The 72,089-nt window shown below is 38.6% G+C and overlaps 1 pseudogene; it reads right to left on the minus strand.

Annotated features, from left to right (window-relative positions):
- Positions 1-9,431: 9,431 nt before the first annotated feature.
- On the minus strand, positions 9,432-53,330 carry LOC108712324 (annotated as a pseudogene).
- Between the last annotated feature and the right edge of the window lie 18,759 nt (positions 53,331-72,089).

Raw genomic sequence — 72,089 nt, forward strand, 5'->3', positions numbered from 1 at the left:
CTCTATTCTCCTAGTCTCTATTCTTTACATACTGTAATTTATTATTCCATCTATTAAGCATCTTTGTTCTCAAAGAAATAGGAAATGGCCATCAAATAGACCAAATATTTAGCAGCATGAGGGCCCACTGACACCTGGGCCCACCGGGAGTTTTCCTGGTATCCCGGTGGGCCAGTCCGACACTGATTAGATAGATAGATAGATAGATAGATAGATAGATAGATAGAGAGAGAGATAGATAGATAGATAGATAGATAGATAGATAGATAGATAGATAGATAGATAGATAGATAGGAACATGGACTTCCAATCTTTTCACTAGATGGCATGTCAATGTCAACTGTCATCATTTATCTAGCCTACTTTATTATAATACATGTTTTCAGTGCTTCTGTTAGCACTGCTGCAGCTAAGTTTTCTGTTATCTCTTATCTCTCTCTCCAAGCAGTAATGTAGTAAAACTTAATCTGACCATACATACCCAAACTTGGCCAGTCAGTCTGGATGATTTTGGTTTGAGAGTGGGCCCTGTATGTCAGGTTCACTTTTTGTAGAGGACTTAGTCAACACTGAACCAGTCACATTGATATCAATTAGGTCTGCATATGGCTTTGATTACTTAATAATTCATTAAAGGGGTGGTTCGCTTTAAGGTAACTTTTAGTATGTTATAGAATGACCAATTCTAAGCAACTTTTAAATTGGGTTTCATTATTATTATTTTTTATAGTTTTATAGTTATTTGCTTTTTTCTTCTGACACTTTGCAGCTTTCAAATGGGCGTTGCTAACCCCTTCTAAAAAGCAGATGCTTTGTAAGGCTACAAATGTATTTTTATTGCTACTTGCTATTCCTCATCTTTTTATTCAACCCCTCTCCTATTCATATTCCAGTCTCTTATATAAATCAATGCATGGTTGCTAGGTGAATTTGCACCCTAGCAACCAGATTGCTTAAAAAGCAAATTCAAGAGTTGCTGAATAGAAAGCTAAATAACTCAAAAACCTTAAATAATAAAAAATGAAAACCAATTGCAAATTGTCTCCGAGTATCACTCTCTACATCATACTAAAAGTTATCTCAAAGGTGAACTACCCCTTTAATATAGATATGTTCTGAATCTGTATAGCTAGAATCCCTGCCATACAGCAAACTAGGACTGGTACTGTTGCTAGAATGCTGCCATGCAAGCTTCAAACGTGACAATGCATTTTAAAAACGCTTTCCCGCTGCTTTTAGGGCAATGCAGGTATGGGACCTATTATCCAGAACGCTTGGGACCTGGGGTTTTCTGCATAAGGGATCTTTCTGTAATTTGAATCTCCATTCCTTACAAAAAATCATGTAAACATGAATTAATCCCAATATGATTGGTTTGCCTTCAAATGAATTAATTATGTCTTAGTTGGGATAAAGTACAAGGTACTGTTCTATTATTACTGAGAATAAGGGAAATCATTCAATTTATATTTTCAAATTATTTGATTAAAATTGAGTCTTTGAGAGCTGGTCTTCAGTAATTCAGAGCTTTCTGGATAATGGGTTTCCGTATAATTGATCCTATAACTTTAGTAAATTCTGTTTATTCTGACAACAGCAACCATTCAAACCCAAATATGACACTATCATCTTTCCAATCTTGATTTTTTTCAACTCTCATTTAAAAATGAATATTTTTATTACTGAGTTCCGTTAATGGCCATTATTATGGAAATCCATAACTAATAAATACAACCAGCGGAAGATACACAGTATGTTAGTGACTTCTACACAACTTTGGTATTTCAGGAAGGCAACAGCATTAAGTTACAGAGGAGGAAAAGGTAGAAGTGTAACATCTGTTTTGTGAAATCAAAAATGTATCATTTGTCTTTTTTTTTCCGCCTTTGGCAAGGTCACTATCCAGCTGTAACACGTGAGAGGGAGCTGAGAGTTTACATACAAAGCTTAAGGCAACGTGATACTATCCAGACATTAACTATTTCGCATTTGGCTTTGCCTTGGAATTACTTCAAACAATAGAGCATGCCAAAGCCGATAATAAGCTTACAATGTGCACATTTGCTTCAATACACGTTCAATTCAAGTAATTCATACTGGCACTATAGGAAACCAGATAAATACCCCTCTTAGATGTTTAATAACCACAAAAGGGCACCCTTAAGGATTTTTTGCATAAAAAAGAAATTGTTTTTGTCCCTGAAATCATCATATACATAATGATAATTATTTCCTTATGGCAAAGTAGGTGTATTCATCAATTCCTTTTAAAGGCAAAATGTATGCTAGGTATAAGTGAAGTGCATGTTCAGTTCATTATCTCTTAACCCTTTCACTGCACATAATAAGCATGGCGTGTCTTATTTCTGCTGTTCTAGTGGGCAATGTATAGTGATTATACAATACTGCTGTATATTTTGAGCTGCTATATCACTTCCTATACTTTACCAGAGGCCTTCTTCATACACGGAACAGCACTATGTGTGTCTATCAATAACTGCTGCATTCCTGTCATTGGAAAGCATAGGTTGGTAATACTGCCTTGGCCATTAATTTGAAATACTGCAAATATGCAGAAAAGGAAGACCATGACTGCTTATCATCTTAACCCCCTTCATTTAATGAAGCTGTATGGATAAAGCGTGATAACCTCTAATTATGAGCAGTACTTATGTCTCATGATATTTGTTTTCAGCACTATTAATATAATCCCTTTCATATCTGCAGGCTCAATGAATCAGTGCACACACTGTTCTAACACACAGTACAGCATATTTAAATCAAATACAGGACCTACACACCAGTATATCATTGGTATTTTAGTGCAATGCCTTATACCAGTGATCCCCAACCAGTAGCTCGCGAGCAACATGTTGCTCCCCAACCCCTTGGATGTTGCTCCCAGTGGCCTCAAAGCAGGTGCTTATTTTTGAATTCCTGGCTTGGAGTCAACTTTTGGTTTCATAAAAACCAGGTGTACTGCCAAAAAGAGCCTCCTGTAGTCTGCCAGTCCACATATGAGATACCAAATAGCCAATCACAGCCCTTATTTGGCACCCCAGGAACTTTTTGCATAACTGTGTTGCTCCCCAACTCTTTTTATTTTAGAATGTGGTTTACAGGTAAAAAAAGGTTGGGGACCCCTGCCTTATACCATAAACACAGTGATTGCCACTAATTAAAATGAAAGCCGTTATTTCCCATATTTGGTATTCACAAGCAAATCCCGTACAATATACAATTTATACCGAAATCTCCATGTGTACATTCTTTACACAGTGCTAATAAATACTGTTGGAAGAGGACTGATGGTAGAACAATTAAATCAATTTTTTATTTGCATTTCAATTTCCTTATACCTTCCCCATGTCGTTTTAAAATTGCATTACCCCACTTGTCTCCTCCTTCTCATTCCTCATGGAAAGCTGAAGAATATGTCTCTCCATCTTTCCAAAGTATTAGGGGCACATTTACTAAGGGTCAAATTTGATACTTTGATAGACGAAGTATTTGTTCAATCGAAAACGGACGTTCTCGAGCGAAGTAAAATGATTTAATCCTTCGAATCCAACTATTCGAAGGATCATACAAAAAAAAACCTTTGACTTCTAAAAACTTAGCCAAAGTCTCTAGGAGGTCCCCCATAGGGACAATTTGGCAGGTTTAAGGTAGCGAAGTGTCGAAGTCGAAGTTTTTTACAGAGACAGTACTTCGATTTTCGAATGGTCGAATTTGTGAAGTTTTTTCAATTTGAATCAAATTTTGGCCTATTCGATGTTCGAAGTACCCAAAAATTACTTTGAAATTCGAAGTTTTTTAATTAGAAAATTCACTTTGACCCTTAGTAAATGGGCCCCTTTAATCTCTTTCCTTTTTATTCTCTCCATAAATAATTCCCCTATTTTGAAAAAGGCAAAAAAATCCCTACAGTGTATAGTAATGTTTAGTTAGTCCATTACTAAAGAATGGACTAAATCCAAAGCAAATCCAAGGCAAGACAAAGTATTGTCTTATGTAATATTATTGTTTAAAGTAATATAGTACCACACTCAACTAGAATACTTGTGAAGAAATCAAGATTTATTGAAAAAATCCTATTATTAAACAGTATTATTGTTTAGTAGGTTTGCCTTTTAGTAATGCAGGATCTTAAGATCAGATGCATCCTCTATACTTCAAGGGGGAAGAATATTTGCTGGTACTCATGTGACTGTTTCTATTTTATTATAGGAAAAATAGTAGTTCATGCTTGCTTCTGGCACAGATAATTTCTATACCATATGGGCCTACTATTCATAATGCTCATGACCTGGGGTTTTCTGGATAAGGGGTCTTTCTGTAGTTTGTCTATTAAAAAATCCTTTAATCATTAATTTACCCCAATAGAATTGTTTTGCCTCCAGTAAGGGTTCATTATATCTTATTTGGGATCAAATACAAGACCATATTTTATTATAACAAAGAAAAAGGAAATATTTTTTACAATTTGAATTATATTATTAAAGTGGAGTCCATGGGAGATGGCCTTCTCCTACTTTGGAGATTTCTGGATAACAGATTTCCAGATAACAGATGATCCCATATTGGTATTAGTTACCATTTATCTTAAGGTATGTGAAGCTTAGCAAAAGTGGAACATGGCACAACAGATATTTTACCACTTCAAGTAGTAGTGATGAAAACGTTAAAACGTTTAAGTTACCTCTTGACAAGTCTAATTAAAACAGAATGATGCAAGTAAATGACTGACTGGTGATTGGAAAATCCGGGATCCATGGCGAATATAGCCACGTATAGTAAAGACATGCATGAAACTTATTTAGTGCAGTCAGATTAGTCCTTAAAATTGCTCTATTTATTGCTAGTGTACGTCAGTGTAAATAAGAGAATCTATGGAGAAATGGACTAATTGTTTCAGTACCAGCAGGTTCTATGTTCAGCAGCAGGTAACTGTGGAGATAAACAACATATCACATGATAAGTTTGGTATTTAGAAGATGGAAGAAACCTCATGCCACACAACAGAGTGTCATGCAGACATCTAGACATACTTCAGTTTGAGAAGTCAGGGTAGTCAGAGAAAGGTTTCCCCACGATCATACTGTTGTCAATGGTGAAGAAGAAACAAACCATTAGCCAGATTAAAATGGCACACCCTCTAAACATTCAATGCAAGGTTTCTTGCAGAATAAACATACATAATAGAGTTTGGCTTTGCAGTGACATCAGGAGTAAATCTTTTGTGGTTCACAGAAGATGGATTTTGTTGTATTTATGGATCCTGCATCTCTGTTTATTGTTCACCAACCACATTTTATGCTCGATTCATAAATAATATGCACAGAATAAACGAGAGAGATCAGAAGAATCAGTGGAATTTTTATAATCTGACAGAAAACCAGTGGAATTTTAATGAATTAGGAGTTTGCAGTAAATCAAAAGAAAATGTGTTTTAAGCTGTCTGCATATGCTATCAGGCTCAATTTAATATTGGTATAGCACATGCATTAGACAATCTAGGGCTTCACTTCCACATTTCTAAAATGTTTTTATATAGTCACTGCTTGCCAACTATGCTAAAAGGAATCATTAAATACTCCAGTGTGTAGCCTGTCTGTAGTTTTATTGTACCCACACAATTAAAATTCTCACAATTCACTTGCCTGACTGTGTTATTCATAGATTAAGGGACTGATTTGTCAACTATATCGTTTTTACAGATTGTTGATGATAGTTATTTTACATGCTGGAGTGATTTACTAAAGTGCAAAAAATAATTGTGTGAATCCTTTCTTCGTGCATGAGATACGCATCAGGGAGCAAGGATCGGGGGGGGGGGGTGAGCGATGACCCCTGCAATCCTTAGAACAGAATCTGGTTCAATCAGCTTTGATAACTGTGTCAATTCCCTGAAACTTCCTGACTGTAAGGAAACTGTTTGGTTCTGAAACCAAATCCTAAAGATCCACCAGGAAGGAAAATTGGAGAGGCTTCAGATTGGGTTTGTTGCCTTCCTCCGGATCAACCAGCAGTTTGGCAGGTTTTATATTGACATAAAAGTTGAACTCAGTGAGCAGGTTTCTTTTTTTCAAGCTAGAAGTTACTATAAAGGTTAATTTGCCTTTATAGGTCACTACTGAGACTCAGTTTGGGGTGATTATTTTAGTTTTGGAGGAGCTGTGTACAGATAATGTAATAATGAGAGAGAAACCATTCAGAGAAAAGTAACAGAGATGCTATCTCTGTCTGAGATTCTGTATATAATGTCCAGGCCCGGATTTGTGGGAAGGCCACCTAGGCCCGGGCCTAGGGCGGCAGGATTTTAGGGGGGCGGCTTCCTGCCCAACCACACCCACATTGGTTCAAAAACACTGGGGATGCACAGGAGATACAATCTCCATGAAAATTTGCACGAATAAAGGGGAGGGGACAGGGGCGACAAACGGCAGTGGGCCTAGGGGCGTCCGCTATGTAAATCCGGCCTTGATAATGTCCCAGAGTGCATGTGGCAGAACTACAAATCCTGATCCTGTTGCAATGATGGAACTACTGCTGGTGCAGAAGATACAGGAGCACTGGAGCCTACACAGCTTTTATGGGCACCCATCATTCTAGTTAAAGAAACATTAATGTTCCAGGATCACTGTGTGAAATAGGTGCCAAAATATTTTCCAGGACAGGGACTAGAATATGCTAGGTCTTGGAACAGCTAGAAGGTAAAGGTTGCATATACCTGTTATATCCTTTAGCAGATAAATTCGTTACTTTAAGCAAGCTGCCAAGATGAGATGGTCAGGGCAGAAGGGCTAACTAAAAGAATGTATAAAATATATACTGAGTTGGTTTTGAAGGGCAAGAAGGGTGTACACAGGGCATTTCCCAAATAGGAGACTGACTTGGATCACATTGACTAAGAGGAAAATGATGAATATACTGTCATAATCTCTGCTCTCTAACCCAAATCCAATTTGTGATTTCTGCTGGAAGCAATGTAAAATAACTGCGTTGAATCTGGCGTTCACGTGACGTAAAATTACACACACCTTTGTCATTTATTTTACACAGCTTTTTAAACTATTTTTTAGGTGAATTTCATTTTACACAGCTTGATAAATATGCCCCTTACAATGTTCCTAAAGGTGACCATACACGGGTCGATAAAAGCTGCCGACAGACCGAGTCGGCAGCTTATTGGCCCGTGTATGGGGCCCCCCGATGGGCTTCCCCGATCGAGATCTGTCCCGTCGGATCCCGGGCGCATCTGGTCGTTGATGCGGTCCCGCGATCTGACCGCCCGTAAAACCACCGTAAGGATCCAATCGTTGGGCCCTAGGGCCCACCATCGGATCAGCCCGATATTGCCCACCTCAAGGTGGGCATATCGGGGAGATATCCGCTCGTTTGGCGACATTGCTAAACAAGCGGATCTCTCAGTGTATGGCCACCTTAACACAAACGACACCCACGGCAACGTGTTCTGTTTTGTAGCAATTTATTTTTGCTTATGTTAATGAATTGTATTCTAAATTGTTATGCATAAAATCAATACAAGGTTTCCTTTAAAAAAACAACTACCAGTGCTGATTAAAGGGGTTGTTCACCTTCAAACAACTAGTTGTTTTCAGATAGAGCACCAGAAATAACAACTTTTTCCAATTACTTTCTATTTTCTTTGTGTCACTATTTTTTTAATATTGAAGTGTCATTGTTCACCTTCTAAAGCAGCTCTGGGAGGGGGGTCGCTGACCCTGTAAACTGTTCTAAATTGATACATTTAGTTGTTACATTTCTTATCTTTGTCACTGCTGAGCAGAATCCAGAGTATTCAGCTGAATTCAAATCGTATGAATCAATGTTAATAACGCATTCGATTGAATCCGATTCAAAGTTTTTCCCCCCAAAAATTACATTTTTCAAAGTCCACCAATTGACTCCAAATAGGTTCTAGGAGGTCCCCCATAGGCTAAAACAGCAATTCGGCAGGTTTTAGATGGTGATTGGTCGAAGTTGAGACAGTACATGATAAATTTCGTTATTCTAATTTTCGATTTTTTTTCAAATTCTAATCGAATTTGGACTATTCCCTAGTCGAACTACACAAAAAAAAAAAAATTTCAATTGAAAATTCACCTCGACCATTAATAAATCTGCCCATAAGTAAACCCAATAGGCAGTTTTTGCTTCCAATAAGGATTAATTATATCTCCTTTGGATTGAGTACAAGGTTTTGAGTACAGTTTTATTATACTTATTGCCTTAGAAATATTATGTAGTAGCCAGAAATAAGTATTTTACTCATAAAGGGGATGTTTACCTTTATTACAGTTAAAAATTGACATGGTCATTTTAATGATATTTAGAATTGATCCTTTTCAATATATCTAGCTGTAATGCTGCATAAAGCCTCTTTTCTCTACCAGCCAGGTGCCTCCAATATACTCACATTGCAGAGAGGCACAGCAGGCAACACACACTAGTGATCATGCCTCTTCTCTTGTTGTTTCTGCCAATAATTTATCTGATAGGCTGAATAAAAATGCAAATGAATGGAGCATGCACAATAGTGATGAGTATCTGTACTTCCTCATCTCTGCATGTACACATGTCATTCTGATATACACAGGACCTTACACAGCCAGGATATTGGCAATCCTTCTGGCTTGGGCAGAGAGAAGAGACCTAAGGATCTTTGCAGCACTATCTTTTCAGGTAGATATTTTGAAAAAAAAATTTTTATGAAACCAGTGGATGGCCAATACCATTTAAATGGCTTTTCTCTTTTGTAAACATCCCCTTTAATGCAAAATAGGTCCTGTTTTTTCCCCCTAAACCTTCTGGATATAAGAGAGAACCTATAAGGATTCTATGAAGGGTTCAGCATGTTTATGTTTTCATCTTTGATTTTTAGTGTTCCTATTTCTTTTAGGCACAGTTACGGTAACATCATATTTACTCTAAAACAGGGGTCCCCAACCTTTTCGACCCGTGAGCAACATTCAGATGTAAAAAGAGTTGGGGAGCAACACATGCATGAAAAATGTTCCAGGGTAGTGTCAAATAATGGTTGCGATTGACTATTGGTAGCCCCTATATGGACTAGCAGCCTACAGGAGCTTCTGTTTAGTAGGACACCAGGTTTTTGTACAACCAAAACTTGCCTCCAAGCCAGGAATTCAAAAACAAGCACCTGCTTTGAGGCCACTGAGAGCAACATTCAAGGGGCTACTGGTTGGGGATCACTGCTCTAAAACATAGAGTGATCTTTGTTTTATGAACTCATCTTGCTGGAGAAGGACGTGAATGAATATTGTATACAAAGTCGTAATTGCTTTAAAATAAATAAAAAACATCGCAAACTTTTACTTACCCTTTAAAAATTCTTTGAGTAACCAACAACAGTTATTTTAAATTAAGCAAGCCATGCCAGAAGGTAAAAAAAAGTATTCCTTTATTAAGCAATAATTCAGAACAAACTAAATACAGAAGATGTCTAATCATTTTTTCTCTGCAGCAATAATCTTAGTGAAATCCAAGCCCTGAACATTGGTTGGATTTTTTTGAGGACTGTGGAAAAATCAGGAGCTCAATAGAAATAAAATGGATCAGATCAGAAAGTTGCAAGGAAAATAATGTGTATACATACAGGGAAGAATACTGAATTATAGTGTCTAGGTCATATAGACTATCCAAGACTTGGCAAAGCAATGCAAAGTGATCGATGGCTTAGCAGTACTATTTTTGTTCACAAATCCTGTAAACATTGTTTCATGTAGGAGTTTTTATCTCTGACTCCAATCACGGCATCTCTCACTAACTCAATGAACATCTGGGGCCACAACTTCTGAAGGGATTCATTTTTCAAGCTGATATCAGCAGCCTCATTCACAAGGTCCTGCACGTAGGAGTGGCAGAAAGTCTTCTTTTCTTTGATTTCCTAATAAAAGAAATAAGAAATAGGAAGCAAGGTTCATGTTATGGAGACAAACAGAGATATTGAAGGTTAAAAACTTATTTCTTTGAAACTTACCTTGTTTTTAAAAAGGTAAAATTGCATGTTAAATATGGGATTAAGTTCTAAAGCACTGCGTATCTTGACAGCGCTGCGCTATATAAATAAATGATGATGACGATGATGATGAAGTTCAGCACAGGCAGTGCCTTTATACTTTATAAGAGCTGACCAGGACATCTGATCAGTAGGCTCATGAAACAATGGTAAGAATGCTTCCTTTTATTTACTAAGCATCTACCCCTGAAGAACCATAACTGTCAATAATATTGTGTCCTTAAATGTAGACTAGGAGTGCAGGGTATCAGAAATTAACCTGCACTCCATCCATCTAAAGGAGGTGGATATACATATGTATTACAATGGCAAAGCAAGGCCATTAGCTGCATAAAATATGGCAATAAAAATGTATTCCTCTAATACATTGTATATACAGGTATGGGACCTGTTATCCGGGACCTGGGGTTTTCCGGATAACGGATCTATCCGTAATTTGGGTCTACTAGAAATTAATTTAAACATTAAATAAACCCAATAGGCTGGTTTTGCTTCCAATAAGGATTAATTATATCTTAGTTGGGATCAAGCACAAGCTACTGTTTTATTATTACAGAGAAAAAGGAAATCATTTTTAAAAAACTTATTTGAATAAAATGGAGTCTATGGGAGACAGCCATTCCGTAATTCGGAGCTTTCTGGATATCGGGTTTCCGGATAAGGGATCCTATACCTGTACAATGTATGTGTTCCTCTGTCCTTGCACCAAAATGCATCTGCCAAAAAGACTGATGACTGAGCAGGACGTGTTTCACTGATGTACTACCACTACATAAAACTACATGTCTATGGGGCCTATTTACTTGTTTTACAAATCTCAAAAAAAAATCCTATACAAAAATTCACCAGGTGACAGTGGTTTAGATCCTATAAGTCAATGGTAGTTGCACTGATCCTACTGGACCATTTTTTTTATTAATTTGGGCTTTTAGAGGTTTTTGTTTTTGTCGGAATGGTCCGAAAAACTTACATTTTAGAGGTTTTAGAGGTATTTGTAGTTTTTTTTTGTATCGTTCAACACTTTTTTCATTCATGCTTTTTAAATTCAGATTTCTTAATACATATTATGACATTTGTGATTTTAGAGAAAGTGAGTTAATCATGGTTTTAGAAACCTCTAAAAGCACTTGAGAATGAGAATGCTTATGGCTTCTATGTCTCAAAGGGTCACCATTATTTATTTTTTCCATCAATTTTCTATTTTTATTGTTTATTTCTATTAAGATTTATCCATCCCTTCTTGAAAAAACTTCAGTTACTTGGGCTTGAAACCTCTTTAGACTTGTTAAGATCAGAAACTGACCTGAAGCTAGGATAGAATCTAGGCCACCTGACCCCCTAGTAATACAAATACATTTTTTAAAATTAGAAAAAGAAGGTAATTTAATTTAAGTACATGTATGGGATCCGTTATCCGGAAACCCGTTATCCAGAGAGCTACGAATTATCGAAAGGCTGTCTCGCATAGATCCACATTTTTAAAAATTATTTATTTTTCTCTGTAATAATAAAACAGTGTTTTGTCCTTGATCAAACTAATCCTTATTGGAATCAAAAGCAGCCTATTGGTTTTATTTAATATTTACATGGTTTTCTAATAGACTTAAGGTAAGAAGATCCAAATTATGGAAAGATCCGTTAACCAGAAAACCCTTTGCCTGAAACTATTAGGTCATAGCTTGGATCATCTGTATCCCACTAGAATTAAAAAGTGTTGATAAAAAGAACTAAATCCTTTCCTGCCAATTCAATATAGGAAATGTTTTTAATCATAAACAGAACCCAACTGGGGATCCTCATTAACAAGATTTTGTGGCAAATCGTATTTAGTTTATTTTTTTTACTGCTAATACGTGTTCTGCTGGTTCTTTCAAATCAATCTTTAAGTTTAAAATGAAATCTGCAGCTGAGAAATAGTTAACAAGGAAAGATTTTGTACACAAGTAATATATACTATAAGGGGCTTATTTATCAAGGGTTGAATTTCAAATAAAAAAAACGTTGAAAAGCGAATAAAAAAAGACCAACCGAAATTTAAATCCATTATCCAGAAAACCCCAGGTCCCGAACATTTTGCATAACAGGTCCCATATCTGTACCTTTAAAGGTACCTTGATTTAGAGCACAAAAGTTCACTTTGAAATTTTGTTTTATTAAAAGCAGAATTAACTAGAATTAAAAAAAAAAGAATTCAAGGGAAAGGAAGCTTATCTTCTCACAGTATAGTAATTTCTCAACTGAATGCAACTATTTTTTTCTAAAACATTTTTCTTAAAGATGAATATGCAATTTAGGATTCAGATTCGGTTCAGTATTCAGAATCCTTTATTGGAGGACCAGAATTGATGCATTCAATATGTTCTACTTCAAAATGTGAAGTAGCTAAAGTACCTAATTGTTTTACACCTATGTTTTAAAACTAGTTGTAGTATATGAAGCTAATTACCTCCAGCTTCTCATTAAGCAGATCTTGTGGAATGTAATTTAATGTTGTACGGCTTGGGCTTTCCCCTAGTACTCTTCTGTTATCATTCATTTCTTCCCCTGCAGCAGGATTCTTCTTAGATTTCCCTTCTAGCTGCTGACGGAATGGTTTCTTTCTATATACAGAAACAAGATATATACAATTACAATAATAACACATATGGGAATGGATGTTTTTAACTATATACTAGTTTTGAAAACGGAGAGGCACATACTGTATGTTAGAGGCAGAAGTACTTTTGAAAGCTCAATATAAAACAACAATAAAAGGTAACATTTTTTTTCAGGTTAGGCAGTTGATATTATAGAGGTTGAGTAAAATTGCTCTAGGTCAGTGCTGTCCAAGTTCTGTGGTACCGAGAGCCAAAATTTTACTGGCCTATGTGGAGGAGGGCCGATAATGGAAGTCAGTGTTGGCCACTCCCCCTTTTAAACCACACCCACTGTAAACCCCACCCATATTACCACAAGAACTTTTTAGATCATATCCAAATTAACAATGGTAGCACACCAAAAAACCAAATGGTTGGTGCTCACTGCAGGCAAATACCTCATCACTCATATGTGAAAAATGTAAGTCATGTTATAAACATACCCCTAAATCCATATGCCTCATCCTCCCCTGTGGATAATACAACAACCCCCAACACATGATTAAACACCTAAGGGGCCCTTAGCAACAATTTCCAAATGCTAACAAACCCCTAACAGGCTTACATCCCACAGGTAGCATAGGGCAAGCACAGAATGGCACACCCAAGCAGCACTGGGCAAGCAGAGAATGGCACACACAGGGAGGCAGGGCCGGGCCAAGGTATTTTTGCACCCTAGGCAAGGGCTTCAATCAGTGCCCCCCCACCCAGTCCTACATTACTATTTCCCACCTTACCAGTCATATAGCCCCCTGTACCTGTGCCAGCACCTATCATATTGCCTCCATTTGTACCTAGATCCCTCAGATTGCCCCCAGGCCCCAATCTGTACCTGTGCCAGCATAAACCAAAACATCCATCATATTTTTACCCCCAATCTGTACGTATGCCAGCAGCAACCAAAATAATCCATCATATTGCCCCAATTTGTATCTGTTCCAGCAGTAGCCAAAAATCCATCATATTGCCCTCAAACATCTGTGTACCTGTGCCAGCAGCCACCATATTGCCCCATGTACCTGAGCCAGCAGCAGCCAATGCCTTATATTGCCCCCAATCTGTACCTGTGCCAGCATCAGCCAAAAAATACACACTATTGCCTCCATATTAGTGATGGGCGAATTTATTCGCCAGGCGCGAATTCGCGGCGAATTTGCGCGTTTCGCCGCCAGCAAATAAATTTGCGAATCGCCCGCGAAAATTCGCGTCAAAAAATTTGCCGTCGTCAAAAAAATTTTTTCCGAAAAACGGGCGCCGGCGTCAAAAAACGGGGCCGACGTCAAAAACGGGCGCCGGCGTCAGAAACGAGACGCCGGCGCCGTTTCGCGAATTTTTCGGCGAAACGGCGCAAATTCGCCCATCACTACTCCATATATGTACTTGTGCCAGCAGCAGCCAAATATCCATCATACCATCTGTTTACCTGTGCAAGTAGCAGCCAAGATATTGCCCACAAATATGTACCTGTGCCAGCAGCTGCCAAAAGGGAGCTGGGGAGTGATTCTCTCTGGAACAGTGGATTTATAAAGTTGAAAAACTATTAAAGGCCAAGCAAATCAGGGTTTAAAAAAGAAAGAAAGGAAATTCCCCTTAAAAGTGTGCCCCCCCTATGATTGCGCCCTAGGTGGGCACCTACTCTGCCTGCCCCTAGTTCCGGCCCTGCAGGGAGGAAAGGCAGAACAGAGCAGGAGACAGGGAAAGCTATCATTCTAAAATGTACTACATACAGTGACACAGTGCTGGTGCCCCATTAGCATTTTGAATAAAGTGTGAACTATGTGGGCAGTTTCAGTCTGGATCTCAGGAGTGAACAGTACAGGCTTTAGGATATAAACAATAGAGGTGTCACAAGTGTGAACAATACAGGAGGATCACATGTGTGAACAATACAGGGGGTTAGAGTCTGAATTTGAGGTTTAAACAATGCAGGGTGCAGTTTATCTCTTTAGTGATATCTTTTAAAGTTTACATATGGTAAGCAGACACAGCATCTGGGGGGCCACAGAAGGGGGGGTCACGGGCCGCATGCGGCCCGCGGGCAGGTGCGCTCCGCCAATGAGGCGAGCTGAGGCGCTCGCCTCAGGCGGCAGCGCCAGATAAGTTTCCAGGGGCGGCAAAAAGCCGCTCCTGTCACTTTAAAGAGCCGAATTTCCGGTTTTGAAACCGGAAATTCAGCTTTACTAGTGCGAGAGAGCGCAGTTGCGCTCTCCGCACTAGTGTTTCTGCGAGGGGAGGGGCGGCATTTAAGGAGCCGCCTCAGGCGGCGTCTTCATTAGAATCGGCGCTGCCCGCGGGCCGCTAGTTGGACAGCCTTGCTCTAGATGACTTGCAAGCACCACCTCAGTAACATCTGTATAATGTTCCTATTCTAGGTTGTATTAGATGCCTTCCTGGAATTGAATTGAAATGTTACGCCTGGTAAACAATGCAATACCAAGGGGCAGATGTATCAAGGGTCGAATTTCGAGGGGTTAAATTCGGGCGAATTTACGCGCTAGCGAATAGTCGAATGGGTGAATATTCGCCGGCGAATAGTCAAGCGATCGAATATTCGATAGAAGGATTTTCATTCGATCGAATGCCTTTTTATTCAATCAAAAAAGCCTATGGGACTTTCCCATAGGCTTTTAAAGCAATTCGGTAGGTTTAATCTGGCGAAGTAGGCAGTCGAAATGATTTTAGAAAGAGACAGTACTTCGACTATAGAATGGGCGAATAGTCGCAGCGTTTTTTCGTTCGATCTATTCGAATCATTCTACTCAGGCGAATTTACGCCAATTCGATAGTCGAGGAGTTTCTATTCATTCACCAGAGCTTAGTGAATGTGCCCCCAAGCAACTGCATTAAAGGAAAAGTCAAGCCGCTTTTTTATTTTAGTATCCCTGTGTAGCCTACCTTAGCCCCATGTGAACCGCATCAGTTGCGCTTTGAAAAGCGCTCCAGTTTCCCTGCACAGTCGCATTCTTTGAACCATTGCGCACTGACAAAACCGGCGGCCATTTTTTCCTGTATGCGCTCTTCCTGATATCAATGCGCATGTGCCAATAGCCCAATCCTCCTGACCTTTTTTAAAAATAGCTTACTTAGATTTGGGCAGTGCAATAGTTAATCTCTCTGCTCCCTTGCTCTCCTTACTGCAGTAAGATGAAATATGGGCTAGCAGCAGCGGAGCAGAGAGTTAAAACGGCACAATACAGCGCCCATAGCAACAACAAAAGACTATTTTATCTATTGGCTGAACAAAGACACAGGCGTGTCTTCAGAGGTCACTCTTAATGCAGCTTGATTATTTTGCCAATGCTAAACACAGTCATCTGCGCATGTGCTAGATTTTTTTTGTGAACTGCGCATGTTCGTATCGCCAAATTACAGCGCACATTCCTTAGGGAGGGGGGAGAGAGGCTGACAGTGCTGGAAACCAGCCGGAAGAGAAAAACAACAGTGCTTCTTAACGGATTACTTGTCAAGGACTGCAGTGGTCGGTATGTAAATCATGCTAAAAGGCTTTTCTCAGATAAAATTTGTGTTAGGGGAGTTGACATGTCCTTTAAATGTCAGGACAATAAAATATAAGACCTTGTTCACATACAGGTTTTAAAGGGATTCTGTTATCATATCTATGGTTTACTTTCATTTCAATCAGACTATTTCCATTGCAATTCATTTTCTCATTTAAATGTTATTCTTGAACCAACATTCCCATTGTATTTTACTTAGGTCTAGGTTTTTCCCTGCTTGGTTGGTATCTTCGTGTCTACCACTAGATGGGGTTAGGAAGCACCTTTAGCTACCTATCATCTAGTTAGATGCCATTGTTCTGCTGCTAATGGGCTGCTGGGAGGGAATGGAAAGGGGTGATATCACTCCAACTTGCAGTGTAGCAGTAAAAAGTGACTGAAGTTCATCAGAGCACATGGTCTGAGGGCACCTGGGAAACTGAAAATATGTCTAGCCCCAAGCCAAATTTCAAAATTAAATATAAAAAATCTGTTTGCTCTTTTAAAAAACTGATTTCAGTGCAGAAGTCTGCTGGAGCAGAAGTATTAACTGATGCGTTTTGAAAAAAATATGTTTCCCTTTAATCTGCACAATTCAAAAGAATTACAATATGCACACTTGTGAAGGAAACATTTAATTTGCAGGATGTTGATGTGATTTTATTTTAAAACCTGCATAAAACTGTTATTAGATATAACTTGCACAAAAAAACTGGATGAAAAATGACAGTCCATGGAGAAATAAAGAACAAATGGTCAAAAAAGTCAATACAAATAAGCTCCACATTTCTAACAGCAAAGAAGTTTGTGTAAATGGCAAAACAGATGTTCATTTAATCCAGATTATGGGGTATATTTATCAAAGAGTGAAGTTAATAGTGAAGTTCCGCCACTAGAGTGAAATTCCGCCACTCTCCATTCATTTCTATGGGATTTTTAAAGGCGTATTTATCAAAGGATGAACTTTCACTTCACCCATTGATGAATACGCCTTTCAAAATCCCATAGAAATGAATTGAGAGCTGCGGAATTTCACTCTAGTGGCGGAACTTCACTCTTTGATAAATTTACCCCTATGTGTATAAAATATCAGGATAAATGTTATTTTAAAATACATATCCAGCCCTTCAACATGCAGTAAATGACTCTCTACAAAATAATTTGGACAGCACTGGTCTAGAAGATATGAAATATTAATTCTAACAAAAAATGCAAAAATATTGAGGAGAAAAAGATACAGGGATAAAAAAAAGATACTTCATTGCAGAGGTTGCAGTTAATGGTAAAAGTGGTGTCCTTTAGCATCTGTATGTAAAATAATAGGAACAATCCTTTACTAACGAAGGTGATTAACTGTAAAATGCAGAAACCTAAAGGATCCAACTAGCAAACCACAATGTAAAAATCGTTTTTAAAATATTTTAAAACATCTGCCTTCTACATGATCTCGGCAGGTCTGACTTGGAATATTTTTTTATTCTGACTTTTAACACCATCAGGGTTTAATAAATCTGTAAAAATTCAAGGTTTTTTTTCCTCCAAAAAAATGCAGTTTTTTTCCCTTTGAGAGGCCTATTTATCAAAGGTTGATAAATCTTAATAAACCTGCACCTAAAAGTCGGACCAGAAAAAAATCAAACTAATAAATAACCCAAAAAATGTCAAAAGATTCATTCCTTACTTAGTTGTTAGTGGAGACCATAGATGGAGACAGAGTTTTTAAAATATGTGTCACACCAGAGGAAACTGGTTAGGTTTAATTGCAAGCTACCAATCACCATTGTCTACCTCCAATTCAACTGCAGGGGCTTAGAGGTCTCCTGCAAACCTGCTTGATTTGCACTAGTGTATAACTGACAACTAAATAACTAAATAAATCCTCTGGTAAAATAAATATCTTCAAAATTATCTGCTTAAAAGATACACTCTTCAATATTATTTGGGATAATGGTTTATAGAAATACACTTTATTTGCATGGCCTGCATTGATAAGTGTATAAAACATTAACATATTTAAGATAAATTAATAAACCAATTTTATTTTCAATGCTAAGGTAAAATATAATGTATTATTATATGATAAAAAGTAAAGTTTTTTTTAGTATTTACCTGGATTCCTCAAACAGGGCAAGAAGCCTATATTGTGGCAATTCAGAAGATGCTATGTAGGCAAGAATTCCAAAGAGCTTCTCAGACAGGACAATATCATTTTGGGTAACCTGTAAAAACAATAATTCAGTGCTCTCTCATACGTGTTTTTTTATTTTTTAAATATAAAACTAGATAGAATGATGTTCTCCTACTATAAATTATAAGAATATTTGACATTAGTAAGAAGGTAAGCAGTGCAAACTAGTACGTAGAAATGTGTTGTTTATGTCAGAATAAGTGAGAAATGAAAAAACATCTTATTGCTTTGTGACTGCACTACTTTATTGTAATTCTGGTCACAATTTCCCAACTGGGGGTAAAAAAAAAAAAAAAAGATCATTCCATGGATTCAGCTGAATTTCTGATTTCTGACATTACTTTATGTATAAACATTTTTAAATAGTAAGAATCTGTAATTGATCTTCACTTGAAACAAGGCTTAGCCAGGACGTATGGATAATCATTTATTTCAACTGTATTTATTCAGTGTATGTCTCTGTAATGGATGATAAGTGTGAATAAATACATGGTAGCACTTTCTGACTACAGTAATCATAAGCCTATGCAGGTAGCTGTGTAATTTAGCTTTGCAGACTGTAGACGCTGCAATCATAACGTATGTTTGAGAAAAATTCTCAGATTATTGTACAGGTGTAGAACCTGTTATTCAAAAAGGGACCTGGGGCTTTCCGGATAATTTAATTCTGTAATTTGGATCGTCATACCTTAACGGGCAGATTTATTAAGGGTCGAATTTAAAATTAGTATTCAAATTCTAATTTTCAAATTTTTATGGTCAAAACTGTCAAAATCGATTATCCAAACTTGATTTGAGTTTTTTTTAAACAATATTAATTTGATTTCCGAGTTTTATCATACTAAAATTCAAACTAGACTATTCGCCACCTAAAGCCTGCCAAATTCCTGTATAAGTCAATGGGAGGAGTCCAGTGACCAATTTGGAGATGTTTGTAGCCTTCCTGACATTCGAGTTTTTTTTCAGATTCGAAATTCGACCCTTGGTAAATGTGCCTCAAAGTCTACTAGAAAATCATGTTAACAGTAAATAAACCCAATAGGCTGGTTTTGGGTAAAATAAGGATTAATTATATTTTAGTTGAGATGAAGTATAAGGTACTGTTTTATTATTACAGAGAAAAAGGAAATACTTTTTTAAAGTTTGGATTATTTGGATGAAATGGAGTTATGGCAGATGGCCTTTCCATAATTATGAGCTTTCTGAATAATGGGTTTCTGGATAATGGATCTGATACCTGTATTGGTTATTTTACTAGTGGGAATTAATAGAGAAAATAAAATGTAAAGATAAGAGGTTTTGTATTCTTTAATTAGATGCAGCACTTTAATTTCCTTTCACAATATTTTATTAACGCATGCCCTATTACCACTGTAGTTGCATACTGGTGTGTGTGTAGTGGGTACTTTCTGATACAGAAGATATTTGTTTCACTGGCTGCTGTACTTAACACCTTACACCAAAAAGTATTTGTCATTTTATAAAAATAATAATCATTTATTTATACAGCACCAACAAGTTACACAGCAATTTACAATAAGCAGAATAACAGGAGTCTTACGACAATTTAACAAAGGTGACTGAATACCTACAGCCTTTACTTATGGAGTTCAAACCACAGGAGACGTTTGGTGTGGATAGTTCACATCTTTATAAATGGCATTTAATCTGATACCAAATGTTTTTTTGATATAAATTTAAAACCACACCTTTTGAAATGATGCCTTATATTTAACCAAATAACCCTTCAACATGCTAAATATTTGCCATGCAAACAAAGCAAAAAAATGTGCGAAATGAAGAGCTCACAAATTAATTAATTATTTTAAATATAATTAAAAACAAAACTATGTGTTTTGTTTCTTCACATTCATGGAGCCAGAAATCTAACTCTAGTGTCTAAAACATTTGTACTGCATATCGCAGAAGGAGGCATTTTTCCACAATTATATGAGTAGACATGGAGACTGTGCTCCACAAGTATTTCTAACTATAGATATAAATTGCTTCTATTTTGCTTCTTAAAGGAGAAGGAAAGCTACCGAAGCAGTTTATTGCCAATAGATTAGCCACAATAGTGCAAGCTATAACACTATATTTATTCTGCAGAATGCTTTACCATACCGGAGTAAACTAGAATTTCTCTCTGTTTATTTAGGACAGCAGCTGCCATATTAGCTTGGTGTGACATCACTTCCTGCCTGAGTCTCTCCCTGCTCACTCATAGCTCTAACCTCAGATTACAGCAGGGAGGGAGGGGGAGAGGAGCAAACTGAGCAAGTTCAATCCCTACTGCTGGAGGTTTATGTTGAAAACAGGAAGTCTGATACAGAAGTCCATGTATACACAATAGAAGTAAAGAAATGTGATGTTTATTTTGACAGATGACTCTGAGATGCATTACTTTGAGGGTTTACTGGTGTATTTATATAGACCTTTCTGATAAAGCTTACTTAATTTTAGCCTTTCCTTCTCCTTTAAAGCAAAAATGTAGTTCATCTTAAAATTAGCAGAGTAGGGTAGGGGAAGATCAGTCAGCGAAAAAACAAACAAAAAAAACAGTTAATGCTTCTCTGTTCAAAATAGAGCTGTTTTTACAGCAGCTGTTAGGACTGTCTGTGCCCGTCAGCAAAAACGTAAGCCATGGATAATATGCACATGAATTTAAAATCTTGTTAGTAAAATAGACTAAAAGCTAGTTTAGATATGTATCAGCACAATGGTGACTAATTAGTAATTGCATTATTCTACTCACCTCAGATTCATTAATCTTTTGGATGCCAAAACTGTTAAGTCTGAAAAGAACATAATATTTCCACAAAGTAAAGTTAACAACAGGGTTTCCCTGAGGTTCCACAGTTAATTGATCTAATCTCCGAAGTTGTGCCAAGGCATTGAACTGATGAAGTGTGATGAGGTTGGTCTCTTTAAACTTAAGGTGCTGTAAAGAACAAAAAACAAAAATCAAAATGACATCTGATTATTTGTATTTCTTAAACAGCAAATAGAGGATTTTGGAAAGACTAAATGCTAAAAAGAAACATTTCTAATATTCAAGATTAAAATAATGAAATGTAATAGCAGCTTCATAATATATTAAAAAAAGCTGTTAGGGCTGTTAAAGGGCTCTTCAAATGGTTGTCACTGGCTCTGTTGAAGATTTGTGTTTGTCTTATCAACCATAATTGTCTTTGCCTTAAAAAAAACCTTATGTCCTGCAAAAGTATTAATAACGATAAGCTCATAGCACTCTAGCACATAGCAGCACCATATATTACTGGATGATTCTACTGAAGCATTCTTTCCTGCACATACTATTTGCTCCACTTACAACTGCTACATAAAATTACATGCCAATAATTAAGGGAATTCTTTCCCGAAACGTGTAAGGTCATGTGGATCCATTCGCTGTTGGAATAAATACTCTCTATTAATTTTATCCGGAGTGCCACCTATCTTTTTCCTACATTACTAAGGTGCAGTTGGGGCTCTGGTGGCTGAGAACCCGGTATTGGAGTGGAACTGAGGAGGAAGAAAACCCGCGAAGGTGAGTCTGGAGCGGCTATTTTCTTTGACTACATAAAATTTCAACTAAATCAATGTGACAACTTTTGCTAGATTATTTCTTACCGAAATATTGGGAAACTTGATTCTTAGTTTGGGTAAAACCTGTACAATTTCATCAAAATTTATGAAGGTAAAAGTGATGGTGCTGACTGATCCAGATGTCTGAACACTCCATGACCTGTCTAAAGAATCCAGAGCGCCTGACCCATACAGAAATAGGACATCTCCCTCCACTTCAACAAGATGGGATTCTATCACTGAAAGTCCTTGCACAGCGCTGCTGAGTACAGTATCCAGTGTCCTGAAAAGTGCAATAAAAGGCATTTTGAGAGTTTAGAATAATAATAATAAAGTGTTGGAACACATACAGAAGTATATATATTGTGGCACAACATGGGGTGCACAGTGATATGGCATATATATATATATATATATATATATATATATATATATATATATATATATATATATATATATATATATATATATATATATATATATTTATATATATATATATTTGTGTGTGTAACCTGTTATCCAGAATGTTCGGGACCTGGGGCTTTCCGGATAACAAATCTTTCCATAATTTGGATCTTTATACCTTAAAACTACTAGTTAATTCATGTTAACATTAAATAAACCCAATACACTGGTTCTGCTTCCAATAAGGATTAATTATATCTTAGTTTGGATCATGTACAAGGTACTGTTTTATTATGACAGAGAAAAAGGAAATGAATTTTTTAAAAATTGGATTACTTGGACAATGGTGTAGTGTGCATAAAAAGATAATATGATTGGTTTACTGAATAAAGAGCATTGCCAACATAGGGGATATTCCAGTAAAGAATAATGTACTACATCATTTTATAACTGTAAAGCTTAATTCCTTATTTTTTATTGCTTAATTCCTTACTTTATATTGCTCAATTCCTTAACATAGGAAAAATTCACACAGCTCAATGTTTAAAGGCACACTGGCCAAATTATTTAGTCATTAAAGCAAAAGCACAAACTATTGAAACAGCAGAAGGAGCTGCATGTCCTCTTCACTTCCTTATCTGCTGATGCACATCAACAGATAACACTTTCAATTTTTTTTTAACTCTTTATTTCGTTGTTTTTTTATTTTTTCACAAATAATAGTCAGAACAAAATAGAAAACAAAAAGAACATAAAATGGGAAACAAAAACAGTTAAAGTTGTGGAAATAGTTATCCAAGTGCAATAAAATTTCACAGTATTACAAGATTTCACATTGTGCAATCAAACTTCACTTCACATCATGGAATGGGGGTACACGGTGACTTTACTTGTTATTTATTATCAGTTTAGTATGTTTGGGACTTAGATGGCTTGGAGTAGATAAAATAAAATGATAAAATTGGGCCCTAACCAGGGAGCATGTTGTGTATTCTTCCATTCTCTTTCTCTCAAAAACTACATATTAAGAACAGATTTTGTGGACATCAAAACTTTGCATCGTTCATGTGGATGTGTGAGTGTTAGGGAAATGCTACATCCAATTCATCCATATCTTATCATAAGCCGGCATGCTGTTATTATGTATAGCTGACATGTATTAGATTCTCCATATTTCTTTATCTTTATCTTGGACTTCGTTCATCGTAGGGGCCATTCTCTGTTTCCACTTTAAACTTATAAGTCTCCTCGCCACTTTAAGTATGTGGTTCTTTAACCTTTGCTCTGCTTTGGTGTTACCAGTGAGGGGTTTGCCCAGTACATATACCCAGGGATCCAGTGGTATGTCCCGAAAGAGTACTCTACTCAAGAGTGCTGACATGTTCTCCCAGTAAAGGACGATTATTGGGCAGTACGACATCAGGTGGGCCAGGGTGCCTCGTTGTTTTCAGCTTCTCCAACATCTGTCTTTTGTGTTTCGGAATAAGGCATGAAGTTTATCTGGGGTGTAGTACCAGTTAATTAGGATTTTATACACGTTTTCTCTGTACCGAACACATGTAGAAGATTTTTTTGGCATTCTCCCATATTTCTTCCCATTCTTCATATGGCAAGTTAGTTGATAGGCTCTCTTCCCAGTAATGCATATATGGGTGTTTTGGAAAGGGGTCTGTAGGCAAAGTGACCAATATATGGTAAATGCTAGTGATCAGTTTCCTTTGTGTGGGCCCATCTTTGGCAATTTTTTCAAAAGGTTGAAGTGTTAAGTTAGCTTGTCCTGCTGTTTTGATGTAGTTTGAGATTTGTATATACTGGTAATATGGTATGTTTGTTTCCATCTTCTCCTGTATTTTCCACAGAGGTTTAATTTTGCCTGTTTCAGGAGTTACAATGTCCCATATGTGAAAGCTGTCTGGATTATGCCATATACGTTGGAGGGACATGGATTTTCCTGGTGGAAATTGTGAGTTGCCAGCGATGGACTGTAGCAGGCTTGGTCCGGATAGGAGATGTTATTGTTTGGTAGCTCTTTTCCAAAGCGATAGGGTAAGCTTAATTGAGACTAAGGGGCAACCACTAGGTATTGATGGGTGACTCTGCTCCCATATCACATTATTCAGGTGTATTGTTTGTGCCACTAAAGTTTCAAGCAGTGCCCATTTGCTGTATGGATTACAGGAAGTCCAATAAGTGATGTGTCTTAGGTGGGCCGCTAGGTAGTATTTTTTGATATCTGGTATGAACAAACACTTTCAAATTTAACCAATACCTTAACCACCTACATGTAGAACTTTTAGGTAGAATGGTTGGGATCAGCGGGCCACCATACACATACCAAAATTCATACAAACATAATAGACATGTGTATGGCCACCTTAAAGGACCAGTTCAGTGTAAAAATAAAAACTGGGTAAATAGATATGTGCAAAATAAAAAAATTGAAATATAGTTAGTTAGCCATATATGTCATCTATAAAGGCTGGAGTGACTGGACGTGTAACAGAATAGAACTTCAGCTCTCTAACTCTGAGTTAGTCAGCAACTTGAAGGCACATGGGACATAACTGTTCAGTGAGTTTGCAGTTGATCCTTAGCATTCAGCTCAGATTCAAAAGCAACAGATATGACACATGTGGCCTCCCCTCAAGGCACTGATTGGTTACTGCCTGCAAAGCAGGAAGTAGTGTTCTGGCTATTATGTTAGACATCTCCTCACTCCAGCCTTTATACATTTTTGGCTAACTAACTATACTGTCAGCCTATTTATTTACCTAGTTTTCATCTTTACACAAAACAATTCCTTTACGTCCCTACTACTATTACTAATAATAATTGGCTTTCTCGATTCAGAATAACTTGTACATAGGATCATTCTTCGGTATATATCCTCTGAAACGTTGCTAATAAACAAACAAAATAAAGTTTGTGACAGATTCCAGTAAAATTTCTAGCAAAATGAAAAGGTCCCATGATACATTACATAAATTCAGCTGGAATGCATGCTGTATTAGGGCAGACTCTAAATGCTACCTCTCTGAGGTAACAAGTCTAAACTGATATATAATGTAATCTTTTAACTGCCAGAAAATACACCAGAATGTGTCACTAATTCTACTTGTCTAATAAAATGTATGGCTGTAAACACCCAAAATATGGGGGGAATTACATTTTTCATAATACACAGTATAATCTGATCCCAACTTTATGCAGGAATACTTAGGGGCACATTTACTAAGGGTCGAATATCGAGGGTTAATTAACCCTCGATATTCGACCATCGAAGTAAAATCCTTCGACTTCGAATATCGAAGTCGAAGGATTTACCGCATTTAGTTCAATCGCACGATCGAATGAAAAATCGTTCGATCGAACGATTCTAAGAATTTTAATCCATCGATCGAACGATTTCGGAAATTGCTAGGAAAGCTTATGGGGAAGGTCCCCATATGCTAACATTGGTGCTCAGTAGGTTTTAGGTGGCGAACTAGGTAGTCAAAGTTTTTTTTAAAGAGGCAGTACTTCGACTATCGAATCGTCGAATAGTCGAACGATTTTTAGTTCGAATCGTTCGATTCGAAGTCGTAGTCCAAGGTCGAAGTAGCCAATTCGATGGTCGAAGTATGACAGGTCCACTTTAAATAAAACTAATAAGATAGTTCTGCCTCCAATGAGGATTATGGGTATCTTAGTTGGGATCAAGTACAAAGTACTGCTTTATTATTAGAGGGAAAAGGAAATATTTTTAAACCATGAAAAATAAATAAACAATTTAAAAGATCCCATACCTGTACATGCCAAAATATGGCCCCACAAGACTTCTCACTGAATTTAAACACAGCATCATAACATGTTATAAATACTTTTCTCTAGCTTATTTCCAAATAAAGCTTGTTTTTGTTTGTCTGGTACAAAAATCCACATAATATAAATTTCTTCTTTGCAGCACTGTTATCTCCCACAAAGACAAAATTCCAGAATACAAATGTAGGGAATGTTAAATATAAATGATGCATTTGGATTTTAATGGCTAACACTTTGGACTCTGCCAACAAAATTCACTGCCTGCATTTTATGCGTCTTTAAAGCCTCTAAATGAATCCTATAAAACCATATATTTTTGTCACACATTTGAAACCATACGTCCAGTGGAGAACAATTTTTAGCAGGGGTTTTCACTTTGACAAAAGACTGAACCTGATGAATGACTGATATCTACTATATTACTACAATAGGTACAACTATCCTTAAAAAGTGTGTCTAAATTTGCACTACTTCTATATTTTAATGTATACAGCCCTGTTGGTGTAGGTGTCCTACATTAATCAGACAGGTAAGGTTCAATGTGAATTAATGATATTACAACTACCTTTGTTCCTCTGTAAGTTCAAAAGCAGTAGTCCCATTTAACTGGCATTGTTTATGATAAGAGTTAACGCAGTCTCCATTTTCCTGATCTAATGTAGCAGACGTAGCTCTGTTTTGCTGAATATCCCATTGGCGTGCAGCATTGCAAATAGCCATTCGCCTTTTCTCCTAAACAAAAGCAGAACAACAAATCAGATTACTGCTTTTAGCAAAGTTAGAGAAAACAGATCTATATAAGTATGGTAATCAAGGAATTCTGCTCTACTTCACAGCACAGCAGTTTCCAGCATGTGGATCTGTGAGACATCACAAAACAGTTCATAAGCAGAGAATCTAGCCTGGTTAGGGTGAGACAGGCTAAAAGGAGCCAAAAAGCCCTTCACGTGGAGTGTAAAGCCTTCTGAAAACATAAGGTATTTACTTGCCTCATCCAAATGAAAAAATTGCCAATACCTGTGCTTACAGAAAACGGGGTGCTCCCAAATTTATTCAATGGTGCTTCATAACACTTAACAAACGAGTGAGTTAACACTGTATAGTGTGTGGATAGCAAATACATAAAGCAACCAATATTTAGTAATGTGACCAAGATGGTACAGATGTCTATAGGCCGACTATATATGTCAAGGTACATGATCTAGAGTCCTGCACGGAACCGATTTCTAAGACCCGGACCTGACCCTACAACCCGCAGCTTGAACCACGACCCGCATATTTACCTTTGAACTGCTACTCGCCTAGGTTAAGATTTTTACATTTTTCTACTTATATGAAAATAACATCACCTGCATCACTTGTCACTTTAATGAGACTGCAATCAGTAAATATTAGTGTGATAACACTAAAAACTGCAGCAGAACTTTTTTCTTTCTTGTTCGGAAAGGAAATTGAGATTTGGAGAGGGGTCTTTTTCTCTAAAGAGAAGTAAATTGAATGAACCTCAAAAGGGTTGTCTTTCCTTTTTTGATCAATTTGAGTTAAACCATCACATGGCATCTTGGTTACTGGGGTTTAAAACAATTCTGAGTAGGAAAAGGTAGGTAGCAAACAAAGTAGGTAGAGTGTTTTCTTCTCCTATCTCTTTCTTTTTATTTCGACAAGAGAGTAAGCTACTGTACCATCCTGCTTGCCTTGGAATTTTTTTCAGACATAACAGTAACAGTACTAGGGGTGCAGCTGTTGGTATGAAGCATCAGAAAGCAAGCACCGTGGAACCTGCTGTTTGTCTATATACATGCAAAAAAACATACTGTCTGTGTGAAAGAATAAAATATAAGTCCTAGATTTCAATAGCCTACACATTAAATATATTTCTGTTGTTTTACAATACAATAAAGTGTTTGCTGCAAAAGGCAGTTTCCCCCCCGGGAATGTTACCCAAATTATTAAAGCATGCAACCAATTTATATAGGAGAAATATGTATGGCTTTACTAATTAATATTCACTCTATATTATACATATTTGCAGAACATTTGTATTGGGTATTTATTTGATTTCTACAGGTCAAAGTATCTGTTAATGGCAGGATAATAAAATCAAATGGTTTCTAAATGGTTTCTTAACAACTGAACTTACAATTCACTGTCATGGTAAGCTCAAGCAATTAAAGAAAATCATTTAGGGCAGGACTACAAGCCCGATTCAGCCGCAATCCGATGCGCTGCGCAAAATCACAGGTGTCACATCGGATGCGACGGAAATAAGGTAAGTAATTCAATTGTCGCATCGTGTAGCAGCATCCGACAGTCGTGACGCACCGCATCAACAATGCGACACGATCCGACACTGCCATTACTTACCTTGTTTCCGTCTCATCCGACGTGACTCCTGCGATTTTTGCGCAGCGCGTCGGATCGCGGCTGAATCGGCCATGTAGTTCTGCCCATATAGTGGGTCTCCCTTTCAGTAAGGTGTTACATTAAAGTCAATAGCACATTGTATAGAATTCATACTCAACTGTCTAGGACTCTAGCTAAAATTACCACAGAGTATATTTTATTAATTTAATTGGTTTTTTAAATTCACTGAAATTAGTTCAAGCATAGCCAGTTGGCAGAGCTAAACTTCTCAGCTGAACAATGCTATTCATTGAAATCAGTAGTGATCCAAACTCCTGTCGATCCTGTGCAAGTGCACTAGACAAAGAACAAGGTCTTAATACTATGTTAATACTGCGCAATAATAGCCACATTAAGCATACACTCTGACAAAAGAACTTTAATGTATTCTGGCTTCTTCTTAAAGTGGATGAGCTAAGTTATAAAATAGAACCTTAGTAAAAATAAGACAAAATGGATTTTTTTTTACTTTACAGGGCTTCTGCTGGTTAAAATTGTGTTTTGCTGTTCTACCCATATGGGCCTTAAGCAGGGGTCCCCAACCTTTTGAACCCGTGAGCAACATTCAGAAGTAAAAGGAGTTGGGGAGCAACACAAGCATGGAAAATGTTCTTGGGGTGCCAAATAGGTGCTGTGATTGGCCATTTGGTAGCCCATATGTGAATTGTCAACCTACAGGAAACTCTGTTTGGCAGTGCACCTGGTTTTTATACAACCAAAACTTGCCTCTAAGCCTGGAAATTGAAAATAAGCTCCTGCTTTGAGGCCACTGGGAGCAACATCCAAGGGGTTGGAGAGCAACATGTTGCTCACGAGCTACTGGTTGGGGATCACTGGCCTAAAGAAACATTTATTACAGTTAAGTGAGTTACATTAGGTATAAAGTTTGGAACAAAACTACTATTAGAGCATTAAATCTGTCGTTATATAAGAAACAGGTTTCTTGAGTGTTCCAGATGTTATTACTTAAATATTCCCCCAAACTTGTGTACCCATTTTAATAAAGTAAAATGTCCTCTATAATAGGGAACAGTAATTAAAATAAGGTCTATAATTTTTTCTAAACCAATTCTGAGAAAAAGGTCAAGAAACCCCAATATAAACTGTTGATTATGGGTGATCTCTATCCTGTTCCCTATGCTTCAAATTGTTGGACAGTAGTAGTTTATTACAATGGACAAAGGATTATTCAGATTTGTTGAACAGCTGGTGAACTCCACATTAAAATGAAATGCTATTAAATACTGTACCTTACTTTTTGTTCCAGACACATCAGTATTGCAGACATGTAAACACTTCTGGCCTTTCCAGTATGGTGTCCAACTCATTTGCCATACACTGTACGACCACCTTTCTATTGTTTAGCTTGTTTGGCCGAACAGTTGGAGGTGAAAAGGAGTTGTCGTCCCTAACCCTAAGTGTAAGTGCCTCTTCTGTCGATGCAACATGCACTGGTCAAAGGTACATCAGCAGATGAAAATTTCAAACTGTCCTGATCAACAAACTAACAGATATCCATAGTGCATAGATATTGCTCATGACAGTAGGGGCACCAGATATGTAGTAAGTGTATGGCTCGCTTTAGTTAAGTAAGAACCTGTGGAAAAACCTATTTAGGACTGTGGGCCAGCTGGACAGAACTACTCTCTGTTATGTTGTATAAAGTTTTAGATTGGGTGACAAATGCATTCCTTTTTTAACCTAATTTCTTATTAGTGAAATCCAGAAAATATATTATAGGGAGATCCTCAATAATAGCTCAGCTAAAAAAAAGAAAAACTTTCAAATGGCTTGAAGTCTTTTTTGCAAGTGCCTTTGTTCCTATTTGTCTATCAGCAAATATTTCAAGTCAGCAGGAAAGAATAGCATTATTTTTGTTTAATAGTGTATTTTTAAATTTAAGTAAATATTTTTTAAACTGTATCCACAGAAGAGTCAAATGGTCATGTATATAGTAACAAAGTTAACTCTGAACATGACTGCTTCATTGTTAATGCAAAATGATCTAAAAGGGACACAGATCAGAATATTTACATCTGATTTGATTTGAGTGAAGTAATTCCCTTTCCCACACAATGATGGTGACTTTACCCCTATACAGAATGAATGGTATGGTTATATGCTATCTGGAAGTGAGTGCCATGCTTAGGTCCATAAGCAATAGGCAATTAAAAAACAAAGAAATGCATGTTTACTCATTTCAGGCATTTATTTGTGCAAATTCACCAAAATCATTTCCAAACCGTGTTAAATTAATTCATTTGTTACAAAGCACATGGCAGTGTCTCATCATTGTCTCCATACCTCATGCAAGCCACACTTAGCTAACGCGTTCGGCACCATTGGGTGCTTCCTCAGAGCAGGTGTGGCTGTTACATGTAGCATTCCTTATATACAAGAGATTCTTTAAAACATGCTCCCAGGATATAATATATACATGTTAACTCCCTGAAATCTGAATAAACTAGTTACTCCTAACTGGGAACAATACAAGTATATAAAAGACGTTAACAAGGAATGCAAACCTATGTATTGGTAATATACCATTACTGTTTCTAAAAAATATATATCTACTTACACAGTAGTATTAATAAATACTATTGCCCATATGTGATAATTAGCAATAATACAACCTTGATACCTAATTAACCAACATATATCATATATAAATAGGGATATAAATATAGATATTAAAAAATCGAAATATAGATACAAAAATACAAATATATATACACGAGATATATACACATAAGATGTGATTTTTGACAAATAAATCAACACGAATTCACCAAAACTACAGTGAGTGCTGATCTTCTTTTCATATATATATATATTTATATATATATATATCTCTCACGGCATAAGGTTTTCTTGAAAGTCCTTTACTAGATCATATAAACATCTACGCGTTTCGGTACCTCATGGGACCGTCATCAGGATGTGCCTCTATATATATATATATATATATATATATATATATATATATATATATATATATATATATATATATATATATATATATATATATATATATATATATATATAATGTGCAATACAATTCCAAAGTTTATGTCTGCATATATCAGAGTGCATATTGCTTTTTTTAAATCTCCTGATAACCTAACACCACCTCCAATTTCCAAAAAAGAAATTCCATAGTGATGTAAGAAATGGTTGTAACTCAAAGTGACTATTCATTCCCTCAGGTATTACGGATCTCAATTTAAATATCCAATATGACTCAAATCTTAATAATTTAGTTAGTTTTAACTTGCCTCCAATTTTCTCGTCCACTACATCAATTCCAAACATTTTTAAAGCCTGAGAGGACCCTCTATGAATGGCTTAATAATGTTTAATAATTGAGCTATCTTCCCCTTTTTAATTGATACTCCTTAAATGTTCTCTTAATCTAACCCATAATTGCCTGACAGTACGTTCCACATATAGGGCACCACACTAACATTTATTGACTTTACCCCTGGCAAGGAAAGAGACTATAATGTATTTAACTTAAAATGTAATTTATGCATTTTAAAATGCAGCAATGCAATGTAAGCAGCTTTAAGTCTGGTCTTAAGTTTTAACCATTTTAGTGCTAGTGGATCTTCATTAACACATCACAGATCTAGGACACTCGCACCGGGAGCTCACTCCGGATGTGAGTGTCCTAGTGCTAGCAGAGGGCAATTAAAAAAAAAAACTACTGTTACCCCCCAACCGGAGTGCGGGATAATATTTTTGGCCAACATGTGCCCTTTAACAAGTGGATCTCTCTTCAATATGCTCACCCTGAGGTGGGCGATATCAGTCTGATCTGATTGTGGACTCTTGGGCCCAACAATCAATGACAGGAATGCAGGTGGTTGGAGGACCACATCAATGATAACACGAGACACTCTGAAATGTTATGAACAAGAGTTGGAATAATATATATTATAAAATCCTGATAAACCCAATGTCAGATAGTATGCAGGCAGCAATTAAGATGGACATCCCAGTTGCTGCCAGTTTTGAAAGTTATACATTTTTGTTAGCCAATTTAATTGAAAAATTATGTTAGTAACAATTGAGACACATTGTGAAGACATTAGACTGTTATTTGGCTATGCACAGTTAACTGTTAAAAAATATCTTTTCACTTTTTATTTCATTTTGACAGAGATGGTTAATGTGCTTTGTATGATATTTTGTATTTAGAAGTCATTATAACCTATTGTAGCTAAATCAATTTTTAACATTGGTACGTGGCACTGAATTGTACGAGGTGTAGATGGAGACACAACTGTATTTCCATATCAGTTACTATATGTTGCAAACATAAAAATAAAGCTTTGTCATTTTGAATTGACAAATGGCCTGGGTGCACTCCTACATTAAATGCAGTGGGATTTCAGGGCCTGCATATAACATAATCTTATATATTAGACATATGTCATATCTTCTATAGTGCATCTATCTATCTATCTATCTATCTATCTAATGTATATATCTATCTAATGTATATATATATATATATATATATATATATTTATATATATATATATATATATATATATATATATATATATATATATATATATATATATATATATCCTATATAATAAAGTTCAAGTGTCTCTGCGTCCAGTCCCTGTGTCCGTGGGATTGCGCTACTGCGCATGTGCCCCACGGACCGTCTCCCATTGGCTACACCGTAACACTAGAATAGGCTGTGGTGTAGAAGCAAAATCAATGAATGGAATAAACAAGCGGCGGTGTGAGGAAGAGGGACAGAGATTCCCTACAGCTTTCCTTACATTAGGAATGAGCCTGTATGACGATATAATGAGCGACTGGCGGGTCTCTGGTTACAACATTAGACATTGCTAAGAACCTGTACCTTAGACCCGGCTATAGCTCCTCATCATTACTGTCCCGCTCCCCCTCACTACACACGGACTGATAAAGGTACAAGTAGTACAGAGAGGGAACAAACTGTTCGCTTTTACCTACTGCCGTCACTTCTCTGCTCGCTCTCACGTGTGGTCCTGGCAGACTTCCGTGGTGTCGCACTGTAATGACGTCACCACTCGGCCTGCAGCGCGTGGCAGTAAACTGGAAGTTCCGGGGAAGGGAGCTCTGGGAGAATGTGCGATTCTTCAGAAGAGATAGGCTTGGCGGGGGAGAATGACTTTATATGCCGTGTTTGTGCCTCAAAAAGGCTGTAAATTACCAATTGGCCCTGTTACCAAAATCTATTCGCTGCCTTTATTGATTAATATAATCGCATCTTTCCGCAGAACTGCTATTGGGAATAGCAAATGGTGTGTGTTTATCAGGATATTAGACGTCACTGAGGGGTTGTTCTGTGACCATATAAAGGCACAAGGCTGCAGGCTGAGTTATACAGGGAACTCTGAGTATCATTCATGTATTATAAGGGATAATGTACCCCCTACTGTAAATGATAAGGATATTAGAAGTCACTGAGGGGTTGTTCTGTGACCATATAAAGGCACACGGCTGCAGGCTGAGTAATACAGGGAACTCTGAGTATCACTCATGTATTATAAGGGATAATGTACCCCCTACTGTAAATGATAAGGATATTAGAAGTCACTGAGGGGTTGTTCTGTGACCATATAAAGGCACAAGGCTGCAGGCTGAGTTATACAGGGAACTCTGAGTATCACTCATGTATTATAAGGGATAATCTACCCCCTACTGTAAATGATAAGGATATTAGAAGTCTGTGACCATATAAAGGCACAAGGCTTCAGGCTGAGTTAAACAGGGAACTCTGACTATCACTCATCCTATATTATAAAGTTCAAGTGTCTCTGCGTCCAGTCCCTGTGTCCGTGGGATTGCGCTACTGCGCATGTGCCCCACGGACCGTCTCCTAGCGACGTAGATAGACGCGCAACGGACTACATATGTTCTAGCGCCCGTTAATTTAACGGGCTTAATGTCTAGTATATATATATATATATATATATATATATATATATATATATATATATATATATATATATATATATATATATATATATATATATAGTCCGATAGAAAAGCGTGCACTCACAGGTCTTATGCAGAGAAAAGGTGTTTTATTCAGCAAAAAGTACTGCTAATGTTTCGGCTACCACTCTAGCCTTTCTCAAAGTGCATTACACAAACATTTTAAACATGTTGTGGCGGAAAGGCGGGGATAACAATGTCATTATGTGTCAGTGTGGTGCAGACGAACGGTTAAACAACATTACATAGAAAAATTTCAAAGGAAAAAAAGGAGGAAAAAAAAAGTAACGAAAGCAAACAAAAAAAAAATACACTGGCAGATTGCACCCAGGCACATGCCGGCTTCCACCTACTCTACTATTTAAAGAGGTAGTTGTTACAAATGAGTTTTGAATACATTTTTTTCAATGTAGAAACAAAATGTTACATAAATTATGTTTTCCTGTGCCCAGCTGCATGCAAATAAGAATATGTTCTCATAACAGTAAAGTGAAAGTTGATCATCAGTCACTGTCCATTCTGGAAATATCACTGTGTGTGATGTTCAACTTGGAGAGAGTCTTCTGTTTATAAGTGAAAACAGTGATAAAGGCAGTAGCACAAAAACTATTGAGAGGTTCTGACCTGATTTAGAAGTATAGATATGCTGAGGCTGAGGTCAGCACTGAAATAGCTGTTCATATTTTTATAACCCGTTAAACTTAAAAAGACAAAATTACCTTTATTAAGGCCTGCTTATGGCTTTCACGCTTCTTCTCATCCTCTTTTCTTGCCAGAACAGATGCGGTACGTCTTTCTTCTTCCTAATAGTGTATACAACATTTGTGGGTTTAGATATTCATCATGACTAGTTTGCAGAACAAAATAAATAAAACATTTGAAGGCAATAGGCGATGCAGTTACGTATAAAGTTGTAAAAGACAGAAGTAATTCTTTATATGGAAATCAAAATAACAGTTCATTTACTTACCCTACACATCAAAATTAGTCTAATATGAGTAAAGCAGCATCACAACATACAATCCCTTACATATAATTTACCTCAGAAGGCAAAGAATCTGAAGTATGACTGAATTTATATCTGCATAAACACACAACAGGTATGGGATCTGTTATCCAGAAACCCATTATCCAGAAAGCTCCGAATTACTGAAAGCTGTCTCCCATTGACTCCATTTTATCCAAATTTTAAAAAATGACTTCCTTTTTTTCTGTAAGAATAAAACAGTACCGTCTACTTAGTCCCAACTAAGATATAATGAATCCTTATTGGAAGCAAAACCAGCCTATTGGGTTTATTTTATGTTTACATGATTTTCTAGTAGACTTTAGGTATAAAGATCCAGATTATGAAAAGATCCATTGTCCGGAATACCCCAGGGCCCTAGCATTCTGGGTAACAGGTCCCATACATGTACAATGTTTTTTAAGAAGGACATATATTAACCCATGTATCAATGTTAAATTATTCAGAGTGATCTTTTGAGCACTTTTGTAATGCCAACTTTTTTATATAGATGCCAAAAGAAAAATACATTTGTATAAGAAATAAATTCGACCCAGGACTTTTTTTTATTTTATATCCTGCCAACAGAGTAGATGACTTTGTTTGTTCTTCCTGCCAACTGATATCCTGTTAATAGCTGAGCATTTTTTTTTATAAAATAAATCATCATGAACTAATTGAGTTTTTATTGATGCAATAGCTAAGAAACCTATGCCAACATTTGGTTTTGAGCAGGAATCTTATGAACATATTTACTGTAGACTGCCTTTAACTAAGGTGGTTTAACTTACAAATATATAAGAAGTATGCACCAGCTAAATTGCTGCATTTTAAACATAATAAAGTAAAGAAAATATCCTGCCTATTTGCCTCAGTAGTAATAGTTTTAAATTTCCAAATAAAAGCCATTAATAACATGGTCCCTCTATATATAAACTAAACTTACAGCATTCTCAATATATTTTATAGGATATTGTTAGAGCAGCCATAAAGGTTTAATGCAATAAAATTTCAAATTTAGATGCTGAAAATATTGTAGAGCATATAAGCTGCATTGTGTCAGCATTAATATTAAACATGCATTACAAGAGCAGCTATAAAACTACAGGATTCATTCATTGTCACTGGTAACTGCTGTTCAGTTCCACTGTCAGTCAGCATCAAAACGTGCCCATCTCGTGATGTATCACTACTTAGAACTGACCAAAGAAATGGCAAATAACTTATCTGTTCACTAACATCATTTTCTGACCAGCAAAACACCATAAGACATAAGATCTGGAAAAATTTGCAGAGTAAAAACTGCTAATACAGTATCTTAAAAACAAATAAATACAGTCAGACCTCAATTTTACCTATACTGATTTTAGGTTTTCCCCGATTTTACACTTTTTTTGAGGTCTCACCAATGTATAATTCATATCGCATTTTCCCTATCTTACATTTTCCCAGATTTTACACCATTTATTTTCTGGTCCCCAGAAAAAAAGTTCTACTGCAAGTAAATTGCAAAAGCCATAAGAAGAGCACTCTGAGCAACCAGTAAGCAATTTGAAAGTAAGAATGAATAAATATTAGAAGGCCAGAACTGAAATTTAAACAATAACACATTAAGGGGCAGATTTATCAAGGGTCGAATTTCGAAGTGTAAAATACTTTGAAATTCGACCATCGAATTAAAATACTTAGAATTTCGAATATCAAATAAGTATTTTTCACCGAATTTGGCCATCGAACGATCGAAGTAAAATCATTTGATCGAACGATTCAAACGGTTTTAGAGTACGATCGAACGATTTTACTTCGATGTGTAAAGACTTAGAAAATGGTTGTAGAAGGTCCACATAGGCTAACATAGCACTTCGGCAGGTTTAATTTGCCGAACTATTGAAGTCGAAGTTTTTTTAAAGAGACAGTACTTTGATTATCAAATATTCGAATATTTAAACTATTTTACTTCGAATCGAATTCGAAGTTGTAGTATCCTATTCGATGGTCGAAGTATCCAAAAAAATTACTTTGAATTTCGAATTTTTTTACTTCAAAAATTCCCTCGAATTCACTTCGACCCTTGATAAATCTGCCCCTAAGATTAAAAGTATAAAGTAAGCCTCACAGTTAAGCTATTCTTTTGTTACCCATAATATTTGCAGTTGTAGGCCAGAAAGAGGTAGAAAAAGAAAGAAAATTATTCATAAACCACAAAATATAAATTTAAAAAATTCTTAGAATAGGTCCATCTATAATATAGTGTATATTTAAACACTAAAGATTATTAATTATTTTTATGGATTTATTACTGATATATTGGTATAAAATTATGAATTTAGTTATCTTTTTTATTGCTGTGCTGATAACCTAGCACAAATAAATATTCCCTTGTACTTCCAGGTATAATTTTGGAATTGTTTGAGGCTTCTTAATAGATATGCATCTCTGCCTAGAATTTAGAATCTGTCTTTTAACAGAACTCTCCATTTAGCAAGAGAAATGGCAAGTAACAATCTTTACAGATTGCCAGTCTTATTTTAGCCCTTTTGGGCCATCTAGTGTTTGCTAATAATATGGCATAGGGCCTATTTACAATGCTGTGTGTCATAAATATTATTGTCACATAAAACCAGGGATAACTGAACGAAATGTGTCATTTTTAAAACACTCTGCATATGCAAATTAGGATTCGGATTCGGTTCGGCTGGGCAGAAGGATTCAGCCAAATCAGAATCCTGCTGGAAAAGGCAGAATCCTATATCCGGTGAATCCCTAATTTTTATCTGCAGTCTTGAGATCTGCTAGGCTTACAGTCCAGCGGTTAACTAAAAATCCAATGGGAAGTAATTCTAAGTCATTGTCCTTTTGTTTCAGAGTTCTGCTGACAACTAAGTGAAGGAATTGCCACAGTTTTCTAAGGCCCCATGTCAACGAGTATCACATCTTTAAAAAATCTAACATTAATGTCATACTCTCAAAATCTGAAGAAAAAAAAATGTGTATTTGTCAGTAAAGACCAAATTCTCACTTACAGGCCTAAGAAAACAATCTTTATGTAGACTAGAGCAACTCCTTCCCACTAGTTATCAGCCTTGGTTTAAAATGACAGGAAAAGGTCAGTGTGACCTCAGAGAGAGTCCAGGGAGCTACCAGGTATGGGAGAGCGGGGCTGTATTGGGTCTGCGACACAGTTTGGTTTTAAAGTGTACAATTAGACTACAAGATGCTGATCGCTTGTATTGCATGGTTAAGTAAGTAACAAGTCCAGGACCAGACATAAGTCACAAATATTGACTACTGATCCAGTACTTCAAGATTATACCATAGTTCAGGGCTGTCCAACTGGCGGCCCGTGGGACGATCCCCTTGTGTGGCCCCCCACATGAAAGTCGGTCTGCTGTGTCTGCTTACCATGTGTAAACTTTAAAAAGTACCTCTACAGAGATTAACTGCCCTGCATTGTTGAAACCTCAAATTCAGACTGTAATACCCTGTATTGTTCACACATAAAATCCTCCCTACATTGTTGATGTTTGCTCACCTGTAGGGTCACCAGCATTGTGTCACTATTTGTAGCACAGTATGAACTGTTCATCTTAGATTGGTCCTGATAGGTTTCCCTCCCTGTGTGTGCCATAATCTGTCTGCCCCATGCTCCCTGTGTGTGCCATAATTTGTCTTCCCCATGATCCCTGTGTGTGCTGTACTCTGCCTGCCCTTTGTTCCCTGTGTGTGCCATACTCTCCCACCCTATGCTCCATGTGTGTGCCATACTCTGCCCACCCTATGCTCAATGTGTGTGCCATACTCTGCCTTCCCTATGCTCCCTGTGTGTGCCATATACTGCCTGTGTGTGCCATACTCTGCCTGCCCTATGCTCTCTGTGTGAGCGTTACTCTGGCTGCCCTATGCTCCCTGTGTGTGCCATACTCTTCCAGCCCTATTCTCTGTGGGTGGGCCCTGCCAGCCCTATTCTCCCTGGATGGGCCCTGCCTGCCCTATGCTCCCTGTGTGTGCCATACTTGCCCTATTCTCCTTCGGTGTGCCATACTCTGCCTGCGTGTGCCCTGCTCTGCCTGTGGAAAAGAAGCCTGGTATTTGTTCTGAGGGTTTGTTAGCATTTGGAAATTATTGTTAGGGGTCCCTAAGGTGTTTAATCATGTGCTGGGGGTACTGTGTTATCCACAGGGGAGGAGGAAGCATATGGATTTAAGGGTATGTCTTAATATGAATTAAAGGAAAACTATACCCCCAAATTGAATACTTGAGCAACAGATAGTTTATATCAAATTAAGTGGCATATTAAAGAATCGTATCAAACTGGAATATATATTTAAGTAAATATAATAAATTAAGTAATTGCCCTTTTACATCTCTTGCCTTGAACCACCATTTCATGATGGTCTGTGTGCTGCCTCAGAGATCACCTGACCAGAAATACTACAACTCTAACTGTAACAGGAAGAAGTGTGGAAGCAAAAGATAGAACTCTGTCCGTTAATTGGCTCATGTGATCTAACATGTATAGTTTGTTTGGTATGTTTGTGTGCACTGTGAATCTTACGATCCCAGGGGGTGGCCCTTATTTTTTAAAATGGCAATTTTCTATTTATGATTACCCAATGGCACATGGTACAAAAAAGTATATTACTATGAAAATGGTTTATTTACATGAAGCAGGGTTTTACATATGAGCTGTTTTATGCAATATCTTTTATAGAGACCTAAATTGTTTGAGGGGTATAGTTTTCCTTTTTTCACATACGAGTGATATCCCTGCAGTGGGCACCAACCATTTGGTTTTTTGGTGTGTTACCACAATTAAAGTGGACAGGGTCTTGTGATAGTGGGTGTGGTTTAAAAACAGGGAGTGGTCAACACTGTCTTCCATTATTGGCCCTCCACCACATAGGCCAGAAATATTCCGACCCTCAATATCACAGAAGTTGCATAGCACTGCCATACTTGACGCAGAAGTTCTGGAGAAGCTGGCTTCATGACACAAAATGTGTACATGATTCAAATGTTCAAAGGGAGCCCTGACCATACTGCCTAGTCTAGACAGATGTACAGGCTATCTTGCATCTTTTGCATCTAAGAACCAGCAAATCAGCACATACCAAAAACATGCTTGCATCTAACAGATATCAGAAACTCATTTATATGCTCATTTAGAGCATAAAGTCCACCAACAGACTGTATTAATAAAGGGCAATAATATGCAAACAGAAACAGATAGTCTTATGTGTGAATAAAATACAACATGCAGAAACATATTTACACATGTAAAAGGAGGAAAAATGAATTGGAACAAAAACATTCACAGACTAAAATTGCTATAATACTATTTAAAAGAATGAGGGTAATTTATATTGCCAGGTTTGTTAATTCTTAAGACAGACAACCTTTTCATCCACATACTACAAACACTTAGAGGCTGAAGGATCTCCTCTTTTTGGAAAAGTATGATCAGTCAATATCTGCCCTGATGAAGTGACTGAATATAGCAAGAGTTATCTTAGCAGCCAACATGTTATGGCACGATCATTTTTGGAAAAGGACAGCTAAAGCCACAGTACAGGTATGATATATGTTATACGGAAACCCATTATCCAGAAGGCTCCAAGTTACAGAAAAGCCATCTCCCATAGACTCCATTATAATAAAATAATCCAAATTTTTTAAAAGTATTTCTTTTTTCTCTGTATTAAAAAAACAGTAGCTTGTACTTGATCCTAACTAAGATATAATTAATCCTTATTGGATGCAAAACCAGCCTACTGGGTTTATTTAATATTTACATGATTTTCTAGTAGACTTAAGGTATAAGGATCCAAATTATGAAAAGATACGTTATCCGGAAAACCCCAGGTTCTGAACATTCTGGATAACAGGTTCCATACCTGTATTATGAGGTTAATGAATAATCTGCACCATTTTTATACTAAAGATTTATCCTCACTGTGATCCTCTTCATATCCAGCTGTTATAGCTGCAGCATATGTCCGAGAATGGTCTGCCTGTACCATGACTCTTGAGCTATAGGATTGCCATCAAGCGCGACATCTGAAAGCGATGTTGAATCAGCAAGGCACAGGATGTCATTAATTCTGCCCAAAAGATAAAGAGTGTCAAGTATTTATATAAGGAACACATAAGCTTTTCATACTTGCTAATATGCCATGTTGGGTTTTTCCCATGATTTATAAATTTCTTAGTAATGCATATACAAAGATAAAGAGAGTCAAGTATTTATATTATAAACACATAGGGGGGAATTCACAAAAGTGACGGTAAAATAAGTAACCCCAGAAGTGGCGGTCGACAAATTTGTAAAATGTCGTACGAACGGCAAATTCACAAAGGCAGATGTTGCCATCTCTGAATGTCTCGTAAGTCTGACAATTTTCTAAAATGTTGTATATCTTTTCATCGTACAAACGACATTTACCAAGACTTTTCAAAAGACAATTTGACCGACATTTTCATTTTGGAGAGCCTAAAGTGTCTGAAAAATTGTCGGTAAAAAAAATGAGTTTACGAGTAATTCATAAAAATGTTGGGAAAAGTGGCACCCAAAAACCACACCCACTTTTAACGACACTAATTCAAAAGTGTCGTACATGTCGGAAAATTGCTGGAGAAATGCTCTGTGAATTTGTCGGCTGTGTCTACGACACTTTCTACGACATTTTAAAGACATTTTTTCGTTCCCGACACATTTGTGAATTCCCCCCATAGAGATGGGCGAATTTGACCCGTTTTGTTTCGGCAAAAATTTGCTGCCGGCAAAATGACGCCGACGCCCATTAAAGTCAAATAATTTTTGTTGCGCGCGGCAAACAAGTCTATGTATGCATATACAGTCATATGAAAAAGTTTGGGAACCCCTCTCAGTCTGCATAATAATTTACTACACTTTCAACAAAAAATATAACAGTGGTATGTCTCTCATTTCCCAGGAGCATCTGAGTACTGCGGTGTTTTTTGAACAAAGATTTTTAGTGAAGCAGTATTCAGTTGAAATATGAAATTAAATCAAATGTGAAAAACTGGCTTTGCAAACATTTGGGTACCCTTGTAATTTTGCTAATTTGAATGCATGTGACTCCTCAATACTGATTTTTGGCAACACCAAATTGGATGGATTAGCTCATTAGCCTTGAACTTCATAGGCAGGTGTGTCCAATCATGAGAAAAGGTATTTAATGTGGCCAATTGCAAGTTGGGCTTCTGTTACAGCACGGGATCCTCAAAGCAACTCTCAAAAGATCTGAAAACAAAGATTATTCAGTATCATGGTTTAGGGGAAGGTTATAAAAAGCTATCTCAGTCAGTTTCAACTGTAAGAATGTAACCAGGAAATGGAAGGCCACAGGCACAGTTGCTGTAAAACCTAGGTCTGGCATGCCAAGAAAAATACAGGAGAGGCATATGCGGAGAACAACCCAAAGATCACCTCCAAAGACCTGCAAGAACATCTTGCTGCAGATTTTGTATCTGTACATCGTTCTACAATTCAGAGCAATTTGCACAAAGAACAACTGTATGGCAGGGTGATGAGAAAGAAGCCCTTTCTGCACTGACACCACAAACAGAGTCGCTTGTTGTATGCAAAAGCTGATTTAGACAAGCCACAGTCATTATGGAACAAAGTGCTTTGGACTGATGAGACAAAATTTTAGTTATTTGGTCATAACAAAAAGCGCTTTTCATGGCGGAAGAAGAACACCGCATTCCAAGAAAAACACCTGCTACCTACTGTCAAATTTGGTGGAGGTTCCATCATGCTGTGAGGCTGTGTGGCTAGTTCAGGGACTGGGGCCCTTGTTAAAATCGAGCGTCGGATGAATTCAACCCAATATCAACAAATTCTTCTGGATAATGTTCAAGCATCAGTCACAAAGTTGAAGTTACACAGGGGTTGGATATTCCAACAAGTTACAACAACGCCACCTGCTGGTCATTTTCTGACCAGTCTAACCACCAAGTAGTCAAGGATGTTGTCAGGAGAAAGAAAGAGGGCTGTTGCATGTTTTTCTGGTTAGGAAATATTTGAAAGCGGTTTCCAATTTTTCTCCTAACCAGAAGAACATCCGAGCAGCCTCTTTCTATCTCCTAACAACTTCCTTGACTACTTGGTATTCAAACTGGTCAGAAAATGACCAGCAGGTGGCGCTGTTGTAACAGAATTCATTGATTTTAATAATACATGAATCCTTTAATATCTCGGAATAAAAAAAACAATAAATAATGAATGTACATTGCAAAAGTTCTAAGAATAGCACTCTCATCAATTCTACATTCACTTGTTTTAAAGGTTTACTTTTCCTTAAACGTTATTGGAAATCCCCCTTTTAAAGCAATTATTTTTTAACTTTTAGGGGGTTGTTTATTAAAGTCAGATTTTTTACTGGTTGGACTCAGGGCCGGAACTAGGGGTAGGCAGAATAGGCGCCCGCCTAGGGCGCAATCATGATGGGGGGCGTACTTTTAAGGGGCTTTTGTTTTCTTTTTTTTTTAACCCTGGTTTGCTTGACCTTTAATAGTTTTTCAGTTTTATAAACTGCCTATTCCAACCCCCTCTTGCCCGTGATTTGTACTGCGGGCACTCCTCACCTCCCTCTTGGCAGCTGCTTCCACAGGTACATATTTGTGGGCAATATGGTGGATTTTTGGCTCCTGCTGGCACAGATACATATTTGGGGCAATATGATGGATTTTTGGCTCCTGCTGGTACAGATACATATTTGGGGCAATATGATGGATTTTTGGCTCCTGCTTGCACAAGTACATATTCGGAGGCAATATTGTGGATTTTCTGGCTTCTGCTGGCACAGGTTCAGATTGGGGGCAATATGAGGGATTGACTGCTGCTGGCACAGGTACAAATGGTGGTAATATGATAGGCACTGGCACAGGTACATGAGGCAACATAATGGCGACTGGCACAAGTACAGGGGGCAATATGAATGGTAAGGTGGGAAATGGTAATGTCGGACTGGGTGGGGGGGGGTTCACTGATTGAAGCCCTTGCCTAGGTTGCCAAAATACCTTGGACCGGCCCTGGTTGGACTTTTAGGAAAAATTACATTTATTTCTGAGAAAAGAAAACTCGTCAGCACTCCCAATGCTGATTTTCTTAGCAGGCAGAGAATTAACCTCAATATTTCAATAATTGTTTCTAAACTACTGTATATCACACGATTTCGTGTAGTGTAGCTTTAGATTAATGACAGTGATACTAACAAGTAACTAAACAAATGGGATAAAAAAAGAATTATAACATTCATGTACAGTGTCAAATTCTCTATAAGAAGCATTCAAGTATTGGCACTACTATGTCTAAATAAGATGCAGCAGGCAAAAACTGCACATGGTAAAGTTAAGCAACTACTGTTATGGAATAACAAGATTCAGATATGTGACCTTTAGATATAGCAATAGGTACTTTGTCAGGACTAAATAAAATACCAATAAATGTGGCTGCAGCTGACCAGTGAACAGAAATCTAATGAGATGGAAACATCCAGTAATAAATCATGTTTAGAGAATATTAATTGATATGCTTATGACCAATTAAGTAACTGAAAGATAGGGAAGGGTGGGGCAGCTATTATAAACAAAGCAGTACAGAAAAATGTTAAAGATCCAGTCTCAGTGAGTAATACAGCCAGTTGATGGTGTTAATATTAACAACTACAGAACAATAACAGTAATGCCTTACCTTGATATTTTGTTAAAGCTGAGATACAGGAGCTGAAGGCTGGGTAAAGTATCCACATCTCTCTAAAAGGAAGAGAACAGCAAAGATTATCTGACATAGAACTGTAACATCTGCTTAGCTAATACAACACATTCAGTAAATTGCTGAGGACATGCTGCAGCCTTGATTACTGCTAGGTGTGCAGCTCCATCCCTCTCTCGTGTAGCTAAATGGGGAGTGTTCCAGAGCAGATATCTGTTCTGCAGAATAAGGTGAACAGCACTGTAATGGGAGGAGGAGCAAAAATGGCCTTGTATTCAGCAGGCAAGATGCAGCTTCAGCAATTTCACTGCATAGCAGGGAATGTATAGTTATCCACCGCAGAGCAGTAACTAGATTTTATAAAGTGTCTAAAAAAGGAATAGCTTGTTCTGATTGCACAAAGAATGAATTGATTCACCCAAGATGTGCTTAAAATGTCTCAATACTTTGATAATTTTGCAATGGTTTTGTTAGTGGAAATAATATTTTTATGAAAATAGAAAAGGAGTGAGGGCTGGGCAAAAGAAATGGGTTAATATGACTAGCTGACTGAACTTGGGCAGCAATGTTACAGAATCACATCAAGATGAAAATCCTCCCTTCCCCCTACAGAATCATGTGGCTGCCAGGAGACCCCCTCCTATAAACCAAGCCCTTGGTGACATCAGCAAGACAAAGAAAGGCAGGTTTTACTGCAGGGTAAAAAGATTTTGAAGAGACAATGTAGAAACATACAGAGCAGATACAGGCATAGCAAATTCCCACTGCAGTGGAAAATGCCCACAGCAGGCAGGTATAAATAGGGAAGTGTCAGCATAGAGGGATGAGAGGGGTAACTGGTAGTGATGGGGGGGGGGGCACAACTATTTTATTTATTATTTTTTTAGCTGGATAATTTTATTTTTTGTGAGTTTTCCTAGGAGGACCCAAATTAAAATGAGAAATTCTTTTTACAACACCAAATTTTTGTAACAGCCACTCAACTTGGTTTAATTAATATCTTCTAATTAATATCTTTATGTCATTTATAATAAATATTATGATTTTTTTTAAGTCCTGAGAGTGCGGACCTTCTTGTAGTAGTTTTGTTATAAGAAGGTATTTTGTATATTTAAGGAGATCATGGAAACCCACCTATATTAGCATGGGGATTCATAGGTTTACAATGCCCATTTTTGTGTCTATATGACTCACAAAATCACCCAGAAGTGTGGTTTAGTGCAATTCTTTATTTTATCAATAACCCCAACCAGGGAAAATAATAGGCTTACTATATAAATATATATAAATATAAATATATAAATACTAATAACATTTACTGTTATTAATAATATACACAAATCGGGGGTAATTTAATAAAGAGTACAGTAGAAACATATGCACAGAATGAGCTCTTTGGTGCAAACCAACTAGGCCACAATCTTGGCTGTTTTTAATATATACTGCAGTAGGCACAAAGTTGATCTGATATCAACTAATAATTACAGTATATTGAGGAGGTGTTACATCCTCTTTAACAGGGGACAACACTGTTAACTCAATTTGGCACTACATTCTTCAATTTAGAGATGAAAAATTAAAAAATAAAGTGAGTGTTCTCAAATATTGACCTTTAAAAGCAGCAAGTAATCTCTTCTCTAAATGGCAGAATCATTAGTACAAGGCACAAGTACAGTTTGGAATCACCTGACGGCAGACTGAAAGGTTTAGGAGGAACTAAAGACAAATTCAGAAATAATGCCAGCAAGGATGGAATAAGCATGGGGGGTGGATGATTCAGTCAGACATTTCCGACATATCTGTCTCTCACTTACCAAAAATGTGATTTTGTTGTCTCGAAGGTTAAGTTCTGCCAATGAATCTAGACCATTAAGATTTTAAACTTGCTTTATTTGATTCCTAGCAAGGTTTAACACTCTTAGTTCTCTCAAATGACTCACATTTTCTATTTTTGTGATCTGTAAGAAAACACAGCTTTGAATAGGAATTAAAGGAGAAGGAAAGCTATGGAGGCATTTTATTGCCAATAGATTAGCTGCAATAGTGCTAGCTAGAATGCTATATTTATTCTGTAGAATGTTTTACCATACCTGAGTAAAAAGCTCTAGAAACTCTCTGTTAGTTTAGAATAGGAGCTGCAGTATTAATGTGGTGTGACATCACTTCCTGCCTGAGTCTCTCCCTGCTCTGGGCTCAGATTACAGTAGAGAAGGGAGGGGTGGGGGAAGAGGAGCAAACTGAGCATGCTCTTGCCCAGGGCAATGAGGTTTAAGATGAAGGCAGGAAGTCTGATACAGAAGCCCATGTGTACACAATAGAAGGAAAGAAATGCAGTGTTTCTTTTGACAGGGGACTCAGAGCAACACTACTTTGGGGGTTTACTGGTATATTTAGATGGACCTTTCTGATAAGGCTTACTTAGTTTTAACCTTTCCTTCTCCTTTAATGTATTAAAGGGGTTGTTCACCTTCAAAAAATTTTTAGTTCAGTTGTTTTCAGATAGTTCATCAGAAATCACTTTTTCCAATTACTTTCTATTTTCCATTTGTTTTTCCAATATTGAAGTGTAAAGTTTCATTTTTCACTTTTTAAAGCAGCTCTGGGAGAGGGGGGGGGTCACATTTAGTTCATCCATTTGTTATCTTTTCCTTTTTTCTGTAACAATAACATATTGCCCTGTACTGCTTCATTATTACTGTTGTTGTTGGTTTAAACTTTGGATATCCAAACAAGAGGATCTCATCCAGCATAACTTTATATAACTTTATATGATTTATTATACTAATATACGATTATTAGTATTTTCTGAGTTAAAGTGAGCTGGGTTGAAGATATATATATATATATATATATATCTTCAACCCAGCTCACTTTAACTCAGAAAATACTCAGAAATAGTCATACTTTGTTAGTGAGAAAGCAGATTTTTTTTGTATGCATAACTTTGAATAGCTTCTGGCTCTACATAAAGTATAGAGACTAAAACAGCATGTCCATAATATGATCTCCACCCCAAGAAACTGTTTTTTGATAATGAAATTCTAAGCAACTTTACTATGTGTTTTAAAGGACAAACTAAACAGAAGCCTAAAATGCAAGCAGGTCTAATTTTAATAGTTTCTTTAATTTAATTGCTAACTGTACTGCAAAAGTTTGCCTTCCTGGTGTAAGTTGGTGTCAGGCAACTTCCTCTGTTTTCTTCACTTACATCAGTCCTAAGCAAGGAGCATGACAAATGCTTATATCCCACCTATTGCACATGTTCTATTAATGTCTGGATTTTTAACATAGATATATAGGATATAGAGCTCAAACTGGCCAACTGGACAGCTTTTGAGGCCTATCATTATGTGAAAAGTTAGTTGTCATACTTTCTTACTCCTTTAATTAATAATGTTTTAACATGATTTTATAGTATCTGCTCTACTGGTTCTTATTCCAAAAACAAACCAGCTGATTAACAGACCAGGAGAAGAACTGACTTCTGCTACTGACTCAAGAGTCTGAAACAGGAATGAGTACAGAGACCAAAAATGCATAATCAAATACTATTTTCAACTGAAATTACACATACAAATAATTCTAAAAACTACTAAAAATGTCCAATGAATATATATATATATATATATATATATATGTATATGTATATATATATATATATATATATATATATATATATTATAATACAAACACCTGCACTCTGTCCTCTTTTTTCTCCAGTCCGGGTGCTCGGTCAAAGTCTTTATATATGCATAGAATGGACCAGCACACCGTTTTCTTCAATCAAACGTGTTTATTCAATACACACTGTGCATCCAACGTTTCGGCCCGCATCCGGGCCTTTATCAAGGCCCGGATGCGGGCCGAAACGTTGGATGCACAGTGTGTATTGAATAAACACGTTTGATTGAAGAAAACGGTGTGCTGGTCCATTCTATGCATATATATATATATATATATATATATATATATATATATATATATATATATATATATATATATATATATATATATATATATATATATATGCATAGAATGGACCAGCACACCGTTTTCTTCAATCAAACGTGTTTATTCAATAATAATAACGGCATTGTATATATATATATATATATATATATATATATATATATATATATATATATATATATTTATATATATATATATATATATATATATATATATATATATATATATATATATACAATGCCGTTGGCGTCCGCACACGCTATACTTTGATATGCAGCTCCGATATTCAGCTTCCGGGTGCTATGTCAATGTTGTGTTATAGAAGAAAGGCTGTAGCGGCACGCACTCCGGTTCAGTAAAATTCAACTTTTATTTATCTTATGTGATACATAATAAAAGCATCAACGTTTCGGTCCATGGTCTGGGACCTTTGTCAAGATGCATTAACTCATTTGAGTTAATGCATCTTGACAAAGGTCCCAGACCATGGACCGAAACGTTTGATGCTTTTATTATGTATCACATAAGATAAATAAAAGTTGAATTTTACTGAACCGGAGTGCGTGCCGCTACAGCCTTTCTTTTATTTATATATATATATATATATATATATATATATATATATATATATATATATATATGTATGTATGTGTCAATTTTCTTTGTGATACCTGATTTCCATGTAGATCCAAGACATCAAGATTTTTTAGGTTTTCTAGGTTTGAGATTTTCTGAATTCTATAACACAAAATGAATGGGTCATGAATGAATGGATCATCTGTTAGTGGTAATATTCTGTACTCCTACTAAAGCTTAACAAGGAAAGTGCAACACAAATATATGGGAATCTGATATCCGGAAACCCATTAACCAGAGAGCTTCGAATTACAGAAAGTCTAGCTCCCGTAAGACTCCATTTTATCCAAATGTTTCAAAATGATTTCCTTTTTGTCTGTAATAATAAAACAGTTTGTAAAAACTCCCATAAACTCAGAATTCCCAAAAAAAAATGACCTATCAAAAATTTTCAAAAAATTTTAATTTTTCAAACTCGGGTGAATGGGATTGACTCACAAACTCGAATCGAATTCTAATCGAATTTGATTTGAGTTTTTTCTCTGAAAAAAACTAAATTTTCAGGAAGGCTGCAGACAACTTTAAATTGATCCCAGGACGTCCCCCATAGGATAGAACAGCAATTCAGCAGGTTTAAGGTGGAGAATAGTCGAATTTGAATTCTTAAAGGGCAAGTACATGATAAATTTCAAAACCTGAATTTTAACTATTCCCTAGTCGAATTCCACTTACAAAAAACTTGAAAATCCGAATTCGATAAATTTTAATTTTCACTTCGACCCTTGATAAATCTGCACCTTATGGTATGGAGATCCAAATTACAGAAAGACCCATTATGATGAAATTATGATTATGATTTATCTCATAGAAGGGATTCCTAGGGTGTGTGGATTTAAATTTATTTTATGTTCTAGGACATTAATCTGGCACTGAGCAAAAATATATAAACAAGACAACATAATAATTAGTACCTGTTTTTTCCCAGCATAAGGACACACAGGGCTCTGAGAGATGAAAGTCCGCTTATTTCATCTATTTGATTATCATACAAGTCAAGGAAAATAAGGTGATGTAGACTTGAAAGTTTCCGGATTCTTGTTATAAAATTATGCTGGAAATAAAGCAGTCGCGGCTGTTCCTCACCTTCAATTATGGGACAAGCTGTTAAATTTTGCCTGAAGAAGGACATAAAAATTAATATGCTAATAATGTTTTTTAATACACTGCATCGCGATTGTGAATTCAAAAAAGCTCATTATAAAAATATATATATTGTATATATGGCCATATGCTAATGTGAAATACACCTGTAAAATCTTACATAAAATATGTTTATTATTTTTATGTTTCCCTATTCTGTGTTATAATTGTTGATTAAATATTAAATGTATTTACATGATTAAGCACTAAAGATAGTAGTCATCTGGGAATTGGTGAGTTTTCATTTTATAGTATGCATAAATAAACATTGTTGATATTACTGAAATATAAATATTACTTTATGTGTGGCAGCATTTACATTAGCCTTTCCTGTGTAAAAGTTCCTAAACATCATTAAATCTAAAAGCAGTAAAAGAGCCAGCGAGGATGCTAAAATGCAATATGTGCTGTCTCTGTCCATGGTGCTGAATAAAAAGCCACAAAACATCCATGACCTTTCTTTCTATTTTTTTAAGATCTAGGGTTGTTTTTGGATTAAAATACATGTAAGTTCTAATGTTTGTATCAGGGCTAGTTATGCATGCTAACCAATCAGAAGGCAGCATTTACCAGTCATCTATTTCAAATGCAACATTACACCCTTAAGCCCTCAGTCGACAATCCACCTGCTGAAAGAAGAATCCAAGTCCTGCACTTTGTTATTGTGAAGTTCAAAACCTTATGCTAAAATATTGTTTAATAATAAAGTAAGCACATACCAGGAATGCAAAATATTAAAAAAGTTAATTTTGTAATTACAACAAATGTGTTCAAGTAACATGCTTTTTAAAAAGCTACATTTATACAAGAACTTTGTACAGGTATGGGACCTGTTATCAAGAATGCACAGGACCTTGGGTTTTCCTGATAATAGATATTTCTGTAATTTGTATCTTTGTATCTTAAGTCTACTAGAAAATCATGTAAACATTAAATAAAACCAATAAGCTGGTTTTGCTTCCAATACGGATTAATTATATCTTAGTTTGGAACAAGGTTTCTATTTTATTATTACAGAGAAAAAGGAAATCATTTTTTAAAACTTGGATTATTTGAATAAAATGGAGTCTATGGGAGACAGCTTTTCCATAATTCAGAGCTTTCTGGATAATGGGTTTCAGCATAATAGATCCCATATCTTTAATAAGTTCTGCAATTATGCATATTATCTACTGTAAACGTCCTGTTTACTGTTTACAGTTAATACTAAAATGGTCACCATTATAGAATTACCTTTATAAACGGAGCTTGTCTGGGCTGGCAGCTTTCTCTTCTACAGTTCGCCTCACAACATCTATTCCTGGTTCCAATCTTGACAACTGCCTTAGAAAATTCAAATTATCTATAACAATAAACAATATACAAATTTAATAGATGAACTAAAGTGCAAGCAAAATAACAAAAAGACATAAGGTGTCACAAAAAATGTACTTAAAACAACAATAAATACAAGTATTATGACATTTGCTCTTAAGTGAATTGGATGCAGTTATGCTGGAAATGTGTGTGTGGACATGTACAAAGCTCTGAGATCACTGTGGGAACCCTAGAGTTACTACCACCTCCACAGAGCAGAGGAGGCGGAACAGAAACAGCATCGCTGTGTGCAACTATGTGGACGTGCAAGGATAAGCTTTAGATGTAATTTTCTTTAATAAATGGCATTCACAATGATTGTGGTATACTTTACATGACCACAACAGTGCTGATTGCTTGTAACCCTGCTTTCTCCACTGAAACATTAGCATTTAAATAAATCAGATGGTCTTCCTGCTTTCAATCATAAAATGTAAGACTCCTTCACAAAGAAAAAGCTGAACTATCAAACAGACTGTGTAGTCACAGACTACGAGTGCCTATGCCTACAGAGTCTAAGACAAACTATGAAGTCACAGGGAGGTGTAATAAGTCATTTCATGTTTTAGAAAACAAGGCCATTGCAACATAGGGCATTTATCCAAATAGCATGTATAGATGAAAATCTTCATAGTTAATAAAAATATACTCTTAAACAATATCCATCATATTTCAAATACCTTTTGATGGATGTGTATTTTCACAGTTGTTATTTGGGTTTGCACTGTGATATCCTGCTCTGGACTTGTTTTTTGTTGATAAGTAATTAGGAAGTTCAGTAAAGGTTCCCAGTGAAAGGGACTCCCTTCCATATTTTGGAGCAGAGCCAAACATCTCAGTCACATTAGTTGATAAAGGGATGTAAGTCTGTTTGTTTCCAACCATAGGGCTTGAGTGCCTTCCATCTAATAAAAGGATACAAAAAAATCAAATCACAGTAAGAGACTTTATAACTTATCTAAAAGTACTTTTTCCAGGGGGCAAAGGTTATGACCCTGTATAATAATGTTTTCAGACCAATAATGTTTTAACAGGACAACCCTAAAATAAAATGTATTTTCAGAATAAAAAAAGAATTTACTTATATTACTTCAATTACATTTGGTTAATAATAACAATAGCAATATAATTGAGGGCACCCAACCAAAATATTAGAATTAAGTTTACTTTTAAAGGAGAACTAAATCACCCCCAATAAGAAAAGCCCCATCCACTACCCCCCATAGTTTCCTCTTCTTGCTTCCTCCTAGCATTACTGCAAAAAGTGTCTCCAAAGGTCAATCTCACTTCTTCATGAGAGTAACACAACAGAGCTCCAAGATGCGGAAGATGGCACCCAGGAGCTCCGCTGCGCTACTCTGCATGAAGAAGTGAGATTGACATTTGGGGACACTTTTTGCACTAATGCATTATGCGGGGAGGAAGCCAGTTCGGGGGGACTATGGGGGGTAGTGGATGGGGCTTTTCCTTCAATGAAAAAGAAATCTATCTTCAATATACTTTAATTAAAAAATGTGTACCGTTTTTATAATAAATCTGACTGTATGCAGTGAAATTCCCCCTTCATTTTACTTGCTCTGACTGCTGCGGATAGGAAACAGTCCCTAGCTGCTCTGCAGGGAAACGATCATACTTTCAAACGGCAGTGGGAGCCCCCCCACCTTACTTCCCTGACCTCGAGTAGCTTTGTTTGTTTGTTTCCCTGTAAAGCAGCCTGTGAATGTGTAGAGATTTGTATCTGCAGACCCAGTGCAGTCTGCATATTCTGTTTATTAGTCAGTCTTGCTGTATTGGCTTCTATGGCAGATATCACTTGATTTGTGTTGTTTTGATAATTTATGACAATCCCTAATCTTAACCTCCCAACTGAATCCCAGACCACACTGAGCATAGTCTTGGTCTTGCAAAGTTATTTAACAAAGTTACAAGATGACAGCCCCCTTGTGGCCAACTTTGAAAACATAAATCATGTGTTTAATAAGGCTTCTGGTGCAGTAAGTTTATGTTTAGTCTACAAAATACAACATTTCTAGCATTATTCTATTTTGGACTTTAGTTCCCCTTTAATAAGTATTTTCCATAGATACTGTTAGCACTTTGCTTGTGCTACAGCAACACAGAAGTTACAAATGGGATGTATATATCACTAAACTCTTTCTAGAGCTGTTATATATTACTAAATGTTATGTATATATCTTAAAGAAATTTTTAGGCAAGGTCCAATACCCTTCTTAGTGCTGCTGTTCTTTTCTGCATCTTGAGGGTTAATTCTGTTGGCAAGAGAGGCTTCTTTACTTAGTCTAAATTCAAGCTGAAAAACAAGAACATACTAAGTACAACAAACCCCTACATTTTATGTAGATGCAAAAGGTTTATGACTCATTATGAAATAAAGAAAAATACTTTAGGGTTAATATCATATAGAAAGGCCCCATTTGTATTTGCATTTTGTTCAGAAATGTGTCTTCTACATTTGATAAATAAGTGGAAGCAATTAAGATGCACCAGTGCAGAAGTACTGTAGCCTTTCACAACCAGTCAGCAGGTTGCATTTATTGGTCACCTATTTGAGCAAATATCTGATTGGTTAGTATACTTATTACATCACCCCTATTATTATTTGTGAATACAAAAAAAAACTTAAATCCTTCATGTGACCTTAACTGTGAAGTTCATATGTCAACATAAAAATTTAGATTACACAAGTAAAACAATATCTGGGCAATTTGCATACAAGCTTTACATAGTTCATCTTCAAACTGTGTTTCATAAACAAACATAAAATCAGAATCTTCTAAAATCTTAATTCATAAAATGCACCAGTGTGCCACACATGCTCCATTCACTTATGAGGAGCAAGTACTCCTTATGTTGCAGATCTTTGTACATCTTACAGAGACTTGTAACCCTAACTGTAATGTCATTAATCAAATTGGATGAAGTCTCAACAGCACACTCATGAAAACATATTTCCATTAATTGGGCTGTGTGGTGTTTAAGTATCCATGGGAATTAATCCAATAAATAAGCACTACATGGAAAATAGAGTTTGAAGCCTACTCTTACTATCAATTAAAGTAGGCCTGTTTAGAAACATAATTCCTGAAGTTTATACTAGGGATGCACCGAATCCACTATTTTGGGATTCGCGAATCCTGACTCCTTTGTCAAAGATTCGACTTGAGTACTGAACCGAATCTGTACCCTCATTTGCATATTCAAATTAGGGTATGGAATGGTTAAAGAGAACAGCACATGTTTTTTGTGATGAAAAGTCATGTGATTAGGTTGGGGTTAGATTCAGCCAGGCACTTGGATTCATCCGAATTTGAATCATGCTGAAAACGGCCAAATCCTGGCTGAATCCCAAACCTAATCCTGGATTCGGTTCATCACCATTTTATACATTCAATAAGATAAATGTGACACTATAAAAGTCTTGTATCACCTAAGTCATGGTATTACAGTACAGGTACGGGGTCTTTTATTTGAATGCTTGGACTTAAGATTTTTCAGCTAAGGGGTATGTTCATAATTTGGAACACTATAGCCTAAATTTACAGTACAAAAAAAATGTAAACATTTAATAAACCCAATAGGATTTTTTGCCACCATTATGGATTCATGCATCTTAGTTAGGATCATGTCCAAACTACTATTATATTATAACAGAAAAAAAAAGAAATACTTTTACAAATTGACTCCTTGAAAGCTGGCTTTCTTGCAACTCAGGCTTTCTGGATATTGGGTTTCTATATACCTCTATAAAAATAAAGATCTGTAAACTCTATTTTACATCCTTTCACATCATATAGATTAACAATCCCTTTATGATCAAGTAAATATGCTATTGTTGTAAGTACTGAAATGATAGATCTTTTAGTTGGAATTACCGGTTTGTTTTTGTAACAAGATTCAGGATTCATTTGCAGGACGAAATGAAGTCCACATTCATTAACCTGCAACAAGGAACATAAACTGAATCAAGGATGTAATACCATCTATAAAATTGAATCTATAGAAGACTTATACTTGTATATGCGTGTTCTAGCTACCAGTAGTGTTTATGGTTTTGACTTTAATATCTCATCCTCCTATTCCTACAACATCCTACTACTTCAGTTAACAAGATGTGCAACCAATTGAATATGGTCTGAGCTACACAAGAGTCTATTTTTTTCTCGCAGTTTTTTTCTGCAATTGTATATTTTTACCCTGATTTATAAAAATTGCACCTTGGTGGCAGGATTTTTATTTTTCAGAGTTTTCTTTAGAAAAAAAAACAAAATTATGAGAAAAATGTTTATCTCTGCAATTTGCAGGATTTACAATCTCAAAAATTAATAAAACATCCCAAAACAGCTAATGATCACAATCTGAACGACATCATATAGCCACTTGGATTTTTCTACAAGAATGCTATTATATAATTGTAGATTGTGCTACTTAAAAAGTTTTACTCTATCAGCATCTAGTACACCTGGACTAAAAAAAGTTGTAAAAGTACAACAGGCTGATTCATTAGAGGACTGCTGTAGCTCAGAAAATACAAAAAAAATACGATAATCCTGAACATATTGGGTCTCGGAGATGGCATTCAGCATTAGTTACACATTATATAATTTAAATTAAAAAACATAACATACTGACTTATTAATTCAGTTACCAAACTTCAATTGCGGTTGTGGTGTTGTGTTTCTGAGGCAAATTCACTAAAGTGCGAAGCGGCTCACGATGGTGAAAATTCACCAGCGTGACGTCATTTTGCCACTTCGCCGATTTACTAAGGGTCCCTGACGTAAATTCGCTAGCGAGGTAGATAAGACTCTAATGGTACTTTGCTCCCTAAGGACAGGCGAAGTTGCACTCTGGCAAAGGGACGTAACTACGTACTACTTGCACCAGAGTTTACCAGCTCAGATCAGGTGAAGTGCAATAGAGTAGATAGGAGTTTGTTCAAAAATAGTTGAAAATCTTTCTAAGTTCCAAAAAATGCTGGCGTCTTTTACTTTTTACAGGGTGGTAGGCTGAAAAAGATCGTAAATTTTTTTTGGGGTACCCTCCTTCCCCCATAAATATGGCACCTAAACTATAAAGTGGGCACATTTGTAGTTCAATATACGGTAACACCTCTATTTTATTTTATTAAAGTTCCCTGGCCTTGTGTAGTGTATTGTAATTGCTGCAACATAGACGTCCCTTGTACTTTAAGGCAAGGCATCACTAGCGTAACTTCGAACTGCTTATCGTATTAATGCTAGCACAACTTCGCTACCTTTCGTTACCCTGGACGCAACTTCGGATTTTCGTAAATTAGCATTGTCCTGGTGAATCTACGCCTGGCGAAGTGTTGTGAAGTGAGCGAAGCCAGAGCTGGCGGATTTTCGCAGGTTAGTGAATTTGCCTGTGTGAAGCCCATCACCCACATACTGTATCACAGTAAAGCTGCTTCGCTGTATTTGTCAATATTCGGTATGTAAATGCCACCATGGAATGTATGTTGTTGGTGAGCGAAAGTGCTTATTCTACATATAATTTTCATGATGTGTGATAGGTGCTTGCAGTCTTTTGATAGCGTTTGATATGGTAACATTCAAATTTTATAGAGTAGTTTGGGAAATAACACTAATTTTTATCAGGTGGATTCTTCCTAAAAATGTTATATTAGTGTCGTTCCATTTATGAGTATCTTGTTTCATTTGATCAATTGAGTGTCGGCTATTCAATTTATATAAGTCTTTATGGTACTGAGACAATGTGATTCTGAGAAATTGAATATGTGTATGTGCTTTCTTGAAAGGAAATAGGCTGTTCCAGGCAGGGTTTGTATGTTGTAATGGAAGGGCTACTGGTTTTCCTAGATTAATGTGAAAACTTGCTATAGTGCCAAAGTATGTTATTTTCTTTAACACTGTCGGTAATTCTATCTTTAGTCTGTAAATAAAGAGAAGGATGCCATCAGCGTATGCTATCAACTGATGATGATCAGTTGATGGGTTGCTATTTTTATGCCTTGAAAGGTGCTATCAGATAACAGATGTCTAAGCAGAGGCTAATGCCATGCTAAAAAGTAGGGGTGAAAGTGGGCATCCTTGTCTGGTTACCCGTTTTATTTTACAATCTGTCTGAATTGAGTCTATTAGTAGTAATTAGGGATGTAGCGAACGTCGGAAAAAAAGTTCGCGAACATATTCGCGAACTTGCGCAAAAACGCGAGCGGTTCGCGAACGGTTCGCGAACCCCATAGACTTCAATGGGAAGGCGAACTTTAACATCTAGAAAAGACATTTCTGGCCAGAAAAATGATTTTAAAGTTGTTTAAAGGGTGCAACGACCTGGACAGTGGCATGCCAGAGGGGGATCAAGGGCAAAAATGTATCTGAAAAATCTGCCTGTGTGTGCTTGGAAGAGATAGTGTAGGGGGAGAGCTGTTAGTGATTTCAGGGACAGATGATAGTAAGTTTGCTGGCTAGTAATCTGCTTGATACTGCTCTGTATTGGAGGGACAGAAGTCTGCAGGGATTTGAGGGACATTTTAGCTTAGGTAGCTTTGCTGGCTAGTAATCTACTGTTCTCTTTAAACAACTGCCATACGTTGACCTTGTAGGCATTGTTTGCCCAGTTTTTTTGGACGCAGCCACTGAAGCACAGTTGCCATAAAAAATATGCCATATAAATGCTGAAAATAGTCATTTTTCGCCATACGTTGACCTTGTAGACATTGTTTGCCCAGTTTTTTTGGTTGCAGCCACTGAAGCACAGTTGCCAGAAAAAATATGCCATATAAATGCTGAAAATAGTCATTTTTCGCCATACGTTGACCTTGTAGACATTGTTTGCCCAGTTTTTTTGGTTGCAGCCACTGAAGCACAGTTGCCAGAAAAAATATGCCATATAAATGCTGAAAATAGTCATTTTTTGCCATACGTTGACCTTGTAGGCATTGTTTGCCCAGTTTTTTTGGTCGCAGCCACTGAAGCACAGTTGCCAGAAAAAATATGCCATATAAATGCTGAAAATAGTCATTTTTTGCCATATACGTTGAGTCAACGTATGGCAAAAAATGACTATTTTCAGCATTTATATGGCATATTTTTTCTGGCCTCTGTGCTTCAGTGGCTGCGGCCAAAAAAACTGGGCAAACAATGCCTACAAGGTCAACGTCGTTGACCTTGTAGGCATTGTTTGCCCAGTTTTTTTGGCCGCAGCCACTGAAGCACAGAGGCCAGAAAAAATATGCCATATAAATGCTGAAAATAGTCATTTTTTTGGTCGCAGCCACTGAAGCACAGTTGCCAGAAAAATTATGCCATATAAATGCTGAAAATATGCATTTTTTTGGTTGCAGCCACTGAAGCACAGAGGCCAGAAAAATTATGCCATATAAATGCTGAAAATATAAATTTTTTTGGTTGCAGCCACTGAAGCACAGAGGCCAGAAAAATTATGCCATATAAATGCTGAAAATATGCATTTTTTTGGTCGCAGCCACTGAAGCACAGTTGCCAGAAAAATTATGCCATATAAATGCTGAAAATATAAATTTTTTTGGTTGCAGCCACTGAAGCACAGAGGCCAGAAAAATTATGCCATATAAATGCTGAAAATATGCATTTTTTTGGTTGCAGCCACTGAAGCACAGAGGCCAGAAAAATTATGCCATATAAATGCAGAAAATATGCATTTTTTTGGACGCAGCCACTGAAGCACAGTTGCCAGAAAAAATATGCCATATAAATGCTGAAAATAGTCATTTTTTGCCATACGTTGACCTTGTAGACATTGTTTGCCCAGTTTTTTTGGTTGCAGCCACTGAAGCACAGAGGCCAGAAAAAATTAAACCAGTAGGGTTTGCACCCTAGTTTGTAACGGTGGCGGAGGGAGGAGGAGGACGCTAAAGGACAGCTGTGTGTGGAGTCATGAGGCTTGAAGAGAAGGACAGCTGCATAGAAGTCAGAACAAGTCTTCCGGCGTGCAGTAACCCTCCGAGATCCACCCCTCATTCATTTTAATAAAGGTCAGGTAATCGACACTTTTGTGACCTAGGCGAGTTCTCTTCTCAGTTACAATCCCTCCTGCTGCACTGAAGGTCCTTTCTGAGAGCACACTTGAGGCTGGGCAAGACAAGAGGTTCATGGCAAATTGTGACAGCTCTGGCCACAGATCAAGCCTGCACACCCAGTAGTCCAGGGGTTCATCGCTCCTCAGAGTGTCGATATCTGCAGTTAATGCCAGGTAGTCCGCTACCTGCCGGTCGAGGCGTTCTTTGAGGGTGGATCCAGAAGGGTTGTGGCGCTGCCTTGGACAGAAAAACATTTGCATGTCTGACGTTACAGACTGGCCAAAGGGCTTTGTCCTTGCAGGTGTGCTCGTGGCAGGATTACTGGCACCTCTGCCCCTGGAATGTTGATGAGTTCCTGAAGTGACATCACCCTTAAAAGCATTGTACAACATGTTTTGCAGGCTGGTTTGTAAATGCCGCATCTTTTCGGACTTGTGGTATGTTGGTAACATTTCTGACACTTTATGCTTGTACCGAGGGTCTAGTAGCGTTGCGACCGAGTACAGGTCCTTCTCCTTAAGCCTCTTGATACGGGGGTCCTTCAACAGGCATGACAGCATGAAAGACCCCATTCTCACAAGGTTGGATGCAGAGCTATCCATCTCCGCTTCCTCATTATCAAGGACTGCATCATCCACGGTCTCCTCCCCCCAGCCACGTACAAGACCAGGGGTCCCCAAAAGGTCACCACTAGCCCCCTGGGAAGCCTGCTCCTGTTGGTCCTCCTCCTCCTCCTCCACAAAGCCACCTTCCTCCTCTGACTCCACTTCTGGCACCTCTCCCTGCGTTGCAGCAGGTGCCTGGGTTCGTTCTGGTGATTCCGACCAGAAATCGTGCGCTTCCAGCTCCTCGTCACGCTGGTCTACAGCCTCATCTGTCACTCGTCGCACGGCACGCTCCAGGAAGAAAGCGAAGGGTATTAGGTCGCTGATGGTGCCTTCGGTGCGACTGACCATATTTGTCACCTCTTCAAAAGGTCGCATGAGCCTGCAGGCATCGCGCATAAGCACCCAGTAACGGGGGAAAAAAATCCCCAGCTGTGCAGATCCAGTCCTACCACCCAGTTCAAAAAGGTACTCATTGACGGCCCTTTGTTGTTGCAGCAGACGTTCCAACATAAGGAGCGTTGAATTCCAGCGAGTCTGGCTGTCAGAAATCAAACGCCTGACTGGCATGTTGTAGCGCTGCTGAATGTCAGCAAGGCGTGCCATGGCTGTGTAGGAACGTCTGAAATGGGCCGACACCTTTCTGGACTGGGTGAGAACGTCCTGGAATCCTGGGTACTTGGAGACAAAACGTTGGACTATTAAATTTAACACATGTGCCATGCAGGGCACATGTGTTAAATTGCCTAGTCTCAACGCTGCCAACAGATTGCTTCCATTGTCACACACCACTTTTCCGATCTGCAGTTGGTGTGGGGTCAGCCACCGATCGGCCTGTGACTGCAGAGATGACAGGAGTACAGATCCGGTATGGTTTTTGCTTTCCAGGCACGTCATCCCCAAGACAGCGTGACAACGGCGTACCTGGCACGTCGAATAGCCTAGGGGGAGCTGGGGGTGCACAGGTGTGGAGGAGGAGAAGGAGGACCCAGCAGCAGAGTAAGAAGAAGAAGAAGACGAGGTAGAGAGCGATGGAGGAGTAGAGGTGGTGGCAGAACCGCGTGCAATCCGTGGCGGTGACACCAACTCCACTGTTGTTGTTGAGCTACCCATTCCCTGCTTCCCAGCCATTACCAAGTTCACCCAGTGGGCAGTGTAGGTGACATACCTGCCCTGACCATGCTTGGAGGACCATGCGTCAGTAGTCATATGGACCTTTGGCCCAACACTAAGTGACAGAGATGCGGTAACTTGGCTCTGCACATGTTGGTACAGGTGTGGTATTCCCTTTTTAGAAAAAAAATTGCGGCTGGGTACCTTCCACTGCGGTGTCCCAATTGCTACAAATTTGCGGAAGGCCTCAGAGTCCACCAGCTGGTATGGTAAAAGCTGGCGGGCTAAGAGTGCAGACAAGCCAGCTGTCAGACGCCGGGCAAGGGGGTGACAGTCAGACATTGGCTTCTTACGCTCAAACATGGCCTTCACAGAAACTTGGCTGGTGGCAGATGACTGGGAATGGGAACAGGTGGTCAAGGTGGAAGGCGGAGTGGAGGGTGGTTCAGACGGGTCAAGGAGAGCAGAGGTAGAGCAGTAAGATGCTGGACCAGAAGGAGTGTGGCTTTTAGTTTGCCTGTTGCCTTTGAGGTGTTGCTCCCAAAGTGCTTTGTGCTTGCCGCTCATGTGCCTTCGCATAGAAGTTGTACCTATGTGGCTGTTGGGCTTACCAAGGCTCAGTTTCTGACTGCACTCATTGCAAATTACAATGCTTTTGTCAGAGGCACACACATTAAAAAAATCCCACACTGCTGACTTTTTGGAAGTGTGCGATCTGGCGGTAACAGTAGAAGTTGGCGGCATTGGCGGCAATGGCGGGTGCGTTGGCCGGCTGAACACAGGTGCCGATACATGTTGTTGCCCTACTGATCCCTGCGGGCTGTCCTCCCTGCTTCTTCTAAGTCTTATTCTCCTACTGCCTCTCTGACTCTCCGTCTCTCCATCTGAACTACCCTCCTCTTGCTCTCTTCTACTAGGCACCCACAAAACATCAATCTCCTCATCATCATTCTCCTCAGATGCATCAATTTCTTCTGAAACATCACAGAAGGAAGCAGCAGCGGGGACCTCCTCCTCATCACTCATTATGTCCATCTCTATCGTGTTCTCTGCCAGAATTAAATCTGGTGTAAGGTCCTCATCTCCTTCATCTTCTTCTGGCAATAATGGTTGCGCATTACTCAGTTCAAGAAACTCATGGGAAAATAACTCCTCTGACCCCAGTGAAGAAGGGGCACCGGTGGTGGAGGAAGTGTTACGTGGGGTGGCCATAGCAGTGGAGGATGAGGAGGATGTTGTGGTAAAGTTAGAAACGGTAGAGGATGGGGTGTGCTGTGTAAGCCAGTCAACTACCTCTTCAGCATTTTGGGAGTTCAGGGTCATTGGCTTTTTAAAACTGGGCAATTTGCTAGGGCCACAGGATTGCATAGCAGCACGGCCCCTAGCACGGCCTCTGCGTGGCGGCCTGCCTTTGCCTGGCATTATTTTTAAAAAAACAACAACAACAACAAAAACTCAGTTGGTTTTTCTGGAAACGATAATACACACAGCTAGATGGCGGGTTGAAGAAAACAGTGTGCAAATAATGCCTACAAGGTCAACGTATACACTACTACAGCGGTGGATACGGATTACGTAAAATATATGAATGCTGCTTGAAAAAAAGTAACTCAAGTGGTTTTTCTAGAGACGATAATATTATCAATATTTAGACAAAATGTGAACAAGGTCACACAGCTAGATGGCGGGTTGAAGAAAACAGTGTGCAAATAATGCCTACAAGGTCAACGTATACACTACTACAGCGGTGGATACGGATTACGTAAAATATATGAATGCTGCTTGAAAAAAAGTAACTCAAGTGGTTTTTCTAGAGACGATAATATTATCAATATTTAGACAAAATGTGAACAAGCTCACACAGCTAGATGGCGGGTTGAAGAAAACAGTGTGCAAATAATGCCTACAAGGTCAACGTATACACTACTACAGCGGTGGATACGGATTACGTAAAATATATGAATGCTGCTTGAAAAAAAGTAACTCAAGTGGTTTTTCTAGAGACGATAATATTATCAATATTTAGACAAAATGTGAACAAGGTCACACAGCTAGATGGCGGGTTGAAGAAAACAGTGTGCAAATAATGCCTACAAGGTCAACGTATACACTACTACAGCGGTGGATACGGATTACGTAAAATATATGAATGCTGCTTGAAAAAAAGTAACTCAAGTGGTTTTTCTAGAGACGATAATATTATCAATATTTAGACAAAATGTGAACAAGCTCACACAGCTAGATGGCGGGTTGAAGAAAACAGTGTGCAAATAATGCCTACAAGGTCAACGTATACACTACTACAGCGGTGGATACGGATTACGTAAAATATATGAATGCTGCTTGAAAAAAAGTAACTCAAGTGGTTTTTCTAGAGACGATAATATTATCAATATTTAGACAAAATGTGAACAAGGTCACACAGCTAGATGGCGGGTTGAAGAAAACAGTGTGCAAATAATGCCTACAAGGTCAACGTATACACTACTACAGCGGTGGATACGGATTACGTAAAATATATGAATGCTGCTTGAAAAAAAGTAACTCAAGTGGTTTTTCTAGAGACGATAATATTATCAATATTTAGACAAAATGTGAACAAGGTCACACAGCTAGATGGCGGGTTGAAGAAAACAGTGTGCAAATAATGCCTACAAGGTCAACGTATACACTACTACAGCGGTGGATACGGATTACGTAAAATATATGAATGCTGCTTGAAAAAAAGTAACTCAAGTGGTTTTTCTAGAGACGATAATATTATCAATATTTAGACAAAACGTGAACAAGGTCACACAGCTAGTGTAACGATCGCCGCCCGGAGCAGGCCCAGGAGCTCCGGGCGGCGCGTCCATCTTCGCCGGCGTCGCTCCCAAAATGGCGGCGCCCATGGCCGCCACGTGGGTAGTGGCGCCGGGCGATGACGTCAGCGCGCCGACGTCGGCGCAAGAGCGTCAATGACGTCAGAATGGCGCCAAATTTGAAAATAAAAACGCCAACTAGACGCCAGAATGGCGCCCAAGAATAGGATTACTTTCCTGAAGCATATCCTGGGTTTCCTGTGTGCCTTATTGCCTAATCTTGTTCCTGCCTTGTATCCTGACCCTTTGCCTGGACTTTGGACTTTGTTTGTATTCTGCCTGCCTGTGAACTCTTGCCTGATCCTGACTATTCTCCGTTTAACCCTTTGGATACCGCGACCTTGTTCCCTCAAGAGGGCTTCCTCCTTGATCCAGACAACCTCCCTGGAGGGAGCTCCCGGCTCCCTGACATTATTCTTGGGCCATGGATCCTTCTGAGGAAGCCACACCTCATGTCGGACGAGCGCTCCGCGGACTGGCATCCCGCATGGAGGACTACGAAAACCAGCAGGTTCGCATTGGGCAAGCACTCGATGTCCTGCTGGCTCAAGTGCCTTCTGCGTCCTCCACTGCTCCACCTACTGGGGATTCCCCCATGGCGGCAGCCCCCACGAACACAAGCTACTCGACAGGTGAGCCTCGCATTCCACCTCCCCCTCGTTTCAGTGGGGACCCACAAGCTTGCAGGGGATTTGCCACGCAATGCCAAATTCAATTTGAGTTCCAACCCACACAGTTTCCAAGCGAGCGTTCCAAGGTGGGGTATGTGATGTCTCGATTGGAAGGCAAGCCACTGGAGTGGGCAACATCTCTTTGGGAGAAGAATTCCCCGCTGACTTTTGATGTTAAAGACTTTCTCCAAGCTTTTCGTATAGTCTTTGATGCTCCAGGTCGGGTTACGAACGCCCCTGCCCGTCTCTTGCAGCTCCGGCAAGGAAGCCGCAGTGTCAATGAGTATGCTATAGACTTCCGAACACTGATGGCGGAGACTTCCTGGTGTGATGACGCTTACAAGGCTGTATACTACCAAGGCCTATCCATCCGCATCAAAGATGATCTCGTCTCCAGAGAGACTCCTGACACCCTGGAAGGGTTGATCGCTCTATCCATTAAGGTGGACACTCGTCTCAGAGAGCACCAGGTGGAGAGAGAGCGCAGTAGACGATTTTCTCCCATGTTGGCCCCTCGCTTTCAAAGGCCGATTCTGCAAACACCCGCTGTTCCTGTGACCCATGTGTCGACATCTCCCTTGGAGGAACCCATGCAAGTAGGAAAGACTCGCCTCTCCGAGCAGGAAAGACTCCGAAGACGTATGGCAGGTCTCTGTTTATACTGTGGTGGGCATTCCCATTTTGCCAACGCCTGTCCTGCCAAAGCCAAGAGTTTTGTACCCCGAGGTATGTCTCAGGTTTCTCATGTAGGGGGCATCACTCGAGGTTCTCTGGAGAAGTATCAAGAAAATTCACGCAGGCTTCTCCTTCCTTTGCAGATTCACCTGGCAAGTAAGTCTATCTTCGAAAGGGCCTTCCTCGACTCCGGAGCGGATGGCAATTTCATGGATGCCTTTTTTGCCGAACGCATGAAGATTCCTCTGCTTCCATTGTCTTCTCCCCTGCGAATTACTGCCATAGATGACAAACCCCTGGAGTTTGAATTCGTCACAAAGTTCACGGCGGAACTATCTGTACAAGTTGGGGCGCTGCATCAAGAAAAACTTTCATTCTTCATCATCCCCTGTCCTTCTACTCCAGTGATATTGGGTCTTCCATGGTTACGTCTGCATAACCCCACCATAGACTGGTCCACTGGGCAGATCTCTCGTTGGAGTTTATTTTGCCTGCAACATTGCCTTCCGCCAAAACCCCTCGAGAAGGTGAATGTCTCCTCTGCGGAATTAAAGACTTTGCCCTCCACTTACAAGGGATTTTCCGATGTGTTTTGTAAAAAGTCTGCAGAGTTCCTTCCCCCACATCGCTCCTACGACTGTCCGGTTGAACTCCTGCCTGGAGCTATGCCCCCCAGAGGGCGCACCTACCCTCTCTCTCCTGCAGAGACTACCGCTATGAAGGAGTACATCCAAGAAAATCTCCAGCGGGGGTTTATCCGCCCTTCTACCTCTCCTGCAGGGGCTGGGTTCTTCTTCGTGGAGAAGAAGGACGGAGGCCTTCGGCCTTGTATAGACTATCGGGGTCTGAATAAGATCACCGTGAAAAACAGATACCCTCTGCCCCTGATCGCCGAGCTCTTTGACCAGCTGAAAGGGGCAAAGATTTTCTCCAAGTTGGATCTCCGGGGGGCCTACAACCTCATTCGCATCCGGGAGGGTGACGAATGGAAGACGGCATTCAACACTCGGGATGGGCACTATGAATATCTCGTTATGCCCTTCGGCCTATGCAATGCCCCTGCCGTCTTCCAGGAGTTTGTGAATGATGTGTTCCGAGATCTCCTAGGAAGGTTCGTAGTCGTATACTTGGACGACATCCTGATCTTTTCCAAGGACCTTGAAAGTCATCGCTCCCAGGTGAAGGAGGTACTCTCTCGTCTGAGGAAGAACTCTCTCTTCGCCAAGTTGGAGAAGTGTGTTTTCGAGGTATCCAAGATCCCCTTCCTAGGATACATTATCTCTCCAGAGGGATTTGAGATGGACCCCGTGAAAGTGTCGGCCATCCAGGAGTGGCCTCTCCCACTGAGTACCAAAGCAATCCAGAGATTCATCGGATTTGCTAATTATTATCGACAGTTCATCCGGGGGTTCTCTTCCCGCATTGCACCTATCCTGGCCCTCATCCGAAAAGGGGGTAAACCCAGCCTGTGGCCTCCATCTGCTATAGAAGCCTTTCAGTCCTTGAAAGAGGCCTTCACGTCCGCTCCTGTTCTTCGACATCCCAACGCTGCACTACCCTTCTGCATCGAAGTTGATGCTTCTGAAGTCGGAGCCGGAGCTATCCTGTCTCAGAGACATTCCTCTGATGGAAAATTGCACCCCTGTGCGTTTTTCTCCAAGAAGTTCTCATCCGCAGAGCAGAACTATGACGTCGGGAATCGAGAACTCTTGGCAGTCAAGCTTGCCCTTGAAGAATGGCGTCACCTCCTGGAGGGTTCTGAAATTCCTGTCCAGATTTTCACCGATCACAAGAATCTGGAGTTCATACAGTCCCTCAAGAGGCTAAATCCCAGACAAGCCAGGTGGGCCCTTTTCTTTTCCCGATTTAACTTTGTTTTGACTTATCGCCCAGGTTCCAAAAGTCTGAAGGCCGACGCCTTGTCTCGTAGCTTCACTCCGGTGGACCGTGACCCTGAGAGACAGGAACCAATCATTCCACCAGTCAAGATCATTGCCTCTCTGTATCCCCAATTTGCCGACCAGATTCTGGCTGGGCAGTCCTCGGCTCCTCAAGATACTCCGATTGGCATGGCCTTCGTCCCTCCAGAACTTCGCCTGGCCATCCTGCAACAAACCCACTGCTCCAGGCAAGCTGGACATCCTGGTTCGGCTAAGACCCTTGAACTCTTGAGGCGCCTAGTCTGGTGGCCTGATATCCGCAAGGATGTAAAGGACTTTGTGGCTGCTTGTAATGTCTGCGCCACTTCTAAGCCTAGCCATTCCTGCCCCAGTGGGTTGTTACAGCCTTTGCCGGTACCCTCTCGTCCATGGACGCACCTCTCTATGGACTTTATTGTCGAACTTCCTCCCTCCGGTGGGAATACTGTGATCTGGGTTGTTATTGACCGCTTCTCCAAAATGGCCCATTTCATCCCTCTGAAGAAGTTGCCCTCTGCGGTGGAGTTGTCCCAGCTATTTATCCAGTACATCTTCCGCCTGCATGGTTTCCCGGTGGAGATCGTCTCCGATAGAGGCACCCAGTTTACTGCCAAGTTCTGGCGTTCCTTATGCAAAGACCTGGGAATTGTTCTTCAGTTTTCATCTGCATACCACCCGCAAACGAATGGGGCAGCTGAACGTGTCAACCAAGCCCTGGAGCAGTTCCTGAGGAACCACGTATCCCTCTGCCAGGATGACTGGTCTGATCTCCTCCCATGGGCGGAATTCGCTCATAATAATGCTTGTCATTCCTCTACAGGAAGGTCTCCGTTCATGTCGGTGTATGGTCAGCATCCTCAAGCTTTTCCCCAAGACTTTGTGCTATCTGACATCCCGGCTGCTGACGACTCCGCAGCCCATATGTCTGCTATTTGGGCTGCGACCAAGTTGAACCTAGAGAAGAGTGCTCTTGTTCATAAGACTTTCGCGGATCGTCGTCGAAGATCCTCTCCTCTCTACAAGGTGGGTGATAATGTCTGGCTCTCTTCCAGGAATATCCGGTTGAAGATACCATCTCCCAAGTTGGGTCCAAAATTCGTGGGACCATTTCCCATCTTGGAGATAATCAACCCTGTGGCTGTCAGACTCCAGCTTCCACCAGAGATGAGAATCCCCAACGTGTTCCATGTGTCTCTGGTGAAACCCGCCATCACCAACCGGTTCTCTGGCGGTCAGTCTCCTCCTCCTGCCATCTCAGTGGAGGGTCAACTCGAGTACGAGGTGGAGAAAATCCTAGACTCCAGAATCTCCAGAGGGTCCCTTCAGTACCTCATTCAGTGGAAGGGCTTTGGCCCTGAAGAATGCTCCTGGGAAGGACACCGTGATGTTCACGCTCCTCGTCTGGTGAGGGAGTTCCATTCCAAGTTTCCCCAGAAGCCAAGTCCTGGTGGTCCAGAGGCCCCCCGTGAGGGGGGGGGGTACTGTAACGATCGCCGCCCGGAGCAGGCCCAGGAGCTCCGGGCGGCGCGTCCATCTTCGCCGGCGTCGCTCCCAAAATGGCGGCGCCCATGGCCGCCACGTGGGTAGCGGCGCCGGGCGATGACGTCAGCGCGCCGACGTCGGCGCAAGAGCGTCAATGACGTCAGAATGGCGCCAAATTTGAAAATAAAAACGCCAACTAGACGCCAGAATGGCGCCCAAGAATAGGATTACTTTCCTGAAGCATATCCTGGGTTTCCTGTGTGCCTTATTGCCTAATCTTGTTCCTGCCTTGTATCCTGACCCTTTGCCTGGACTTTGGACTTTGTTTGTATTCTGCCTGCCTGTGAACTCTTGCCTGATCCTGACTATTCTCCGTTTAACCCTTTGGATACCGCGACCTTGTTCCCTCAAGAGGGCTTCCTCCTTGATCCAGACAACCTCCCTGGAGGGAGCTCCCGGCTCCCTGACAGCTAGATGGCGGGTTGAAGAAAACAGTGTGCAAATAATGCCTACAAGGTCAACGTATACACTACTACAGCGGTGGATACGGATTACGTAAAATATATGAATGCTGCTTGAAAAAAGTAACTCAAGTGGTTTTTCTAGAGACGATAATATTATCAATATTTAGACAAAATGTGAACAAGCTCACACAGCTAGATGGCGGGTTGAAGAAAACAGTGTGCAAATAATGCCTACAAGGTCAACGTATACACTACTACAGCGGTGGATACGGATTACGTAAAATATATGAATGCTGCTTGAAAAAAAGTAACTCAAGTGGTTTTTCTAGAGACGATAATATTATCAATATTTAGACAAAATGTGAACAAGCTCACACAGCTAGATGGCGGGTTGAAGAAAACAGTGTGCAAATAATGCCTACAAGGTCAACGTATACAATACTACAGCGGTGGATACGGATTACGTAAAATATATTATGGCTGCTTGAAAAAAGTCACTCCGGTGTTTTTTCTGGAGACGGTAATATTATGGATATTTAGACAGAATGTGAACAAGGTCACACAGCTAGATGGCGGGTTGAAGAAAACAGTGTGCAAATAATGCCTACAAGGTCAACGTATACACTACTACAGCGGTGGATACGGATTACGTAAAATATATGAATGCTGCTTGAAAAAAAGTAACTCAAGTGGTTTTTCTAGAGACGATAATATTATCAATATTTAGACAAAATGTGAACAAGGTCACACAGCTAGATGGCGGGTTGAAGAAAACACTGTGCAAATAATGCCTACAAGGTCAACGTATACACTACTACAGCGGTGGATACGGATTACGTAAAATATATGAATGCTGCTTGAAAAAAAGTAACTCAAGTGGTTTTTCTAGAGACGATAATATTATCAATATTTAGACAAAATGTGAACAAGGTCACACAGCTAGATGGCGGGTTGAAGAAAACACTGTGCAAATAATGCCTACAAGGTCAACGTATACACTACTACAGCGGTGGATACGGATTACGTAAAATATATGAATGCTGCTTGAAAAAAGTCACTCCGGTGTTTTTTCTGGAGACGGTAATATTATGGATATTTAGACAGAATGTGAACAAGGTCACACAGCTAGATGGCGGGTTGAAGAAAACAGTGTGCAAATAATGCCTACAAGGTCAACGTATACACTACTACAGCGGTGGATACGGATTACGTAAAATATATTATGGCTGCTTGAAAAAAGTCACTCCGGTGTTTTTTCTGGAGACGGTAATATTATGGATATTTAGACAGAATGTGAACAAGGTCACACAGCTAGATGGCGGGTTGAAGAAAACAGTGTGCAAATAATGCCTACAAGGTCAACGTATACACTACTACAGCGGTGGATACGGATTACGTAAAATATATTATGGCTGCTTGAAAAAAGTCACTCCGGTGTTTTTTCTGGAGACGGTAATATTATGGATATTTAGACAGAATGTGAACAAGGTCACACAGCTAGATGGCGGGTTGAAGAAAACAGTGTGCAAATAATGCCTACAAGGTCAACGTATACACTACTACAGCGGTGGATACGGATTACGTAAAATATATTATGGCTGCTTGAAAAAAGTCACTCCGGTGTTTTTTCTGGAGACGGTAATATTATGGATATTTAGACAGAATGTGAACAAGGTCACACAGCTAGATGGCGGGTTGAAGAAAACAGTGTGCAAATAATGCCTACAAGGTCAACGTATACACTACTACAGCGGTGGATACGGATTACGTAAAATATATTATGGCTGCTTGAAAAAAGTCACTCCGG

This window comes from Xenopus laevis, chromosome 3S (assembly GCF_017654675.1).
Source record: "Xenopus laevis strain J_2021 chromosome 3S, Xenopus_laevis_v10.1, whole genome shotgun sequence".
Classification (NCBI taxonomy): Eukaryota; Metazoa; Chordata; class Amphibia; order Anura; family Pipidae; genus Xenopus; species Xenopus laevis.